This window comes from Solanum dulcamara, chromosome 7 (genome assembly GCF_947179165.1).
Source record: "Solanum dulcamara chromosome 7, daSolDulc1.2, whole genome shotgun sequence".
NCBI classification, from domain to species: Eukaryota; Viridiplantae; Streptophyta; class Magnoliopsida; order Solanales; family Solanaceae; genus Solanum; species Solanum dulcamara.
The window spans coordinates 44,996,969-45,069,057 of record NC_077243.1 but is presented as its reverse complement, the minus strand read 5'-3'; the positions used below and the strand labels follow the sequence as shown (position 1 = coordinate 45,069,057).

The window sequence follows — 72,089 nt, the reverse complement described above, 5'->3', positions numbered from 1 at the left end:
TGTGTGGCTGCGATATGAGATGATATTGAAAGCCCTGTGCGGCTGTGATATGACCTGAATATATATATGTATGTTGGCCCTGTGAGGCATTATTGGTATTTTCTGCGTGTAGGTTGTGGGATAGCAAGAAGTATAGAGGAAACTCTGCTGAAATTTTCCCAGAATAAGGGAATGGGACATAGATTTTTGAGATGTATGGAAAATTGATACCAAGTACCCCTACCATGTTTAACTAAAGCTGTAAGAGGTACCCTTCAGGTCGTCGATAAGAGGCACCCTTTTTACTTGAAGAATTTTATTTCGGAGGAACAAAAGCTTATTTAAGTAGTAAAGTTCAGACTATGGTATCTCCAGCCGTATTTGTACTGTAGGAATATAAACAGAGGGCTCAGGATGAAGGATAAGATTTCCCGCAAATGAGTTTCACTCTTTTTGAAAAAATACCAAGCCCTCAGCTCCTATTGTAAATTAGATGAGTTGTTCATAACTTGAGATAAACTCAGAAGGGGACCAGGTAGGTCTAGTATTAAAAGGGAAGTACTGTGATGTGTAAGAGGTTCTGATTTCTTCCAACAATGGTTGGAAAATGATTTATGATAACAGTTTATAGTTCTCCACTGACTAATTGGGGAAAGAACTTCTAACAGAAGCACATCAAAGAGATATCAGGAACTAAATATATGTACGAACTAAAAGGGGGATATTTAAATATGAATTGAACCGTGTGATATAATTATACAGGGATAAAGTGATACCGCTAATAAGGCGCCCTTGGTAGAGGCTAACTTAGTTAAAAGCCTGCGTTGAGAACGCAGTAAAAGCATGGAGCTTAAGATACAAAAAAATGACGCGTGTATATAACGTCGCCCCAAAAATGATGAAACTCTTAAGGAATGAGGATGGAAAACTTAAGGAATAAATGGCGCAACTCCTATTCGCCCCAAGAAGCAAAGGATATAGATTGGGATAAAGCTACTACTTCAAGAAAACCTTAAATAGTTATCGTCGGAATACTAGCACTGCCTAATTGGAATTGGAACGACTACAGGTGCTAAGTAATTCTTGAAAAAGGAAAAGTAGAAGGTGGCCTTGGACGAGTTGTTCCCTGGGTCACATTATTCAAGTATGGATTAGTAGACAAGACATCACATTAGATATGAAAGGTTCTCGTCGCTTCATAATTTAATCAAGGCTCCGGACGCGGATAGTCAGGTTATAAAATATGCAGATAGATGGGGACATGATGCAGTATCAAGTAGATTGAGGAAAGAAATTGGATGAAATTACGATGGGATATGGAGATATAGAGCAAGGAATAAGTAGGTGAAAGTATAGTCACCCTCTAAAGGGGGGAAGTCAATGAGAAACTGGTAAACGTAGGAGGATGCAATTAATATGGCAATATATTTGAGATGGACATCTAAACATCAACAAGATATCTTGCCGAACTAAGCTAGAAAGGTCCGGAAGCCACCAGTAATTGTATGGAATCCAGAATGCTATATAAGGCAACGTTAAGAAGTTTTTGACGAGACCCTGAATGACATAACACTGGAAGGCGGCTGCGTATAAAAACAAAAGAATGTAACCATGAAAGGATATCGAATGACTCAAGAAACTCTACAAAGGATAATGACAATATGCTAGACCAAAAAGCCAAAATGTTGGCTATAGAGTTGGTCGCAAATGATGTTGTGATAGATATATAACCAAGGACAAAGGAATAGAAAGCCTCCTGTGGTAGAAAATGGGAAGAACTCAAAGTGAATAGAGGATATGAGAGCTTGTATGTCAAATTCCTTTAAAGCTATGCTAGATAATAATAACCAAAAATCAAAGTGGCTCCAAAGGTCACTATATGACCGAACTTTAGCACTACTCAGTAGCCCACCCTAATGAATGGGTGCGTACAGAAAGGGGGGAATACAATAGGCAAAGTTAAATCAGAATGACCAAAAAAAGGGGGACATGGTCATAGTGAAGCTAAAGGTCTACGCCGATACTGGTTGCAAGATAACAGAGGAAAGGATAAGGCAAAACATATAGACTCGCGAGACAACGCTTAGGAAAATCTTGAGCTAAATTGAGTGCCCGCACATCGTGGAAAGGATTACAATGAAACGCGACACGAAGACTTCCCAGGGAGGTCACCCATTCCAATATTACTCTCGCCTCAGCACGCTTAACTCTAAAATTTTGATGGAACTTAATGCGTTAGTGCTGGTATGATCACGCGAGATGGAAGAATCTGAACTAGCAACGGAGAAACGATATGAGATTATGTACCCAGAGTATTATAAGATACGTTAAGGCAATTGTAACAAGGGCTAAGAAAAACAAGAAGGATTATAATTGCTAACTGACGACACACTCAAATCCACAGCTCTTCAACATAGAACCAGTTAATGAAAGGAAAACCACAGAATGACTATATGGTCTAGGGGGCGAGGGAATTTCGATACCACTTGGCAGCCAACTCTGAGGGCAAAAAAAAAAACAAAACCCAAAAGGCAAGGGTACCAGCTGATGTAATTTACCAATGATAAGAAGCAATATGACCAGGACTACAAGACTCATTTCGCACTCCAGCGCCAGATGACTCTAGAGGGAAGGTTACTTGTGGATCAACAATATTAGTCCCCATTCCTTCGATCAAAGGTTACCTACTCCGCCGAGAAGGTGTAGAATTGTAGAGTAAAAGAGTGGTAGGACTTTACGGAGTCCCCACAGCTATTGTCCTAGGCAAGGGAGCCCAAGTTGTAATTAACTATCGAGAGATACAAAGATAGGTGAAGCCAAATTACCGAGATGGAGTTAGTGCTACGGGTAGAGTAAGATGTGTCCACGAGTGGACCAAAGATCTACCCTAACATCGAGTGTATGATAAGGGGGAAAAAGGCAGGGTTAAACATGAGGACTAGCGAGGTAACGCTAGGATACTTTTTGTACCTTCTCATAATCTTGTAAAGGTAAACAACGACACAAGATAATGGGTATAGAGGATTACAAGCGGAGGGAAGCGAAGTGGTGAAAGAGTTTAAGTAAAACTGACTGAACTAGCTGGTTACTACAAGATAGTGAGTTTCTATGCCAAAACTCTTTTGGAATTATACTAGATCATACTAGACAAAGCAAAGAACGAATGCGAGAGCCATTATATGAGGGGACTGCAACATTATTCAGTAGCCAACCCTAAGGATCTGAATAAAAGGGAAGAAGGACCCAAAAGATAGAATACCAGTTAAAGTTCTGAAAAGAATCGAGAAGGACTATAAGAGGCTAACGGTTCCCAAATTATTAACATCGTTATGAACCTATTTTGTACTCTGTATGAGTAGGGTGCTATATGGGTTATTGTGAGTAAGCTAATAAATCAGCACATTTTCTTCCAATCAAGAGCACCTATGCAACTAATACTAGGTGGAGTTATACAACATGGAGGTAGTAAGGTTCCGTGAGGTTTCCCCAGCTAATATCTTAGATGGGAGGACTTCAATTAAGATTAACATTTGGACATCAGTCCAAGAAGAGATTAGGAACACAGGTAGGTCTTAGTACCCCATTTTTCCCCTCGATCTGCTGAATAGACTGAGCATACTATCAGACGTTAGAATATATATTGCGGACTAAGATGGTTGGCTTTAAGAGTAACTGAGACGATCGCCTACCACTTATTGAATTTGCCTACGAGAAGGGCTACCATTCCAATATCCAATAACCCTCTACAAGATGTTGTAAGGCAGAGCGTATAAGTCCCCCTATTAGAGAAAAAACTAAGCTGGTAGGCCAAACAGGATTAAGCAAACTATTGACTAACAACCCAAGATCGACAGAAATAATATACAGATAATAGACATTGACATTCAGAGTTGAAATGGATGATAGGATGTTCATAACGGAGTCACCCAAAAAAGGGAACTTAACCCAAAATATATTAGACTGTATCAAGTTACACATAAGGTGGGCAACGTGGCTGGTAAGTTGAGCTTACCACCTTATGTGAAAACTATACGCCCAGTCCATCAGATAGGAATGCTTCGCAAGGGTACTGACGAGTCGCCCAGGGTATATTCCATAGATGATGTCTAGGAGATGGAATCCTTTTAGGAAAAACCTATCGCCATCTTAGATCGGCAAAATGGAAGATTGTAGACTAAAGATGTGCCTTCCGTCAAGATACGATGGAAAAACCAAAACCAAAAAAAGAGTGATTGGGGAAACTGAAGAGAGCATGAAACACAACTATTCACACCTATTCCGAATGTCAGCAGGTAACCCCAATTCTTGAAACTCATTTATTAAGTACTTGGATAGGAGTATGTGTTATGGACACAATAAAGAATCTCCCAACGATTTGTATAAGGTGCTAAGAGAAGTTTTGTCTAACATTCGAGGACGAATGTTCTAAAGGGGGGGAGGATGTTACACCCCACACTTTTAAAACTTGGAATGTCCCATAAGTTCCTTAGACATTATCATGTGAGCCGGATACGCTACGACACTATCAAACGACTCTAACGAAGGGAGAATGTGATACCCCATAGTAGAGAAGGTTGGAAATAGAGTCATAAGAATCCGGAAGGAATTGGAGGCCAAGTAATGAGTCGTAGGACTCAATTTACCTACGTAAGGTACTAACTTGGAAGTATTACATACTCAAGCTATTGGAGTACGTACCAATCTTGTGTAGCATGGGTTACATAGGCTTTTAAAGTAAGACGAGATTACGAACCTACGAGAGGGAGCAAAAACTAGTTTACGAACTTACAAAAGTCAAGCAAGCAGGTGACAAGCAAGCACATCAAGCAAGCAGGTGACAAGCAAGCAGGTGAATAACCTGCCTTCTTGTGGGGGTGGACCCCGCTGCCACGTGGCGGTGTGTGATAGTCCACATGAGCCTAGGTGTCGTCCTAGGGTCTGTCACGTGTCACCCCAAGGGGCTGCCATGTGGCACCTTCTAAAAAGAGTGGATATATATGTTAATGACTCTTAGGTCATTATGTATCCAAAAAATCAGCCAAAACATAGAGAGGAAATGTGAGAAAAAGAGAGTACCTACGGCACCTTTGGTTTGGAAGAATTAAGGGTGAGTTTTTACATTTCTTCTGTGAATTAATTATCTACAGTGTTCCTCAAGTACGTGGAGATGTATATATGTATATATATGTATATTTTGATGACTAAGAAGTCATTTATTCAGCTATACACTTGGAAAAGTTGGACAGAAACGTGAGGGAAGGAAGAGAGGAGGGCCACGGCCTAGGGGCTGCCAACTTACGCCTCCGAGCTTCAATCCGTAAATAAATTATCTAAGGAATACTATGATGAATTTATGGTGATAATAACATAAATTTACTGCTTGTATCATCACGGAAGTCATACAAATAGCCCGCTCAATTTCAGCGCGTTTGAAGAAGTTCCGAGTTGCGATTTGACAATTTTGGCCAATTTTGGGTAAGGTAAGGTTTCTCCTTTTATTTTGGACTTTATGGTGTTGTTATGGAGTGTGTTACACGGCCTATAGGTGGATGAGAATGTGAAAATGGCATAGAAACACTTGACACTCAGAATAAACTAAATTGGAGTTGCTATAGTTGAATTGTCGTCGAAATAAAATGTTGTTCTTGTGAGGTGCTGCTGCAGGGGTGTGACTTGTTGTTACAGTGTCTAAATATGTTATAAAAGAGGTGGGGGATCTTCTGGTTGCATCCACATGACCCCCCGCTTGGTACGGTTAAAGGTTTTGCAAAATGGAAACTAGAAACCCTATTTTGATATCGTATCTTTGAGCGAGTCATTTGGAGTTTATGTTGTATATTGTTAGTGTGAATTGCATAAACATATATTGCAGGTTGTTGTTGTTGGTTGTCTGTAGTGTTTAGGGATCTAATTGGAAATTTGGACAGGGCATATTATAGGGGAGGTGCTGCCCAATTTTCGTTAACGCCTTAACTAATTAACGAACTAGTCGAAGAGACGAACAAGGAAATACAATCCATGAATACTAAGGTGCAACCTAAGATGCTGGAAAGGTAAGAGTAGTTGATATTCATATTACTTTCATGTTGAATAGGTTCATAGGACGATGAGATGAATAGGATAAAGAATAACTCACAAGAGGTATGTAAAGCTTTCTCTTGTCATGTTTTGGTATAAGTTCGTACAACTATCTTTTTTTCCTTTTGGAAAGTTTTAGCCTTAAGTGAATTCTGTGTTGAATGTTGGGATAATTCCATTCCCAAAACTCCAAGTACGCCTCATAACCCCTATCCACTGCTTAGTATTGGACTTTCTGTAAGGATTGAGTATTGCCTTGTAAGGCTTCTACGTGTTAAACAATAGTGTGTGGAAAGCTATCTCTCATTTCCCTTGATACGTATTATACGAAAATGAGATAATGATGCCATAATGGTTCACCGAGCCCATGATGGCCCGGGTACGAAATATGTATATGCAGATCACCTGAGGGAAAGTACACACTATATAGAGCTTATTCTCTTTCTTCTTTTGGGCATATCCTGGTCTTAGTGGTAAGTGGAATATGATCTGAGCCTGGGGTAACTCCATTCTTAGCATCGCCTGCTTACTTTTGAATATCGAACTCTGATAGTAGTTGAACTATTTTTCCTGGAAACTTCTATACGTTAAAGAGGTACCAATGTACAAGCTCTAAGTCGTAAAGACTATACGAGACTATGTGTTTTGATTCCATAAATGATTTGGCCCTACGTTAATACATGTCTAGGGTCCCCGAGATTACTTTTAAGACAACCTATAATGGCATTTAGAGGACACTCGAGATGACTACTTCATTACTCGGGTCCTCAAACAGAAGCTTAACTTTCTTATTCTATTGGGTCTCTGATAATGATTTAAATTGCATATAGTTACTCACTACTCTACTCATGTATACTATAACCCTTCTTTCACCGAGTCTCGGATCGGGTCCATTCGTGCACAACTCACTGCATTGTCTACCGAGCCCTTCATAGAGGGTAGGGTATATATGTATATATGTATGATGATGATGTATTGCAATAAGGTGGTGATGGCTCCGGGCCTTTGATGATCCCACACATATGATTCACCGAACCCCTGAAAGGGCTAAATATATTGTATAATTTGAGCATGCATACTTTCATTATTCACAGAGTACAGGTACAGGTTTCCAATTTTGATATTTTATCCCATGCTTCTCTACTTCAAATACGCTTCTAGTTGTATTACATTATGTTTTACATACTCAGTACATATGTCGTACTGACCCCCTTTCTTCGGGGGGTTGCATTTCATGCCTGCAGGTACAGGTACAGGTTTGGGAGTCTGTCAGCTTATGATTCCATTCAAGCTTAAGTTGGAAGAGGCTCCATTATATCGGAGCCTAGTTATTAACATGAACCGTGGATGTACAAAATTATTTTGTCTATTCAGGGGTATGACGGGGGCCCTGTCCCACCATATATTATCGTTATTATTTTTAGAGGTCTGCAAACAAGTATATGTGGGTTGTGTATGTACGTTTGATTCAGCTGGGTCTACCTGATATATGATATATGTGATTATGTTATGGCAGCCTTGTCGGCTTGCGTGTCCTGTCATGTTGTGATACGAACGAAAAGGGCTACAGGTATATGTAAATGTTATCGCCTAGTGGGGCTCTGTTACATGATATTATCTTATTTACAGTTCCATGTGACCACAACTGATAGATATGTGTACGGGGGGTCCAGGTCAGACCCCAGTCGTGGCCTACGGGGTTGGGTCATGACAACAAAAGACTCATCCTCAAACTGACAACCCTAGATTTGATCTAGCTGAATCATCCGATTTGCTAAGGACTTGATGTCCAAAGCCAATGGTCGCTCATAAATAGAGAGGAAGGCTAGACTACCTATATTCACTACCTTCTAGCTCGAGGCATCTTTTAATATATTTGCCTTTCAAAGATGATAAAAAATAGAGAGGTCATAGTCCTTCAGCAGCTCAATCCATAAACATTACCTCGAATTAAGTTCACTACGGCTCATAATGTACTGAAGGCTCCTGTGATCAATATAGATCTCATAAAAAAATCCATACAAGTAGTGCCTCTAAATATTAAGCTCAAAAACTATCTATGCCAACTCAAGGTCATGAGTGAGGTAGTTGCACCCATGAAGCTTAAACTTCCTTGATGCATAAGCAATAATCTAGCCCTGCTGCATCAGTTAAAAACCCAAACCAACATAGAATGCATCACAATAAATCATGAAACCCTTGATCTCAATAGAAAGAGTCCTTTCATAAATTGAGAGAAAGTATAGAATACCAATACTCAGTACCTTCTGGATCAGCAAGGAAGTCATACAAATAGCTCGCTCAATTTCAGCACGTTTGAAGAAGTTCTGAGTTGCGATTTGACAATTTTGGCCAATTTCGGGTAAGGTAAGGTTTCTCCTTTTAATTTGGACTTTATGGTGTTGTTATGGAGTGTGTTACACGGCCTATAGGTGGATGAAAATGTGAAAATGGCATAGAAACACTTGACACTCAGAATAAACTAAATTGGAGTCGCTATAGTTGAATTGTCGTCGAAATAAAATGTTGTTCTTGTGAGGTGCTGCTGCAGGGGTGTGACTTGTTGTTACAGGGTCTAAATATGTTATAAAAGAGGTGGGGGATCTTCTGGTTGCATCCACATGACCCCCCACTTGGTACGGTTAAAGGTTTTGCAAAATGGAAACTAGAAACCCTATTTTGATATCGTATCTTTGAGCGAGTCATTTGGAGTTTATGTTGTATATTGTTGGTGTGAATTGCATAAAAATATATTGCAGGTTTTTGTTGTTGGTTGTATGTAGTGTTTAGGGATCTATATGGAAATTTGGACAGGGCACATTATAGGGGAGGTGCTGCCCAATTTTCGTTAACGCCTTAACTAATTAACAAACTAGTTGAAGAGACGAACAAGGAAATAGATTCCATGAATACTAAGGTGAAACCTAAGATGCTGGAAAGGTAAGAGTATTTGATATTCATATTAATTTCATGTTGAATAGGTTCATAGGACGATGAGACGAACGGGATAAAGAGTAACTCACAAGAGGTATGTAAAGCTTTTTCTTGGCATGTTTTGGTATAAGTTCGTACAACTATCTTTCTTTCCTTTTGGAAAGTTTTAGCCTTAAGTGAATTTTGTGTGGAATGTGGGGATAATTCCATTCCCAAAACTCCAAGTACGCCTCATAACCCCTATCCACTGCTTAGTATTGGACTTTCTGTAAGGATTGAGTATTGCCTTGTAAGGCTTCTACGTGTTAAACAATAGTGTGTGGAAAGCTATCTCTCATTTCCCTTGATACGTCTTGTACGAAAATGAGATTATGATGCCATAATAGTTCACCGAACCCATGATGGGCCAGGTACGAAATATGTATATGCAGATCACCTGAGGGAAAGTACACACTATATAGAGCTTATTCTCTTTCTTCTTTTGGGCATATCCTGGTCTTAGTGGTAAGTGGAATATGATCTGAACTCTCGGGTAACTCTATTCTTAGCATCGCCTACTTACTTTTGAATATCGAACTCTGATAGTAGTTGAACTATTTTTCCTGGAAACTTCTATACGTTAAAGAGGTACCAATGTACAAGCTCTAAGTCGTAAAGACTATACGAGACTATGTGTTTTGATTCCATAAATGATTTGGCCCTACGTTAATACATGTCTAGGGTCCCCGAGATTACTTTTGAGACAACCTATAATGGCATTTAGAGGACACTCGAGATGACTACTTCATTACTCGGGTCCTCAAACAGAAGCTTAACTTACTTATTCTATTGGGTCTCTGATAATGATTTAAATTGCATATAGTTACTCACTACTCTACTCATGTATACTATAACCCTTCTTTCACTGAGTCTCAGATTGGGTCCGTTCGTGCACAACTCACTGCATTGTCTACCGAGCCCTTCATAGAGGGTCGGGTATGTATGTATATATGTATGATGATGATGTGTTGCAATAAGGTGGTGATGGATCTGGGCCTTTGATGATCCTACAGATATGATTCACTGAACCCCTGAAAGGTCTGACTATATTATATAATTTGAGCATGCATGCTTTCATGATTCACAGAGTACAGGTACAGGTACAGGTTTCCAATTTTGATATTTTATCCCATGCTTCTCTACTTCAAATACGCTTCCAGTTGTATTACATTATGTTTTACATACTCAGTACATATGTCGTACTGACCCCCTTTCTTCGGGGGGTTGCATTTCATGCCTGCAGGTACAGGTACAGGTTTGGGAGTCTGTCAGCTTACGATTCCATTCAAGCTTAAGTTGTAAGAGGCTCCATTGTATCGGAGCCTAGTTATTAACATGAACCGTGGATGTATAAAATTGTTTTGTCTATTAAGGGGTATGACGGGGGCTCTGTCCCTCCATATGTTATCGTTATTATTTTTAGAGGTTTGTAAACAAGTATATGTGGGTTGTGTATGTAAGTTTGATTCAGCTGGGTCTACCTGATATATGATATATGTGATTATGTTATGGCAGCCTTGTCGGCATGCGTGTCCTGTCATGTTGTGATACGAACGAAAAGGGCTACAGGTATATGTAAATGTTATCGCCTAGTGGGGCTCTGTTACATGATATTATCTTATTTACAGTTCCATGTGACCACAACTGATAGATATGTGTATGGGGGGTCCAGGTCAGACCCCAGTCACGGCCTACGAGGTTGGGTCGTGACAACAAAAGACTCATCCTCAAACTGACAACCCTAGATTCGATCTAGCTGAATCATCTAATTTACTAAGGACTTGATGTCCAAAGCCAATGGTCGCTCATAAATAGAGAGGAAAGCTAGACTACCTATATTCACTACCTTCTAGCTCGAGGCATCTTTTAATACATTTGCCTTTCAAAGATGATAAAAAATAGAGAGGTCATATTCCTTCAGCAGCTCAATCCATAAACATTACCTCGAATTAAGTTCACTACAGCTCATAATGTACTGAAGGCTCCTGTGATCAATATAGATCTCATAACAAAATCCATACAAGTAGTGCCTCTAAATATTAAGCTCGAAAACTATCTATGCCAACTCAAGGTCATGAGTGAGGTAGTTGCACCCATGAAGCTTAAGCTGCCTTGATGCATAAGCAATAATCTAGCCCTGCTGCATCAGTTAAAAACCCAAACCAACATAGAATACATCACAATAAATCGTGAAACCCTTGCTCTCAATAGGAAGAGTCCTTTCATAAATTGAGAGAAAGTCTAGAATACCAATACTCAGTAGCTTCTGGCTCAAGGTGTCTGCTTCTACATTAGCCTTGCCAAGATGATAGAAAATAAAGAGGTCATAGTCCTTTAGAAGCTCAATCCACAAATACTTTTTACTCGAATTAATGTCCCTCTGGCTCATAATGTACTAAAGGCTCCTGTGATCAAATAGATCTTATAACGAACTCCATACATGTAGTGCCTTAAAATATCTTAAGTGCGAAAACTACCGATGCAAACTCTAAGTCATAAGTGAGGTAGTTGCGCTCATACAGCTTAAGGAGCCTCGACGCATAAGCTATAACCTAGCCCTTCTGCATCAGTACACAAGCCCAACTAACAATAGATGCATCACAATAAAATATGAAGCCCTTGCCCGTTACGAGAAGATTCAATATAGGGGTGGTGGTAAGCAACTCCTTGAGATTTAGAAAGATCCTCTCACACTCTAACAACCACACAAACGGAATATCTTTCTGATTTAATGAGTCAATAGGGCTGCAATAATGGAAAAACCCCTCAATAAAGCGTTTGTAGTAACTCACTAGTCCAATGAAGCTATGAATCTTAATAACATAAGTAGTTCTATCCCAATCTCAAATACCCTCAATCCTCATTGGTCAATCATAATGCCCTCCTTGGACAAACTTTCCCTAAGAATGCTATAAACTTAAGCCAAAATTCGCACTTTGACAACTTGGCATAAAGACGTTATCTCTTAATGTTTAGAGCTTTGTCCTCAAATATTGTGCATGCCCACTCTGGCTCTATGAGTATAGCAATATGTTATCTATGAATACAATGATAAATGAATCAAGGTATAGCCGCAGGGTAATTATTCAACCTGAAAGATATCACAAGGAATTCATAGTGGCTACAACAAGTCCTAAATGCGGTCTTAGGGATGTTTGTTGACCTAATCCTCAGCTCATGGTAATCGGATCTCACATCTACCTTAGAAAACACTACAACACCCTGTAGCTAATCAACCAAGTCATCAATGTGAGGCATGGGTTAATGGTTCTTCACTATCACCTTGTTTAGCTGCTTGTAGTTAATACACATCCTCATAGTCACGTATTGCTTCTTCATAAACAAAATAGGAGCACCCCATGATGACACATTTGAAAGAATGAACCCCTTACCTAAGAGGTCCTCAAGCTAAACACCAAGCTCCTTAAGCTTTGTAGGTGTCATCCGATAAGGTGGAATAGAAATAGGGTCATGCTTAGCTCCAAATCTATGGAAAATTTAATATCATGCTCTGGGGGAAGTCTAGGTCGGTCCGTAAGGAACACATGCACAAAATCTCTAACCATAGAAAATGAGTCAACTGAAGGGATTTCTCTATTAACATCATGCACATAGGCCAAGTAAGCTAGATATCATAAAGCAACAAACCACTGAGCCCACATGAATGAGATAATCCCCATCGATTTGTGACTATAGTCACCCTGCCACAATACTAGAGGAATGCCATACATGGCAAAGGTAATGTTCTCGCGTAGCATTCCAAGACCACTTGGTGAGGGGATAACCGGTTCATGCTAGAATCACATCAAAAGCTAACATATCTAGCAGAATAAGATTCTCTAGTATCATAACTATAGATGGTCACTAAGCCAGATTGCAACACTTGATCTTCTACTAAAGACTTATACATCGGGGTGGAAACATGAGCATGCTCTAATAAGGACTCAGACATTATACCCGATCAGGGAGCATAATAGACCTATATATATGAATATATGGATTTTGGATCTCCAACAATACAATTGGTGTGGGTGGAGGTTGGGATAGTCCCATACCAACTAGTTGTGGAGGTTCGTATGCTGCTTGCTACTCCTTCTCAGGCTCAAGGGCCTCTTCTTTATAATGGGTTAGTGGTGCAGCCCTCGCACGACCTCTAGGTCGGGATCTACCCCTAGTTGGGGGTATATCTATAAGGTCGGGTGCATCACCCCTGTCCGTTGTACATCGCGTGCGAGCCATACTACAAAAGAGTGAAACATGTAAGATTCAAAGAAACCAATAAGACATATGCTATACGAAAGCCAAGCAAAAGAGGAAATTTTCCTACCGACATCCTGTAGCCTCCCAAATATACGTCACGATGTCTTCCTACTAATTCGCAGGACTCTACTAGATATTACCTCTATACAAGTGAGACCGCTGAACTTGGGGCTAGGATACGAACTTATCATAACCTGATTCCTCAGGTCATGATGACACCTACTATAACACCCTTTTAGGTTAGCCAACCCATAACCCAGAATAGCTAGTTATAGGTTTAAGGGTAGAAACTAAATAAGAATGAGCAATACTAATATAGACATGATAATTCAGCAGAAGGTAAACTAAAATAACATATATGGAACTGATTCCTCCCAAAACTAGAGAGTCACTAGTACAGAGCTATCTAACAAAATATTATAAGTCCCAAAAGTGGACCACTGAAATAAGACTGCCTGCATCATAAAAATAGATATAGAATATAGTATGACTACCAAAATAATAGGTACCCAGTAGGCATCATAGGCCAACTAAACTTGAAATGTAAAGGCAGTACGAAAAGAGGGAATAGGCAAAATAGAGGTCAAGAGCAGAAGTCTAAATTAAGGAAATGAAATGTAATGCACATGAGTGTAAAAGGAACTACTAAAATAACTACAACTAACTACACCTAACTAGATGCCAATAAGCCTAAAAAGTACACTCGGGCCTAAATTTAAATAAAAACACAATCGAGCCCTTATAAACCTACTAGGTACACAAAATAACTATAACTATAGAGATCTAAAATCGAGAACCAAAGGACAAAGAATATAGACCAATAACCACAATCCAACCTAGTAAAATCTGACAATACAAAGGTCGAACCTACCCTATCGAATGCTCCCAAGAAGTACCCAAGATTGATCAAATATAGAGGTTATACCTACCCTACTGGATGCTCCTCAAACTACCCAAGAACAATCAAGTATAAAGGCCAGACATGCCCTACCAGATTCTCCTTAGAAGTGCCAAGACTGAACAAATATCAAGTAGTTATGTCACGACCCAAACCTAGGGCCTAAAAGTGACACACTGAATGAGGAACCCAGAGGTATCTCACCCAAGACTCTTAGCATTAATTTAGCCTTTCGTAGGAAATGACAATAAATAATAAGTGGAAATAAAAAGTGAAAATGGGACTAAGGGAGAACATCATCAAATACGAGTCATCAATAACCTCAAACAATCATCATCTATTTGTGTCCTACCATTCCTCTACTTATAAACTTGGCAAGGGCTAAGACATGTCCCTAGCTCACCCTCAATCGAAATAGAAAAATAACTACCATAAAATGTATCAAAAATTCTTTACATAACAAAGCTAGAAAAGAAAAGGTATATTGCTCCTGAAACATGGGAACTCACCAAAAAGGTAGCCTTTAAAGAAATCAACTAGCCACATGGAGGTGAAAGTGTAGATACGTCAGTCTCTACATAGAGATATCACATTGGGTAAAAGGTATGCGTTAGTACTTTGAATGTACTAAGTATGTAGGCATGCAATTTCTTGAAAATATTAAAGCATTATAAGGTAAAGTGCATAAGTAGATGCATGCATAAGCAATCAATATGGATGACATTTGAAATGTTCATTTTTGTGGGAAAATTACTATAACAGATATCTAAGACCATGCAAATTATTATATGGAATCCAACATAACCCTCTACGTTGGCACAGGGAGATTACTTATCGGGTAGGACTTTATCAAGCTTCATTCATTTCTTTAACATTCCAGACTATTTGTGGATCAACTAGCCTAAGCCTACAAGGGCTCCTATGTTGGCATATAGTTCAAGAAACTAGAGGTTGATACTATGATTCCTTAATCGAACCCCACCACAAGCCTCATTCGATGCTAAGTCAAATCCCACAAAATAGTTTATATAACATAAGAACATAATCATTTACATAGCTATAGATCATCAAACATTATTTGACAGAATAGCTCATTAAAACTCTTCTTTATTCACACAAGTGAGAATTGGCCTTTCACAATTAGAATCCATGATTTTATAATCGTTCTTTCATTTTATAAGACTCCTTTTATCACATATATTTCTTTGATAAACATTCATTTGAAGTCAAAAGATTTCAAGTCCAACTTCTTTGAGGACGTATAAACTTTCAAATAATTGAAATCGATGCTAGCATGAAAAGAGTAATGGAATGCATCAATTAAAATATGTATGAAACAACAACCCGAGTTACCCTAAAACCCTTTCATGCTTTCAAATAAGGATATTTAATAAATCAACCATTTCATGAAAATAAAAGACAATGTGAGCTAATATACATAAATAAACTTCAAATATTTAATAATATATACCTTTGGAAATATAATATGAAAACCCATAAAATTTTCCATTTGATATTGAAGTAATAAGTTGGAAAATACTTGGGCTCCATGGGTGGAAGGACCCATGAATAAAGACCCACATACCTTAGAGAATGAAGCTCTCTAATGAACGATTGAAAATGGAGACTTGAAGACCTTAGGAATGAAACCCTAGCTTGGAAGATAAAACCTTTGGAAGAAACTTAGAGAGGAAAGGATTTTGTGTTAGGGAGTTTATGTGAGGAATGAGGTGCTTAGGAAGACTTTGGGTCGTTAGATAGGTTCAATTCATTCTCCAAAATGACCTCACTTTAATGTTAAGATATGGGAAATGACTAAAATGCACCTTACAAAATCCTGCCGGAGAGACCCTACGACTCACCCCTACGAATCGTAGTTCCTCTTACGACTCAAAAAAAGGGCTCATCCTTTAGGGTATGCGAAAACCCTAAAGACTGAGCCTTTGTAGTTACTTGATAACTCATTCTTATGAGTCATCGACTTTATTACGAGTCATAAACTCGACTCATTCTACAGGGTCTGAACAACCTGCAGGACTAGGTCTTTGAAGTTCCTTGACTAGTCATTTCTATGACTCATCTAAACTTCTACGAGTCATGAACTCGACTCGTAAACTTTCCCCACACTCCGTCCAATTGTCAACCTCAACCTCATTCCTAGAAGTCACTTCTACAACTCGTAGGAGTCTCTAAGACTCATAAACTTATTCGTAGAACCTGAATCAATCCCAATTCCCAAAGTTTTTTCTTTATTTTGACTTTTCAACTTACGGGGTCTTACAATATCTCCCCTTGGGAACATTTGTCCTTTAATGAGATTTAGCTAGCATAGAAAGGACACGGAATGAGGACTTGCACCCTAACATGAATGTAATGACCCAAAAACTTGTGCAAACCATGAGACTTCCATGCTTAACATAAAACATGACTTTAAAATCAACTTTATGAATATGCATGCATATCAAGACAAGGACAAACTAAAGCTTAGGAGTCTTAAACAATTAAAGCATGAATAGCTTAGTACCTTAGGCTTGAGTACAATAAAAGAAATTAGGGTATCACTTCATCATATCCGCTTTCTCTTCCCATTTAGCACTTTCAATTTGTTGTGTTACACCCCACCCTTTTTAAACTCGGAATGTCTCATAAGTTACTTGGACATTATCATGTGAGCCGGATACGCTACGACACTATCAAACGGCTCTAAGGAAGGGAGAATGTGATACCCCATAGTAGAGAAGATTGGAGATGAAATCATACGAGTCCGGAAGGAATTGGAGGCCAAGTAATGGGTCGTAGGACTCGAGTTACCTACGTAAGCTACTAACTTGGAAGTCATACATACTTAAGCTATTGGAGTACGTACCAAGCTTGCGAAGCATGGATTACATAGGCTCTTAAAATGAGACGAGATTACGAACCCACGGGGAAGGGAACAAGATGAAACGAGGAATCCAATAAGAGAGTGACACATGGCATCACCTCAAGCAAGGAGGTGACCCCCCTGCCTGCTTGGGGGTGGGGGTGGACCCCACTACCACGTGGCAGCTCCTAAGTGGTTGCATAGTTAGGTGGTCCAATAAGGGTTGGACACGTGGTTGCATAGAGGATGACACGTGTCACCTCCTAAGAAAACCTATATATGTATGTATTATGACTAAGTACTTCATTACATATCCAAAAATCAGCCAAGAACTTAGAAGAAAAACGTGAAGAAGAGAAAGGAGAAAGGCAGCCACGTTTTGGAGAAGTTAAGGTAAGTTTCTTACTTTTCTTCCGTGAATTAATTATCTATGGTGTTCCTCAATTATGTGGAGGTGTATATATGTATATTACGATGCCTACGGAACCATATTTTCAGTTCTTCACTTGGAAAACTAAGAGAAACTTAAAGAGAAAACGCTAGGGCATAGACCCGTTTTGGAGGGGATAATTGTTAGTAATATTGGTATAACTTCTTGTGTATAGATTAGTTTCGGGTGATTCAATATGTTTTGGAAAGGTATTTCATAGTTCTATAACTTTTATTTAGAATTTCAAATCCATGTTTGCATTTATCTTCTCGAAAAAGGGTGATGAAGTGTAGAGGAGGTACTGCCCAAATTTGGTTTTGGAAATCCTACACGGACAGCTATGAGTATTTTGGTCATATATTTTCATACAAAATTGCTGTAGGGGTAATTCAAATTTTTTGCGACCTTGATACACATTTCTATAACTTTCATTGAGCCCAAAAATCTTGTTTCCTTCAATTACCCCTTCGAAACTAAGTGACAATACAAGACAGTAGGCTGTCCAGAATTCACGTTTTGATAGGTTTGGCGAGTTTTGGCCAATTTTGGGAAAGGTAAGGTTTTTACTTTCCATTTGAAGATTATAGTGTTTTTATATGGTGTATTAAACCCCTTGTATGCTTCTGAAAGTTTAAAAATGTCGTAGAAATGCTCGACGTTCGAAATAAACTAAATTAGAATTGCTATAGTTAAATTGTCGTCGAAGGAGAGTGTTGTTCGTGTGAGGTGCTGATGAAGGGGTGTGATGTGTTCTTTCAGGGCCTAAATATGTTCTAATGTGGGTTAGGGTACTTTTGGTTGAATCTACACGACCCCTCATTGCGTATAATGAAAGGTGTTACAAAATAAAGGCTAGACGCCCTATTGTGCTACCGTATTTTTGAATAAGTCGTTTGGCGTTTGTGTTGTATATTGTTGGTGTGAATTGCTGCAGGTTGTTGTTGTTGGTTTGCTATAGGTCTTAGGGACCTAATTGGAAATTTGGATAGGGCACATTATAAGGGAGGTGCTGCCTAATTTTCATCGATGCCTTAGCGAATAACAAAACTAGTCGGGGAAACGATTAAGGAAATAGATTACATTAATACTAAGATGTAACCTAGGGTGTTGGAAAGTAAAGAGGGTTGATATTCATACTACTTTCATGTTGAATAGGTTCAAAGGACGGCGAGGCAAGCAGGATAAGGAATAATTCAGACAAGGTATGTGAAGCTTTCTCTTGGAATGTTGTTGACATAGTACGTAAAGCTATCTTTCTTTCCTGTTAGAATGTCATAGCCTTAGGTGGTTTGTGGATGAAATGTGGGAATAATTCCATTCCCAAAACTCCAAGTATGCCTCCTAATCTCCATCCACTGTTTGATAATAGAACCCCTATAAAGATTGAGTATTGCCTGTTAAGGCTTCTACATGTTAAAAAGTAGTTTATGAAAAGCTATCTCTCATTTATTTTGATTTGTACTTGGCATGAAAATGAGGTTATGATGCCATGGTTGTTCACCGAGCCCTAGAATGGGATGGGTACAAAATATCCATATAAAGGAAAGTACAGACTATATATAGTTTATTCTCTTTCTTCTTCTGCCATGTTTTAGTTGTAGGTTAAACAGGATATGAGTTCTGGGGTAACTCTATTCTTAGAATCTCTTATTTACATCTGAATATTGGACTTTTATAATAATTGAACTATTTCCCTGAAAACTTCTCTATGCTAAAGAGATAACAAATGTACAGGCTCCAAGTCTTACGGGCTATATGTTAACAAATGTTTCTGGTTCCATAAGCGATTTGGCTTTACTTTAGTACATGTCTAGGATCCCCGAGATTATAATTGATATTGCCCATAATGGCATTTAGAAGTCACTCGAGATGACTACACCACTACTCGAGTCCTCCGAAAAATTTTTAATCTTCTTATATGGTCAAGTCTCTAATAATGATTTAAATTGCATATAGTTACTCACTACTCTACTCGTGTATATTGTAACACTTCTTTCCCTGAGTCCCGGGCCAGGATATGTTCTTGTGCACAGTTCACTGCATTATTCCCTGAGTCCCTCAATAGAGGGCCAGGATACGTGTATAGATATATGATGATGTGTTGTAATAAGGTGGTGATGGCACTGGGGCCATAATGGTTTTACAGAGGTGATCCACCAGACCCTTGAAAGGGCTGGCTATATGATATGATTCGAACATGCATGTTTTTGTAATTCACAAAGTACAGGTACAGGTTTCTGAATTGATATCTTATCCCCTGTTTCTCTATCTCAGATATGCTTCCAATTTATTATGTTATATTTTACATACTCAGTACATATGTCGTACTGACCCCCTTTATCAGGGGGCTGCGTTCATACCCGCAGGTACAGATATAGATTTTGGGAGTCCATCAAATTAGGATTCCATGCAGCTCAGCTGGAAGAGGCTCTATTATATCGGGGCCTAATTTTTGATACTGTCCACGAATGTATAAAAATTGTTTTATCCATTCAGGGGTACGGTGGGGGCCCTGTCCAGCCATATGTTGTCGTTTATATTTTTTGAGGTCTGTAGACATGTATATGTGAGTTATATATGTCAGTTTGGTTCAGCTGGATCTATATGATATATTGTACATGTTGTTATGTTATGGCAGCCTTGTCGGCTTGCGTGCCCTGTCATATTGTGATACAAACAAAAAGGGCTACAGGTATATGTAAATGTTATCGCCCAGTGGGGCTCTGTTACATGATATTGTTTTATTTACAGTTCAATGTGACCACAACTGATAGATATATGTACGGGGGGTCCAGGTCGGACCCCGGTCGCGACCTACGGGGTTGGGTCGTGACATGTTGATTCCTCCAAAAAACTTTCACTGATGCTAATTCCTTGTTCCTCAATCTCCTTACTTGCCGGTCCAAAATTTATACCGCAACCCCTTTATAAGTAAGTTTTGTTTAATATTCACTACTTCTAATGGCACAATAGAACTAGGATCAACCACACATATCTTTAACATAGACATATAGAACACCAGATGAACCATGGCCATTTCCAATGGCAAATCAAACTCATAAGCAACATTGCCAACATATCTCAAGATTTTATACAACCCTACATACTTAGGGATAAAATTCCCTTTCTTACCAAACCGAACTACTCCATTATGGGTGAAACCTTTACATATATCCAATCATCCACATTAAATTCAAGATCTCTCTTTCTTATATTGGAATAGGACTTTTGGGTATTTTGAGCTATCTTCAGCCTTTCTCTAATGAATCTCACCTTCTCTAAAGTATCAAGCACAAAATTGGGACCCAATAAGGTCATCTCACCCACTTCAAACCAACCGACTGGAGACCTACCTCATTTGCCTTACCAACCCTTAAATGGCGCCATCTCAATACTCGAGTGGTAGCTATTATTGTAGGCAAACTCAATAAGCACTAGATGGTCAATTACACCCCGTACTTTTGTACCTTGGAAGGTTTCTAAGTTACTTAAGCTTCTTAAGCTTGTTAAGTTTCTTGAAAGGTTCTTAAGTTTCTTAGAACTTCTTAAAGCTCTTGAGCTTCTTAAAAGTTACCATGTGAGCCGGATAATCTATAACGCTACCAAATAACTCCAAGGAATGGAGAATGAGATAACCTAAAATAGAGAAGATTGGAAATAGGGTTGTAAGAATCTAGAAGGAGTTGGAGACCAATTAATAAGTCGTAGGAATCGACTTACTTACTTAATCTACCAACTTGGAAATCTTACGTACTTAAACTACTTGAGTAATACCAAGAAGAAGATAGCGACACGTGGCAGCATGGGAGTGTGCCATGTGGCAGCAGATGGATGTGTCATATGGAAGCATCTGCAGGAAGGGGTGGGGCCCACATGCCACGTGGAAGCCCCTAAGTGGAGGAGGTGGTGCATTTTCCCTATGAGGGCTTGACACGTGTCACCACTTGGGGCTTGACATGTGTCACCTCCTAAAGTGACCTATTTATATATATATATATATATATATATATATAGTTTATGAATTTTATGGTCATCTTTATCCTATATGTTTCATTCTTATCTCCAAAAGTCAATAAAATTCTAGAGAAAAGAAGAGAATAAAAACTTAAGCTAGAGAGAAGAAAGAGCTACGATTTTGGGAGAAGAAAAAGGTAAGTTATCCGATTCCATTTCATGAATTAATTATATGTGGTATACCAAGAAGGTATTAAGGTGTTAGTAATGTATATGTATGGTTTGTAACAGCCCCAAATGGACAAAAAACATCCATGAAGTTTCAGTCGCGCTAGAAGAGCTTCCGAGGCGAGTTTTGGCAAGTTTTGGACAAGGTCAGGCTTTATCTTTCAAATTTAAGTTTATTATGTTGTTATGGGTTATATTACATGTCTTAAATGATTCTGGAAGTGGAAAAATTACATAAGGATGCTTGACGTTAGAAACAAACTAAATTGAAGTCGCTAGCATTAAATCGAAGTCGAGTAGTGTGTGGTGATTGTGGTGCTGCGGTTGAAGCTGGTTGGATGGAGTGTTTAAGGGATGTAGAGTGTTCTAAAAGGGGTGTGATTACTTCGGGTTGCATCCACATGACCCTCTATTTTGTATTGTTAAACGTTTTACAAAATAAAGGCTAAAAACTCTATTTTTGTATCATAGTTTTAAGCTAGTTGTTTGGAGGTGTATTGAGTAACGTTGACGTGATTTGATTGTATATATAACTGATGTTTGTTGTTGGTAATATGGATTCTAAGATTAGAAGTTGGATAGGGCAAGTTATAGGGGAGATGCTGCCCTATTTTTGGCAACTTCAGAACTAGTAATAACCTAGTCGAGGGAAATGGATAAGGAAATGGTTCCTATGACTACTTTGGTGTAGAGTTGGAAATGGGAAAATGAAAGGTTATTAATCTTAGTATTACTTTCACTTTAAATAGGTTAAGAAGATATCGAGGCAAGCTGGGTTATGATTAATCTCTAAAGAGGTATGTGAAACTACCTTCTTTCTCTTGACATGTTTTTGGCATGAGTAAATAGACCTATCCTTCTTTGATCTTGGTATGCTTTTGACATAAGTATGATGCTATTATGCTATAATTATTCACCGATACATAAAGGTCCAGGTAAGGTATATGATGATTATGACACCGAGTTCCATAAAGGGCCAAGTACGGTATATGATGATTATGACACCAAGTCTCATAAAGGGTCGGGTACAGTATATGATGATTATGATACAGAGTCCCATAAAATGCTGGGTACGGTATATGATAATTATGACACTGAGTCCCATAAAGGGCCAAGTACGGTATATAATGATATGATAACACCGAGTCCCATAAAGGGCTGGATACGGTATATGGTATGTGGATTGGACAGAACATTCCTTGGCATTACTATATGATATGTGGATCGGGCCTTACTTCCTCAGTATTATTATACGATGTGCGGATTGGGACGTATGTTCCTCGGTATGTACTTACTATAACATGGATCAGGTTGTTTGTTCTACAGCGCTAATAATATATATGTGCTTATGATGACATAATGATGTAGATGGTACACCAAGCCCCCTAACTGGCCGAGCATAGTACGTGATGGTAATATGTATGACTTTCTTTTATATGATGTGAGTACGGTAAATGGTTAAATGTTATACTTTCCCCCTGCATCCCTATGCGAACTGTAATTTCCTTATGATGTCTATGCTTTACATACCCAGTACATATGTCGTATTGACCCCATTTCTCGAGGAGGGGCTGCATTCATGCCCGTAGGTACGATACACACTTTGGGGATTCATCAGCATAGGAGTTCCACTTAGCAGTTCAGAAGCGTTCCTTTGTGTCGGAGCCTAGTTTTGGTATTAACCCTAGATGTATATATTTATTTGTTCATGGGTACGGTGGGGGACCTTTCCCTCCTTATGTTACTATTCTTACTCTTAGAGGTTTGTGGACATGTATGTGGGTTGTGTATGGGTTGTATATGCATGTATGTATCATGGTGCCTGTGATAAGCCTCGCTGACTTATATGTTATCCTGCCTATTGATGTGCTATAACTTAAACAAGGGACATATTTACTTACAGATAGCAGGGATATATCCGAATGCCCAGTTTGGGCACTCGTCACGGCCTACGAGGTTGGGTCATGACAAAAGTAGTATTAGAGCGGTCCTTTCTTGGAATGTCTACTAACCTTGTCTAGTAGAGTCTTGTTTATCAGTGTGTTGTGCACCACATCTATAAACAGGAGGATACAGGATATTTAGGATGTTATCTTTCTTCCTTGTCTTAGATCATATGATACAGCCTGGCCATAGGACATGAAATTCCTTTTTTCTAACCTTTGGTTTTAGTTGAAGAACGATATCGATAGAAGAAAATGATGGATGATATTAAAAGCTACCCAGTATACAGGTAAGTAATGGTGTGAAGGAGGCATGCTGGATAAGGTAAGAAGATTGAAATATGATTGAAATGTAAAGTCAAAGATTAAAGGGAAAAGTAGACAGGAAAGTGTAACGGGTGCAATTCGAGTTGGACATATGAGGTAAATCCATTATTTTATACTGTTGTTGATATTAGGCGCCCTGTGTGGTGGTGATATGAATATATATATGTTGGCCCTGGAAGGCATTGTTGGTATTTCCTGAGTGCAGGTTTGGGATAGTAAAGAATATAAAGGAAACTCTGCCAATTTTTTTTTGAAATAAAAAGAGAATGAGATATAAGGTTGTAGTATATCTTGAGAGATTGTATCCACGGTAACGATAAGATCCGACTAAACTAGGAGTACAATTGACTTTGGGAGATAAGTAAATTGTGGTATGGGTGGTAATTATGTTACACCCCACATTCTTGAGTTGGAATGTTTCTTAAGTTACTTAGAAGTTAGCATGTGAGCCGAATAATCTAAGACACTATCAAACCACTCTAAGAAAGGGAGAATGGGATACCCCATAGTAGAGAAGGTTGGAAATAGAGTCATAAGAATCCAGAAGGAATTGGAGGCTAAGTAATAAGTCATAGGACTCGATTTACCTATGGAAGCTACTAACTTAGAAGTATTACATACCTAAGTTACTTGAGGATGTACAAAGCTTACGAAGCACAGATTACATAGGCTCTTAAAATAAGACAAGATTATGAACCCATGAGGAAGAGAAAGACACGTAGCAGCCTAGGAAGGTGATATATGGCAGCACCTCAAGAAAGCAAATGACCCACCTGCTTGGGGTCAAGTAGGTGACCCACTGTCTTGGGGGAGGTGGACCCCATTGCCATGTGGCATCCCCTCAATAGACGCATAGATATGGTAGCCCATTGGGGCCAGACAATATCACCCTTAGGGGATGAAACGTTTCACCTCCTAAGGTCACCTATACATATGAAATATATGACTCCTAACTCAGTTCTTTATCCAAACTACAGTAGGAAAAAGGAGAAAATAAACCCTAAAGCTTAGAGAGAAAGGAGTGACACCTAGAAAAGAAAAAAAGGGTAAGTCCCAATTTCATTATGTAAATTAATTATCTAGAGTATACCAAGATTATATGGAGGTATTATTAGTATAAATTCATGGCTTGGTGCTGCAGAAAATGGATAGCAAGAAGCCATGGCGTTTAAATCACCCTAGAGAACTTCCGAGGCATAATTTTGGTGAGTCTTTCCCAATTTCGGGTAAGGTAAGATTTCTTCTTTCAACATGGACTTTATGGGGTGGTTATGGAGTGTATTATGTGCCATGAATGTGGCAGGAAGTGCAAAGATTTTGTCACAACCCAACCCCGTGGGACGCGATTGGGGTCCGACCTGGACCCCCGTATATGTATCTATCAGATATAAGAACTATACATATGAACCCCAGTGGGTGATTAAATTTTCATACATGTGTAGCCTCTTTTATTTGCATCATGTCATGAAAGGAAAAGAAAGCCGACAAGGCTACCATAGAATAATAACATTTACAACTCATCGTACAACCATAATCGTACAAAACTCACACATTACCCACATACACATGTCTACAGACCTCTAAGAATAGTAATGGTAATATATGTCGGGATAGGTCCCCTGCCGTACCCCTGAATAAACAAACATATATATATCAAATGATTAGTATCAAATGTTAGGCTCCAGAATAGTGGAGCACTTCCAACATCGCTGAGTGGAAACCCTAAGCTGGTGGATCTCCAAAATGAACATCTGTACCCACGAGCATGAAACACAGCATCCCGAATAAAAGGGGGTCAATACGATATATGTACTGAGTATATAATGCATGGACTGTAATAAGTAAAGTTATTACTAGAGCAGAATTTGCAAAAATGAGCAAAGTATCCAAAAATATCAAAATGCTTATCATAACCAAAGATAAGGTATGCAGAAAAACATATTCGACCCCATTATGGGACTCGGTGAATAAATCGTGGCCGCCATCCCGTCACTAGCGCCATAGTACATCATAACTCCAGAGTAGGGAATATCTCCATAATAGATCATATCATATCATATGGTCATATAAAATCATATTATATCATATATGTACATGGAACATCATAACTCTACAAATCTAACCCATGTATAAGTCGTACCTACCCCCTCACGTCGGTGCACGACGAACAATGCAGAGAAGTGTGCACGATAACAAAACCTTACCCGGGCTCGTTGAAGGAAGCATTAAGGCATTCACGAGTGGAGTGGTGAGAAACTATATGCAATTTAAATCATATTTGAGACTCGATGGAATAATCAAAATGAGTTATCATTCAAAATCAAGACAAGATTCGTATGAAGTACCTTTTGAAAGTTACTATGGGTTATATCAAAATAGAACTTTTGGGAATCATATACACATATCAAGGCATAACAAATATCTTTTGGAAAATCCAGAGGTTGTCCATCCTAGTGGCTCTATGAATAGGAACTTCCTTGGGATCATATAAAAGTCATATACTTCATAAAAAACCATGTCATCAAGGAAGATTAGCTTTACATATTTGTGACCAAAACATTCCAAGAGATAGAATAAGCTTAATACACTTATGCCGAATACATGCCAAAAGAAAGTCTAAGCCTTACATACTTATGCCAAAAACATGCCAAAAGAAGGAAATGTTAGCTTTACATACCTCTTACGAATTACTCTTAAAACATTCGCCTCGTCATCTCTTGAACCTATTTAACATAAATAAATATGAGCATTAACAAACCTCAACTTTCCAGCATCTTAAGTTACATACGAGAATTCATAGAACTCATCTCTTCGCTCGCCTTCTCGACTAGTTCCTTAGTTAGTTAAGGATTAACAGAATCAGGCAGCACCTCCCCTATAACATGCCCTATACAAATTTCCAATTAGATCCCTAAACACTAAAGACAACCAACAAAAACAACCTGCAGCTCATATATAAATAAAACATGGCAACATTACACAACATAAGCTCCAAACAACTTGCTGAAATTACGATCCTAAAATAGGGTTTCCATTCTTTATTTCGTAAAACCTTTAATTATACGAAATGAGGGGTAGTGTGGCTTCAACCAGCAGCTCCCACACCTCTTTTAGAACACTTTTAGTGTTATAACCCGCACTTTGCACCTAAGAACATGTTGGAGATACTTGTAACAAGTCAAGGGTAACTCTATGCTTGGTCTTGTTATATACAAGTTTCTATTGATTAAGTTGGGAGGTGGAATTATTGGAAAAGTTAAAGGGCAAAATTGGAATTACTCATGTGGAAATACCAAAAAAGGTTGGGGTAAAATTGGAATTTCACATGTGGAAATACCATAAAAGGTTAGGGGTAAAATTGGAATTTTACATATGGAAATACTATAAAAGGTTAAGGGCAAAGGTGGAATTTCAACTTGGAAATATTAGAAAAGGTGAGAGGCAAAATGGTAATTTCACATGGGAGCCTCTTAGTCATAAAATCCTAGAGATTTCTAGACAATTTGAGAGAGTTAGAAGCAAGAAAAACTTGAGGAAAAAATTGAGAGAAAATCGGCCAAGAGGGAGTAAATTAACCCTTCAAATTTCATCCCCAAAAATTATAATTTTCTAGTATTCCTACTAAGTCAAGGGTGCTCTACAACATGGTGTAGTTGTTTTGGAAGTTGGAGACTTGTTTTATTGATTTGGAAGTGAAGAAGTTAGAAGAAAAAGGTAAGAATTAATTCATTTTATTATGTTATGAAGGTTTGTGTATGTTGTAGTATGTAGAGGTGTGTAGAGTTTATGGAAATATGGAAGTTTGCATGGTAATATGGTGCCATGCATACATGTTCTTATATGAGTAATAATTATTTAATTTTTGTGTAGTATTTTTGTGTAGTATTTGAATGGTAGTTATGTTAATTATTTGATGTTGAAAATGAAAGTTGGATGAGATTAATTGAAGTTGGAAATAAGAGTTAGGTGATGAGAGGAAAAAAATTAAGGTTGTATATCTTGTTAGTTGTTGTTGCAATTTTTGGAATATAAGGAAACTTAAATGGTGTAAGTTGGTATTAAACTAGTTTGTAGGAATTATGTAATTTGAGTATGATATTATAAGAATATGGAGGTAAATTATTAAAAGTATGGAGTGTTGTTGTTGGTTGTGAAGTTGAAGAAAGAAAATGAATTTTTAATATTTTTGTGGTATTTATGGAATTTTTGAGTGAAGTATGGAGTTGATAAAAATTGGATAGCTTACTTGGAGTATTTTTCACTTATGTTGGAATGAGTTGAAATTAATTATGGATATGAGATATTCATATTTATTTGGAAATGCAAAGTTTGGTTGAAAGTTGTTGCACTAATTGGAAAATTACACCAATTTATGTTATGGTGTGTTTAAATTGATTATTGATGGAATTGGTGTTGTTGTTGGCTTGGTTGTTGATATTGTGGCCGAGTTATAATCTCGGGGTTGTCATATATATAGGGGAGATGCTGCCGAAATTTTTGTAGACAAGTATTAAAAAATTGAATTCTTAAAGTCTTATGAATAGTAATTGGTAAATGTGACCAATTGTAGATTTTGGAGGAAACGGGAATTGAACTTGGACAACCGTAAAACGCCAAAAAGGTATGTAAAGCTTTACATTTTCTTCTCTTGGCATGTCCTAGATGTAATAGGAGTGAATACGAACCTCGGGAATCACTCTACTCTTTGAAATCGACGCTCGAAAATTTCCCTTTTCTATTCAATAGAATTGAATTAGGTAATTATGAATAGTTTTGGAAAAATTGTCTAAACTTCTAGATTTTGCACAAATGAATTCTGAATACCTTGAAACTCTTCTAAATAATGTTATGAAGTCTAACGCACGTTATTTGTATATGCCACCTCATTTGACCGAGGTGGGCCCTACTATTCTGAATTTTTCTTCGCTATTCCGTTTGAATTACAGTAGGTAGAATTTGAAAGAAACTCTTTGCTATGCTTCCTAATATTATATGAATAATTATTCCGTTAATTCCCATAATATATTTTGAAAGTACGGAGATGATTCGGAAAATACTATTTTTACGTAGACTATTGTGATATTAGAAGTACTTGTACTATTATTATTATTCAAGTTTCCTTTTATGATTTGTTATCGAAATTATGCCATCGAGTCTGTATAAATGTTTTGTAATTTAAATTTTATTTAGTTTCTCACTACTCCACTCGTGGATGCCTCAATGCTCCTTTTACTGAGCCTAAGCCAGGATATATTTTCGTGCGTATTTTTCTGCATTGTTCGCCGTGTCCTGACGTGAGGGGGCAGGTATGACATGTACATGGGGTGGTAAATGTTATGCCACGGAGTTATGCTGTGCCATGTACATATATGTTTGTGATATGATATGATTTGATATGGCCATCTGATATGATATGATTTGTTACGGAGATATTCCCTACTCTGGTGTTATGTTGTGCTGTGGTGCCGATGATGGGAGGGCAACCACACTTTGTTCACCGAGTCCATAATGGGGCCGGATATGGCATATGTCTGTGCATATATGGTTTGAGATTTTGATAAGCATTTTGAAATTCTAAGCGTTGATTTCATGTTTTGCATATACTATTCAGATTATGATTTTATATAGTACAGTGCATGCTTTACATATTCAGTACATTTTCCGTACTGACCCCCTTTCTTCGGGGGCTGCATTACATGCCCGTAGGTACCGAAGTTTGATTTGCTGATCCGCCAGTTTAGGACATCTGCTGTGTTATTGACAGTGCTCCTTTGTTCGGAGCTTGTATTTTGGTACTGACTTTATCTTTGTATATTTGTATATGTTGGTCAGGGGTACGACGGGGCCCTGTCCCGTCTTATGACTATGCTATCATTTGTAGAGGTCTGTAGATAGATTTATGTTGTGGGTTTTGTATATATGGTTTGGGTTTTGTGTGTTTTGTGATGGCCTATAAGCCCTCGTGCCTACATCTATTTTTTGATCCATTTAGCAATTTGTTTTAATCACTATCTTTGTTTATTCGGTTAAAAGACTAATTTGGGATAAGGGTACGTTTGGGTGCTCAATTCGGGCACCAGTCACGGCCTACAGGGTTGGGTCGTGAAAAAAGTGGTATCAGAGCAGTTTGGTCCTCGGAATGTCTACAGACCGTGTCTAGTAGAGTCTTGTTTATCGGTGTGTTGTGCACCACATCTATAAGCAGGAGGCTACAGTACATTTAGGATATTACTTTCTCTTCTTGTCTTAGATCGTGCGATAGAGCTATATTATTAGGATGATTCTTTCCTAACGAAACGATTATTTTGATTTTTAGAAATGCCTCCGAGAAAAGCGACGACTGCCCAGAAGGGTAAATCAGTGGCACCAGGTGAGGTTAGTCAGGTCCATAGAGTTACCAAGGCCCGACCTCAGCCTGAGATGGAGACTGTGCCCCCGATAGCCAGTTCTGCGACACCGCCAGAAATTAGGGCAGCCCCAGCTGAAGATCAGAGGGCGGATTCACCAGTATTTGGAGCCCCAGCACCCAAGCCTCTAGCTCCATAGTCAGGAGAGGAAGGCAGGGCTATGCAGGATGCGGTGCAGCTGTTGACCAGGTTGGTGGCCGGACAGGAACACAGACGCGGTTTAAGCGAAGATCCGGTACACAAGTCTGATAGTTCGAGGGCTCGTGAGTTTCTGACTTGTAACCCTCCAGAGTTCTTCGGGACAAAGCCCGAAGAGGACCCCCAGGAGTTCGTTAGGGAGATGCAGTGCACTTTACGTCTGATTAAAGCTTCTACAACCAAGTCGGTTGAGTTGGCTTCGTATAGATTGCACGAGGTAGCTGCTAACTGGTTTGAGTCCTAGGAGTTGTCCAGGGGTAGACTAGCTTCTCCAGCGGTATGGGATGAGTTTACAGAGGTATTTATCAGTCATTTCCTGCCTCCTGAGATGCGTAGAGCCAGAGTGGACAGATTTTTATAGTTAAGACAGTGAGGCCGCAGTGTTCGCGAGTATAGTTTGGAGTTCGACTCATTGGCTCGACATGCACCTGCTCTGGTAGCTGACATGACAGACAAAATGCATAGATATGTGATGGGCCTAGATCGTTACCTGGTGGATAGTTGTTTGGTGATGGCTGCTCAGCCAAGAATGGACATCGCCCGTATTCAGGCATATGCTCAGGGCATGGAGGACAGACATAGAGGACGCCAGCCCGACCGAGATTTTGGCAGAAGTCAGCCCAAGAGGGCCAGGTCAGCTGGATATTTTAGAGAGTTCTGAAGCAGGCCATTCCAGCAGCAAGGTAGCAGACAGCCCACCCAGCCAGCACGGAGTATGCCTTTACTATCCTCAGGCCGGAGATCAGGTGGCACAGGATATTCGGGAGCTGGGTTAAGCTTTAGGGCTTCCGGTTCGCAGTTAGACAGAGGTTCTGGTCAGATGCGGCCACCTAGGCCCCCGTGTTCTTATTGTGGTAGGTACCATCCGGGAGAGTGTTATCGTGCTATAGGAGCTTGTTTTGTTTGTGGTCGTCAAGGCCATACAATGAAGGATTGCCCGAATAAGGGTAATTCAGGTGGAGCAGCTTGGACTATAGGATCATTTGCTAGGTCATCATCTTCTTCGGTAGCTATGCGCCCCACGGGGCAGGGTGTGTTTATACCAGCAGGTCGTGGTAGAGGTCGGGGTGGAATTTCTAGTTCTAGCGGTCCTTCGAACCGCACCTATGCCTTGGCCACCTGACAGGATCAAGAGGCGTCTCCAGATGTGATCACAGGTACATTATTGATCTTTTCCCAGATTGTATATGCATTAATAGATTCAGGCTCTACATTATCATATATTTCCCCAATGATTGCTGATAAGATTGGTGTAAATCCCGAACCAATAGAACCATTTGAGGTAGCTACTCCTGTAGGAGATTTTATTATAGCAAGGCGAGTATATAAAAGTTGCTCAGTAATTATATGTGATCGTTGCACTAAAGCAGACCTAATAGAATTGGAGATGACTGAATTTGATGTGATTATGGGAATGGATTGGCTATCTTCTTGTTATGCTAATGTTGACTGTCAACGGAAGGTAGTTCATTTTCAATTTCCAGGAGAACCAATGATAGAATGGGCAGGTAATACAGCATCTCCGAGAGGGAAGTTTATTTCCTACCTTAAGGCGAGGAAAATGATCAGAAAAGGTTGTATTTATCACCTGGTTCGCGTACAGAATTTGCAGGCTGAAGCGCCAACTATTCAGTCAGTTCCAATTGTTAATGAATTTGCAGATGTATTCCCAGATGATCTTCCAGGCCTTCCTCCCAAACAGGAGATAGACTTTACCATAGATATGCTGCCAGATGTCCATCCGATATCTATTCCCCCATATAGAATGGCACCTGCAAAATTAAAGGAACTGAAGGAGCAATTGAAAGACTTGCTAAAAAAAGGCTTCATCAGACCCAGTACTTCACCTTGGGGAGCTCCGGTATTATTTGTGAAGAAGAAAGATGGGTCACTATGGATGTGTATTCATTATAGACAGTTGAATAAGGTAACTATAAAGAATAAATACCCCCTCCCCAGGATTGATGATTTGTTTGATCAGTTGCAGAGTGCCAAGTGGTTTTCAAAAATAGACTTGCGATCGGGTTATCATCAGGTACGGGTAAGAGAAGTTGATATTCCAAAGACAGCATTCTGAACTTGATATGGCCACTACGAGTTCAGAGTGATGTCCTTTGGGCTGACAAATGCTCCAGCGGTATTTATGGACCTTATAAATCGGGTATTCAGACTATTCTTGGATATGTTCGTGATTTTGTTTATTGATGATATTCTAATTTACTCCCGATCAAAAGAAGAGCATGCAGATCACCTGAGAGCAGTACTTACAGCACTCCGACACCAGAAATTGTATGCTAAATTTTCTAAATGTGAATTTTGGTTGACTTCTGTAGCAATTTTGGGACATATTGTCGGCACTGAAGGTATTCGGGTAGATACACAAAAGATTGAGGCTGTAAAGAACTGGCCTAGGCCGATGACACCTATCGAGGTATGTAGCTTCCTGGGATTAGCAGGTTATTATAGGAGATTTGTAGAGAAATTTTCTTCTATATCAGCGCCACTGACAAGATTAACTCAAAAGGGAGCCAAATTCCAGTGTACTGAGGCCTGTGAACGAAGCTTTCAGTTATTGAAAGAGAAGTTGACTACAGCTCCTGTTCTAACTCTTCCAGAAGGACCGGATGGGTATGTTATTTATTGTGATGCTTCAGGTGTGGGAATAGGTTGTGTATTGATGCAGCATGGGAAAGTTATAGCTTACGCTTCTCGACAGCTTAAAAAACATGAAAGAAACTACCCTACTCATGATCTGGAACTAGCAGCAATGATTCATGCTCTGAAGATATAGAGGCACTATTTATATGGTGTTCATGTTGATATATATACAGATCACAAGAGTCTCTAGTATATTTTCAAACAGAAAGACTTGAATTTACGGCAGAAGAGATGGCTGGAGTTCTTAAAAGACTATGATGTTGATATTCTATATCATCCAGGAAAGGCCAACGTCGTAGCAGATGCACTCAGCCGTAAGTCCTTGGGTAGCTTGACAGAGGTTCCAGCAGAAAAGAAGGAAATAGTTCATGAAATTGGTCAATTGGCCAGTCTTGGAGTTCGGTTGGCTGAATTGGGAGATAATGGGATTTCAGTTCGAGAGGTTGCTGAATCTTCCATTATAGAAGAAATAAAGCGACGTCAATATGAAGACCCTGTTTTGGCACAGTATCGAGATACAGGTATGGACAAAGAGAAGACCCCTTTTGGTATTACATCTGATGGAGTATTATTATACAGGGACAGGTTGTGTGTACCTGATGTTGCTAGGCTACGGCAACAAGTTATGGGTGAGGTACATCATGCTCGATATTCTATTCATCCGGATACAACAAAAATATACCATGACCTTAGATGTTTATTCTGGTGGGATGGTATGAAAAGAGATATTGTTGAGTTCGTGGCCCAATGTCCAAACTGTTAGCAGGTCAAGATTGAACACCAGAAACTAGGTGGTTTATTACAGGAGATGGAAATTCCAACATGGAAGTAGGAGATGATTAATATGGATTTTATTACAGGTTTATCTCGCACTCCACGGTAGTACGATTCGATATGGGTTATTGTTGATAGGTTGACTAAGTCAGCCCATTTCCTTCCGGTTCGGATCCCATATTCAGCTGAGGATTAGGCCAGGTTATATATTAAGGAGATAGTAAAGCTCCACGGAGTTCTTGTGTCTATTATCACTGACAGAGGTGCCTAGTTTACAGCAAATTTCTGGAGATCTTTTTAGGCGGGAGTAGGGACCCAGGTAAGCCTTAGTACAGCATTCCATCCTCAGTCTGACGGGTAAGCCGAGCGCACTATTCAGACGCTAGAAGATATGTTGCGGGCCTGTGTTATTGATTTCAGGGGTAGATGGGATGACCATCTACCACTTGTTGAATTTGCTTATAATAATAGTTATCACTCTAGTATTCAGATGGCACCGTATGAGGCACTGTATGGAAGAAAATGCAGGTCACCTATAGGCTAGTTCGATGTGGGTGAAACTAAGTTAATTGGCCCAGATTTGATTCAGCAGGCAGTTGAGAAGGTGAAGCTTATTCTGGAATGATTATTGGCAGCTCAAAGTCGACAGAAAGCATATGCTGACAACCGGCGTCGACCTTTAGAGTTCCAAGTGGATGACTGGGTATTCTTGAAGGTGTCACCTATGAAGGGCGTCATGAGATTCGGCAGAAAAAGGAAACGTAGTCCGAGATACATCGGGCCTTATTAGATTGTCCGTAAAGTAGGCAAGGTTGCCTATAAATTAGATCTACCAGCTGATTTAGACGCAATACATTCGGTGTTCCACGTGTCTATGCTTCGTAAATTCGTTGGCGATCCTTCCAGAGTATTTCCTGTACAGGACATTCAGGTGACCGAGGAGCTATCCTATGAGGAACAGCCGGTGGCTATTTTAGATCGTCAGGTAAGGAGGTTACGCACCAAAGATGTGGCATCTGTCAAAGTATTGTGGCGCAACAACAACCGAGAAGAAATGACTTGGGAGGCGGAGGAAGAAATGAAGAAAAAATATCCTCAATTGTTTTCTGCACCCACAGGTAACTTAAGTTCCTTATTACCTATATTGGTTAAATAATAGAATATGTGAAACAGCTGTATTTATAAACCTATAAGATCAATTTAACATTCGAGGACGAATGTTCAAAAAGGGGGGAAGAATGTTATAACCCGCACTTTGCACCTAAGAACATGTTGGAGATACTTGTAACAAGTCAAGGGTAAGTCTATGCTTGGTCTTGTTATATACAAGTTTCTATTGATTAAGTTGGGAGGTGGAATTATTGGAAAAGTTAAAGGGCAAAATTGGAATTACTCATGTGGAAATACCAAAAAAGGTTAGGGGTAAAATTGGAATTTCACATGTGGAAATACCATAAAAGGTTAGGGGTAAAATTGGAATTTTACATATGGAAATACTATAAAAGGTTAAGGGCAAAGGTGGAATTTCAACTTGGAAATATTAGAAAAGGTGAGGGGCAAAATGGTAATTTCACATGGGAGCCTCTTAGTCATAAAATCCTAGAGATTTCTAGACAATTTGAGAGAGTTAGAAGCAAGAAAAACTTGAGGAAAAAATTGAGAGAAAATCGGCCAAGAGGGAGTAAATTAACCCTTCAAATTTCATCCCCAAAAATTATAATTTTCTAGTATTCCTACTAAGTCAAGGGTGCTCTACAACATGGTGTAGTTTTTTTGGAAGTTGGAGACTTGTTTTATTGATTTGGAAGTGAAGAAGTTAGAAGAAAAAGGTAAGAATTAATTCATTTTATTATGTTATGAAGGTTTGTGTATGTTGTAGTATGTAGAGGTGTGTAGAGTTTATGGAAATATGGAAGTTTGCATGGTAATATGGTGCCATGCATACATGTTCTTATATGAGTAATAATTATTTAATTTTTGTGTAGTATTTTTGTGTAGTATTTGAATGGTAGTTATGTTAATTATTTGATGTTGAAAATAAAAGTTGGATGAGATTAATTGAAGTTGGAAGTAAGAGTTAGGTGATGAGAGGAAAAAAATTAAGGTTGCATAGCTTGTTAGTTGTTGTTGCAATTTTTGGAATATAAGGAAACTTAAATGGTGTAAGTTGGTATTAAACTAGTTTGTAGGAATTATGTAATTTGAGTATGATATTATAAGAATATGGAGGTAAATTATTAAAAGTATGGAGTGTTGTTGTTGGTTGTGAAGTTGAAGAAAGAAAATGAATTTTTAATATTTTTGTGGTATTTATGGAATTTTTGAGTGAAGTATGGAGTTGATAAAAATTGGATAGCTTACTTGGAGTATTTTTCACTTATATTGGAATGAGTTGAAATTAATTATGGATATGAGATATTCATATTTATTTGGAAATGCAAAGTTTGGTTGAAAGTTGTTGCACTAATTGGAAAATTACACCAATTTATGTTATGGTGTGTTTAAATTGATTATTGATGGAATTGGTGTTGTTGTTGGCTTGGTTGTTGATATTTTCGCCGAGTTGTAATCTCGGGGTTGTCATATATATAGGAGAGATGCTGCCGAAATTTTTGTAGACAAGTATTGAAAAATTGAATTCTTAAAGTCTTATGAATAGTAATTGGTAAATGTGACCAATTGTAGATTTTGGAGGAAACAGGAATTGAACTTGGACAACCGTAAAACACCAAAAAGGTATGTAAAGCTTTACATTTTCTTCTCTTGGCATGTCCTAGATGTAATAGGAGTGAGTACGAACCCCGGGAATCACTCTACTCTTCGAAATCGACGCTCGAAAATTTCCCTTTTCTATTCAATAGAATTGATTTAGGTAATTATGAATAGTTTTGGAAAAATTGTCTAAACTTCTAGATTTTGCACAAATGAATTCTGAATACCTTGAAACTCTTCTAAATAATGTTATGAAGTCTAACGCACGTTATTTGTATACGCCACCTCATTTGACCGAGGTGGGCCCCACTATTCCGAATTTTTCTTCGCTATTCCGTTTGAATTACGGTAGGTAGAATTTGAAAGAAACTCTTTGCTATGCTTCCTAATATTATATGAATAATTATTCCGTTAATTCCCATAATATATTTTGAAAGTACAGAGATGATTCGGAAAATACTATTTTTACGTAGACTATTGTGATATTAGAAGTACTTGTACTATTATTATTATTCAAGTTTCCTTTTATGATTTGTTATTAAAATTATGCCATCGAGTATGTATAAATGTTTTGTAATTTAAATTGCATTTAGTTTCTCACTACTCCACTCGTGGATGCCTCAATGCTCCTTTTACTGAGCCTGGGCCAGGATATGTTTTCGTGCGTATTTCTCTGCATTGTTCGCCGTGTCCCGACGTGAGGGGGCAGGTATGACATGTACATGGGGTGGTAAATGTTATGCCACGGAGTTATGCTGTGCCATATACATATATGTTTGTGATATGATATGATTTGATATGGCCATCTGATATGATATGATTTGTTACGGAGATATTCTCTACTCTGGTGTTATGCTGTGCTGTGGTGCCGATGATGGGAGGGCAACCACACTTTGTTCACCGAGTCCATAATGGGGCCGGATATGGCATATGTCTGTGCATATATGGTTTGATATTTTGATAAGCATTTTGAAATTCTAAGCGTTGATTTAATGTTTTGCATATACTATTCAGATTATGATTTTATATAGTACAGTGCATGCTTTACATATTCAGTACATTTTCCGTACTGACCCCCTTTCTTCGGGGGCTGCGTTACATGCCCGCAGGTACCGAAGTTTGATTTGTTGATCCGCCGGTTTAGGACATCTGCTGTGTTATTGACAGTGCTCCCTTGTTCGGAGCTTTTATTTTTGTACTGACTTTATCTCTGTATATTTGGATATGTTGGTCAGGGGTACGACGGGGCCCTGTCCCGTCTTATGACTATGCTATCATTTGTAGAGGTCTGTAGACAGATTTATATTGTGGGTTTTGTATATATGGTTTGGGTTTTGTGTTTTTTGTGACGGCCTATAAGCCCTCGTGCCTACATCTATTTTTTGATCCATTTAGCAATTATTTTTAATCACTTTCTTTGTTTATTCGGTTAAAAGACTAATTTGGGATAAGGGTACGTTTGGGTGCTCAATTCGGGCACTAGTCACGGCCTACGGGGTTGGGTCATGACATTTAGTCCCTGCAACACACCACCGCACACCTGCAGCAGCACACCACAATCACAACACCTTGCTTCGACTACAATTTAACTATAGCGACTCCAATTTAGTTTGTTTTGAACGTCAAACATATTTATGGGATTTTAATATTTCCAGAAACTTAATCAAAGTGTAATACACTTCATAACAACACCATAAACTCCAAATTGAAGGGAAAGGTTTACCTTAGCCGAAATTGGCCAAAGCTTGCCAAAACATGCCTCGCAAGTTCTTCTAGTGCGGCTGAAACATCGTGGCTGTTTATTGTACGCTTGGTGCTGCTACAAACCTTAAATTTACATTATTAACACCCACATAACATGAACGAATCCTTACCAAAATGTGGGAGAAGAGAACCAAGCCCTAATTTGCTAAAACTTGTCTCATAAGTTCTCTTAACATGCTGAAAATTGGTGGGGCTGCTCGCTGCACTTCCCGCTGCCCCAAATAATTACTTTACGCTATTAAAAACCAATAGGTAACCATAGGATACCTTAAATAATTAATTAACGATCGTAAAAAGAGGGCCTACCTTGTTCTTGTGGCTGCCGTGACTCTCTCTTCTCTCCCTCAAGTTTTCTCCAATTTTCCTTAAGTGTAGATGCTGAAAAATGATATGCTTAGTCATAATTTCAGCATATACATCCCACTTTTGGAGGTGACACGTGGAATCCCCAAGGGGTGACACGTGGAAGCCCGTAGGGCGCCATCACATGCCATGCCACCACCCATATGCTGCCACATGGCAATGGGGTCCACCCCCAAGTAGGTGTGTCACCTACTTGGTCTAAAGAGGTGCATCACTTAGTTAGTACAAGTAGGTGCATCACCTTCTTATTTCCGAGTAGGTGCTACGCCTCCTTCCGTCTCTTCCGTGGGTTCATAATCTCGTCTCACTTTAAGAACCTATGTAATTCTTGCTATGTCAACTCGACATGCAATCCAATAGCTTAATATGTAAAATGTCCCAAGTAATAGCTTTCACAAGTAAGTCGAGTCCTACGACTCACTATTAGACCTCCAACTTCTTCCAGATTCTTATAACCCTATTTCCAATCTTCTCTATTATGGAGTATCTCATTCTCCTTTCCTTAGGATTAGTTGATAGCATTATAGATTATCAAACTCACATGACGACTTCTAAGAAACTTAAAAGCCATCCCAGTAACTTAAGAAGCTTAGGAAGCATTCCAAGGTACAAAAGTACGGAGTGTAACATCCTTCCCCCCTTTAGAACATTCGTCCTCGAATGTTAACTAGTCTCATAAGGGGACTTTAGGTATTCTTCGTAATAGTTGTCATCCATAGTCCTTTTATTCATCAACTCAACTAATCTAAGAGTTTAGACTTTCTGTAGACATAGGGAACAAGTACGGATATCTCTTTTCTATCTCCCTTGTGGCTTCCCAGGTCATCTCTTTTCCGTTATTATTTTTCCATAGTATTTTGACGGAAGTCATTTCCTTAGTTTGCAACCTTCTAACCTACTGGCCCATGATGGAGGTAGCTTGCTCCTCGTAGGATAACTCCTTGTTACATGGATTTTATCCACAGGAAAGATTCTGGAAGGGTCACCGATACCTTCTATCACGATCCAACCCTGTAGGCCGTGACTGGGGTCCGACCTAGACCCCCCGTACACATATCCATTAGCTGTGGTCACATTGAATCGTAAATAAGACAATATCATGTAACCAGCCCCACTGGACGATAACATTTTCATAAACTTGTAGCCCTTTTCGTTAGTATCACAACATGACAGGGCACCCAAGCCGACAAGGCTGCCATAACATAATCACGTATATCATATATCAGGTAGACCCAACTGAATCAAACTGACATACACGACCCATATAGACATGTCTGCATACCTCTAAAAACATAAATGACAATATGTGGCGAGACAGGGCCCTCATTGTACCCCCTAATTGACAAAACAATGTTATACATCAGTGGACAGTATCAAAAACTAGGTCCGATACAATGGAGCCTCTTCCAGCTGAGCTGCGTGTAATCCTAAGCTGATGAACTCCCAAAACCTGTATCTGTACCTGCGGGAATAAATGCAGCCCCCCGAGAAAGGGGGTCAGTACGACATATGTACTGAGTATGTAAAACGTAACATAGTACAACTGGAGGTATATCCAAAATAGAGATGCAGGAAAACCAATTATCAAATCAGAAATATGTACCAGTACTCTGTGAATCACAAAAACATACATGCTCAAATTTTCAATATAGCCGGCCCCGTCAGGGGTCCGGTGAATCATATATGTAGTATAAGTATCAGGCCCCGTGCCATTGCCACCTTATTATAACACATCATCATAGTATCAGTATTAGGCCCCATACCATTATCACCTTATTACAACACATCATATATATACATATGGATGTCGGACCTTAAGCGAGGGACTCGGCAAACAATGCAGTGAATTGCATGAATCTGATAATCAGCTCAGGACTCGGAGAAGAAGTGTTACAGTATACACGGGTAGAGTAGTGAGAAACAAAACACTATTTAAATCATTATCTGAGACTTAATGAAGTCATCAAGTGAACCATCACCTGTGGATCAGGGCAGAAGGTATCTAACGTATACTCTCTAACTGTCACTAAGGACTATGTAAAAAGTAGTTTTTGGAAATCTTAGACATATACCAATGTGAAATATCTTATAGCAATCCGAGCATTGGTTATCTCAGAGCCTTAGTTTTTTACAAACAAGATCTTAGTCGAATCAATTATTATACAGTCATATAGAAGACTCGAAGATAGAAGCTTACTATTTTAAAGTTTAACATTCAAAAGTGAGTGAGCGTCCTGAAGTCATATTCAGAACCTGGGAATGGAATTAACCCTAAAGCTCATGTCATATCCTGCTTACATCTATGACATGCCAAAAGAGAAAGAATAGGCTTTACATACATATACCAAAACCATACCAAGAGAAGCTTCACATACCTTGTCTGAATTATTCCATATCGTGTTCGCCTCGCCGTCCTTTGAACCTATTCAACATGAAAGTAATATGAATATCAACCTCTCTTAACTTTCCACCACCCTAGGTTACACCTTATATTAATGGAATCTATTTCCTTAGTCGTTTTCTCGACTAGTTCTGTTATTTTCTAAGGCATCGCCAAAAATTGGGTAGCACCTCCCCTATAATGTGCCCTATCCAAATTTCCAATTTGGTCCCTAAGACCTACAGCCATCCAACAACGACAACCTGCAGCAATTCAGACCAACAATATACAATATAAACTCCAAATGACTTATTCAAAAATACGATATCACAATAGGGCGCCTAGCCTTTATTTTGTAACGCCTTTAATTATATGCAATGGGGGGTCATGTGGATTCAACCAGAAGAACCCTAACCCACATTAGAACATATTTAGTCCCTGAAACAACACATCACACCCCTGCAGCAGCAACTCACAAGAACAATGCCTTACTTTGCCCACAATTCGACTATAATGACTACAATTTGGATTGTCTTCAACGCCAAGAATTTCTATACTATTTTAACGTTTCCAGACACAAAAAAGGTGTATAATACACTCCATAACAATACCATAAAGTCAAACTTGAAAGGACAAACATCATCTTACCCAAATTTGCCAAAACCATCAAAGCGCAACTTGGAACTTCTCCAAACGCACTGAAATTGAGCGGGCTGTTTGTGTTACTTATTCGCTGCCCCAAATTGAAATTTTAGTTTATTAAACACAAATATACAACTTAGGGACACTTCAAATAATTAATTCACGGAACGAAACCCAGAAGCTTACCCCAAAAGGGCCAAACCCGTAGCCCTCCTTCCTTGCCCCTTTAATGTTTTTCTCTTCTTTTTCTTCCAAATTTCCAATTGGAAAGCTGAATTTTTCGTTCCATGAACATCATAAAACACATATATACATATACATGTACTTAGGGAACACCGTGGATAATTAATTCACGGAAGAAAAGTGAAGAACTTACCTTAATTTCTTAGAAACCATGGATGCCCCTTTCTCTTCTTCTTCTCAACGTTTCTCTCTCTATGTTTTGTGCTGATTTTTGAGTTCCAAATGACTTAAGAGTCATTATCATACATATATATGGTCCCTTAGGAAGTGACATGTTTCATCCCCAAAGGGTGACAGGTGTCAAGCCTTTATTGGGAGGGACCGGGCCTCCTATACCTGCAGGCTTGAAATGCAGCCCCCCCTCGAAGAAAGGTGGTCAGTATAATATATGTACTAAATATGTAAAACGTACCATAATACAATTGGAGGTATATCCAAAATAGAGAGGCAGGAGAATAATCTATCAAATTGGAAACATGTTCCTGTACTCTGTGAATCATAAAAACATGCATGCTCAAATTTTCAATATAGCCGGCCCCGTTAGGGGTCAGGTGAATTATATATGTAGTATCAGTATCAGGCCTCGTGCCATCGTCACCTTATTACAAAAAATCATCATAGTATCAGTATCAGGCCCCAGGCCATCGTCACCTTATTACAACATATCATATATATACATGCAGATGCCGGCCCTCTAGTAAGAGACTCGATGAACAATGCAGTGAATTGCACGAATCTGATAACTAGCCCAGGACTCAGAGAAGAAGTGTTATAGTATACACGAGTAGAGTAGTGAGAAACAAAACACAGTTTAAATCATTATCTGAAACTCAATGAAGTCATCAAGTGAACCATCACCTAGGGATCAGGGAAAAAGGTATCTGACGTATACTCTTTAACTGTCACTAAGGACTATGTAAAAAGGAGTTTTGGGAAATCTTAGACATATACCAATGTGAAATATCCTATAGTAGTCCGAGCATTGGTTATATCAGAGCCTTTGGTTTTTACAAACAAGAGCTTAGTCGAATCAATTGTTATACAGTCATATAGAAGACTCGAAGATAGCAGCTTACAACTTTAAAGTTTAACATTCAAAAGTGAGTGAAGGTACTGAAGTCATATTAAGAACCTGGGAATGGAATTACCCCCAAAGCTCATGTCATATCCTGCTTACATCTAAGACATGCCAAAAGAGAAAGAATAGGCTTTACATACATATACCAAAAACATACCAAGAGAAGCTTCACATACCTTGTCTGAATTATTCCATATCCTGTTTGCCTCGCCGTACTTTGACCCTATTCAACATGAAATTAATATTAATATCAACCCCTCTTAACTTTCCAGCACCCTAGGTTACACCTTATATTAATGGAATCTATTTCCTTAGTCGTTTCCCCGACTAGTTCTGTTATTTGCTAAGGCGTCGCCGAAAATTGGGCAGACCCTCCCCTATAATGTGCCCTATACAAATTTTCAATTAGGTCCCTAAGACCTACAGCCAACCAACAACAACAACCTACAGCAATTCACACCAACAATATACAACATAAACTCCAATAGGGCGTCTAGCCTTTATTTTGTAACGCCTTTAATTATACGCAATGGGGGGTCTTGTGGATTCAACCAAAAGAACCCTAACCCACATTAGAACATATTTAGTCCCTGAAACAACACATCATATCCCTGCAGCAGCAACTCACAAGAACAATGCCTTACTCTGACGACAATTCGACTATAATGACTACAATTTGGATTGTCTTCAACGCCAAGCATTTCTATACTATTTTCACGTTTCCAGCCACACAAAAGGTGTATAATACACTCCATAACAATACCATAAAGTCAAACTTGAAAATAAAAACATCATCTTACCCGAATTTGGCCAAAACAATCGAAGCGCAACTTGGAACTTCTCCAAACACGCTGAAATTGAGCGGGCTGTTTGTGTTACTTCTTCGCTGCCCCAAATTGAAATTTTAGGTTACTAAGCACCAATATAAAACTTAGGGACACTTAAAATAATTAATTCACAGAATGAAACCCAGAAGCTTACCCCAAAAGGGCCAAACCTGTAGCCCTCCTTCCTTGCCCCTTTAACGTTTTTCTCTTCTTTTTCTTCCAACTTTGCAATTGTAAAGCTGAAGTTTGGGTTCCATGAACATCCTAAAACACATATATACATATCCACGTACTTAGGGAACACCGTGGATAATTAATTCACGGAAGAAAAGTGAAGAACTTACCTTAATTTCTTAGAAACCATGGCTGCCCCTTTCTCTTCTTCTTCTCCACGTTTTTCTCTCTATGTTTTGGGCTGGTTTTTGAGTTAAAAATGACTTAAGAGTCATTAACATACATATATATGGTCCCTTAGGAAGTGACATGTGTCATCCCCCAAGGGTGACACGTGTCAAGCCCTTATTGGGCCGCAGATCCACCCTTAGTTTCCAAGGCTGCCATGTGTCCTTTGTGGGCCCACCCCAAGTAGGTGGGTAACCTATGTCACGACCCAACCCCGTGGGCCGTGACTGGGGTCCGACATGGACCCCCCGTACATATATCTATTAGTTGAGGTCACGTTAAATCGTAAATAAGATAATTTCAGGTCATAGAGCCCCACTGGGCGATAACATTTTCATAAACCTATAGCCCTTTTCGTTTGTATCACAGTATGACAGGGCACGTAAGCCGATAAGGCTACCATAACATAATAACATATATCATCTATCATGTGGACCCAGCTGAATCAAACTGACATAAACAACCCACATATACATGTCTGCAGATCTCTAAACATATAAATGACAACATATGGCGGGATAGGGCCCCCGCCGTACCCCTAAATGGACAAAACAATTTCTATAAATCCATGGACAGTATCAAAAACTATGCCCCGATACAATGGAGCCTCTTCTAGCTGAGCTGCATGGAATCCTAAGCTGACGGACTCCTAAAATCTGTATCTGTACCTGCGGGCATGAATGCAGCCCCCCCGGAAAGGGGGTCAGTACGACATATGTACTGAGTATGTAAAATGTAACATAATACACTAGAGGTATATTCGAAATAGAGAAGCAGGGAATAAATTATTAAATCGAAGTCATGTGCCTGTACTAGGGGAATCACAAAAGTATGCATGCTCAATTTATACAATATAGTCGGCCCTTTCAGGGGTTCGGTGAATCACATCAATAGGACCATCATAGGCCCGGTGCCATCACCACCTTATTACAATACATCATCATCATATATATATATACATGCGTATCCCGGCCCTCTAGTGAGGGAATCGGGGAGTTTTGTAGTAAACTGTGCACGAGAACATATCCTGGCTCAGGAGTTAGGGAAAGAAGTGTTAAAATATACATGAGTAGAGTAGTGAGTAACTATATGCAATTTAAATAATTATCAGAGACTCGACAGAATAAGAAAGTTAAGCTTCTATTTGAGGACCCGAGTAACGGTGTAGTCATATCGAGTGTCCCTTAAATGCCATTATGGGTTGTCTCAAAAGTAATCTTGGAGGCCCTGGACATGTATTCACATAGGGCCAAATCATTTATAGAATCAGAAACACTTATTACCTTATTTATTACCTCTTTAACGTATAAAAGTTTCCAGGGAAAGTAGTTCAACTACTATAGGAGTTTAATATTCAGAAGTAATTAAGAGATGTTTAAGAGTGGAGTTACCTCAGAGTTCAGATCAGATTCAACTTACAACTAAGACAAGGACATGCCCCAAAAGAAGAAAGAGAATAAGCTCTATATAGTCTGTACTTTCCTTCAGGTGATCTTCATATACATATTTCGTACCCGGCCCTTCACGGGGCTCGGTGAACCACTATGGAATTGTAACCTCATTTCCGTATCAAATACATCTCAATGAAAATGAGAGATAGCTTCCTATACATTACATTCTGACATATAGAAGCCCTACTAGGCAATACTTAATCTTCACAGGAACTCTAATACTGAACAGTGGATAGGGGTTATGAGGCGTACTCGGAATTCTGGGAATGGAATTATCCCCGCACTTCATATACAATTCTCTTAAGGGTAAACATTGCCAAAAGGAAAGAAAGATAGTTGTACGAACTTATACCAAAACATGCCAAGAGAAAGCTTTACATACCTCTTGGGAGTTACCCTTTATCCTACTCGTCTCGTCGTCTTATGAACCTATTCAATATGAAAGTAATACGAATATCAACTACTCTTAACTTTCCAGCATCTTAGGTTACGCCTTAATATTAATGGAATCTATTTCCTTAGTCGTTTCCTCAACTAGTTCTTTAGTTTGTTAAGGCGTTAACGAAAATTGGGCAGCACCTCCCCTATAATATGCCCTATCCGAATTTCCAATTAGGTCCCTAAGACCTACAGACAACCAACAACAAAAACGTGCAGCAATTTATACCAACAATATACAACATAAACTCCAAACGACTTATTCAAAAATACGATATCACACTAGGGCGTCTAGCCTTTATTTTGTAACGCCTTTAATTATACACAGCGGGGGGTCATGTGGCTTCGAACAGCAGCACCCTAACCCACATTAGAACATATCTAGGGCCAGCAACCACAAGCCACACCCCTTCATCAGCAACTCACAAGAACAACACTCTATTTCGACAACAATTCAACTATAGCAACTTCAATTTAGTTTATTCCAAATGTCGGACTTTTTATGACTTTTCCACAACTTATAGAAGCCCAAAAGGTGTCTAATGTCACGACCCAGCCCCATAGGCCATCACTGCAGTCCAGCTTGGACCCCTGTATGCATATAAATCAGGTGTAGTCAAAACCGATTTGCAAATAATATAATCATGTACAGGAGAATCCCAATGGGTCATAGCATTTTATGTACCTGCAGGCTTGAAATGCAGCCCCCCTTCGGAGAAAGGTGGTCAGTATGATATATGTACTAAGTATGGAAAACGTAACATAATACAATTGGAGGTATATCCAAAATAGAGAGGGAGGAGAATAATCTATCAAATTGGAAACATGTTCCTGTACTCTATGAATCATAAAAACATGCATGCTCAAATTTTCAATATAGCCGGCCCCGTCAGGGGTCCGGTGAATTATATATGTAGTATCAGTATCAGTCCTCGTTCCATCGTCACCTTATTACAACACATCATCATAGTATCAGTATCAGGCCTCAGGCCATCGTCACCTTATTACAACACATCATATATATACATGCTGATGTTGTCCCTCTAGTGAGGGACTCGGTGAATAATGCAGTGAATTGCACGAATATGATAACCGGCCTGGGACTCAGAGAAGAAGTGTTACAGTATACACGAGTAGAGTAGTGAGACACAAAACACAGTTTAAATCATTATCTGAAACTCAATGAAGTCATCAAGTGAACCATCACTTGTGGATCAGGGCAAAAGGTATCTGACGTATAGTCTTTAACTGTCACTAAGGACTATGTAAAAAGGAGTTTTTGGAAATCTTAGACATATACCAATGTGAAATATCCTATAGCAGTCCCAGCATTGGTTATCTCAGAGCTTTTCTTTTTGTTACAACCAAGAGCTCAGTCGAATCAATTATTATATAGTCATATAGAAGACTCGAAGATACCAGCTTACTACTTTAAAGTTTAATATTCAGAAGTGAGTGAGGGTCCTGAAGTCATTTTCAGAACTTGGGAATGGAATTACCCCCAAAGTTCATATCATATCCTGCTTACATCTAAGACATACCAAAAGAGAAAAGATAGGCTTTACATACCTATACAAAAAACATACCAAGAGAAGTTTCACATACCTTATCTGAATTATTCCTTATCCTGTTTGCCTCTCCGTCCTTTGAACCTATTCAACATGAAATTAATATGAATATAAACCCCTTTTAACTTTCCAGCATCCTAGATTACACCTTAGTATTAATGGAATCTATTTCCTTAGTCGTTTCCCCGACTAGTTCTGTTATTTGCTAAGGCTTGCCGAAAATTGGGCAGCACCTCCCCTATAATGTGCCCTATACAAATTTCCTATTAGGTCCCTAAGACTACATCCAACCAAAAACAACAACCTGCAGCAATTCACACCAACAGTATACATCATAAACTCCAAACGACTTATTCAAAAATACGATATCACAATAGGGCGTCTAACCCTTATTTTGTAACGCCTTTAATTATACGCAACGGGGGGTCATGTGGCTTAAAACAGCAGCACCCTAAAATATATTAGAACGTATTTAGGTCCTGCAACAACACATCAAACCCCTGCAGCAGCAACTCACAAGAGCAACGCCTTACTTCGACGACAATTCGACTATAACGACTACAATTTGGATTGTCTTCAACGCCAAGCATTTCTATAATATTTTCACGTTTACAGACACACACAAGGTGTATAATACATTCCATAACAATACCATAATGTACAAAATTAAAGGAGAATCCTTACCTTACCCGAAATTGGCCAAAATGGCCAAATTGCAACTCGGAACATCTCTTGATGTGCCGAAAATTGGTGGGGCTGTTTGCTTCACTTCCTTGCTGCCCCAACCAGTAAATTTATGTTATTAACACCCTAAATACATCATAGTATACCTTATATAATTAATTTACGAAGCGAAGCTCGGAGGCGTACCTTGGCAGCCCCTAGGCCGCAGCCCTCCTCTCTTCTTTCTCTCACATTTCTGCCCAACTTTTCTAAGTGTACAGATGAATAAATGACTTCTTAGTAATCATAATATACTTATATGTACCTCCACGTGACTGAGGAACACCTTAGATAATTAATTCGCGGAGAAAAACTTGGAAACTTACCTTATTTTCTCTAAGCAAGCTCATGGCTGCTCCCTTCTTCTCCTCACGTTTTTCCTCTCTTATGTTGCTGAAATTTTGGATGAGGAATGATTTAATAGTCATCATAATATATACATGTATACCCCTTTAGAAGGTGCCACATGGCAGCCCCTAGGGTGACACGTGGTAGCCCCCCTAGGGTGACACATGGAAGCCCATGCGGCCAATCATATGCTGCCATGTGGAAGTGGGGTCCACCCCCCCAAGCAGGCAGGTTAGTCACCTTATTTCTTGAGGTGATTGCTTGTCACCTACTTGATTCACTTTGGTAAGTTCGGAAACTACTTTTTGCTTCGTCTCGTAGGTTGGTAATCTCGTCTTATTTTAAGAGTCTATATAACCCATGCTACACAAGATTGGTACGTACTCCAATAGCTTAAGTATGTAAGACCTCCAAGTAGGTAGCTTATGTAGGTAAATCGAGTCCTACGACTCATTACTTAGCCTCCAATTCCTTCCGGATTCTTATAATTCCACTTCCAACCTTCTCTACTACGGGGTATCACATCCTCCCCTCCTTGGAGTCATTTGATAGCGTCGTAGCATATCCGTCTCACATGATAATGTCTAAGGAACTTATGAGACATTCTGAGTTTTAAAAGCGTGGGGTGTAACATCCTTTCCCGCTTTAGAACATTCATCCCCGAATGTTAGACAAAACTTCTCTTAGCACCTTATACAAATCGTAGGGAGATCTATTTCCCTAACACATACTTTCATACAAGTACTTAATATACGTGTTTCCAAAGTTGGGATTACCTACAGACATCGATTATAGTTGCAAATACTCGTGTTTCATGTTCTCTTCAGTTTCCCCGGTCATCCTCTTTCTGGTTTTGTTTTTTCCACCATATCTTGACGGAAGGCACGTCTTTAGTCTACAATCTTCCAGTTTTCCGATCTAAGATGGCGATAGGTTTTTCCTCATAGGCTTCCATCTCCTAGATTTCATCTATGGAATATACCCTGGGTGACTCGTCAATATCCTTGCAAAGCATTCCTATCTGATGGGCTGGGCGTATAGTTTCCAACTGGGGTGGTAAGATCAACTTACCCGCCACGTTGCCCACCTTATGAGTAACTTGATACCGTCTAATATATTCTGGGTTAAGTTTCCTTTTCTGGGTGACTCCGTTATGAACATCCAATCATCAATTTGAACTCTGAATGTCGATGTCGATTATGTGTATATTATTTTTGCCGATTCTGGGTCATTAGTCAATAGTTTGCGTAATCCTTTTTAGCCTACTAGCTTAGTATTTTCCCCAATAGGGGGACTTATACGCTCTGCCTTACAATATCTTGTAGGGGGTCATCTGGATACTGGAATAGTAGCCCTTCTCATTGGCAAACTCAATAAGTAGGGGACGATCGTCTCAGTTACTCTTAAAGCCAACCATATTAGTCCGCACTATATCTTCTAACATCTTCCAGTATGCTCAGTCTATTCAGCAGCTCGAGGGAAAATACGGTACGAAGACCTGTCTGTGCTCCCAATCTCTTCTTGGACTGATCTCTAGACGTTAATCATAATTAAAGTTCCTCTATCTGAGATATTAACTAGGGAACCTCACGGAACTTTACCATCTCCATGTGCTATAACTCCCCCTAATTTCAGCAGCATTGGTGCTCTTGATTGGAAGCAAATGGGCTGATTCATTAGCCTACTCACAATAACCCATATAGCACCCTAATCTTACAAGTATAAAATAGGTACGTACTGACATTGATAATTTGGGAATTGTTAGCCTCGTATAGTCCTTCTCGACTCTTTTCAAAACTTTAACTGGCATTCTATCTTTTGGGTTCTGCTTTTCAATCCTTAGGGTTGGCTACTGAATAATGCTATAGTCCCCTCATATAATGGCTCTCGTAGTCATTCTGTTCTTTATCTAACATGATCTAGTATAATTCCGAAGGAATTTTGGCATATAAACTCGCCATCCTGTAGTTACCAGCTATTTCTGCTAGTTTTACTTAGACCCTTTCACCATTTCCCCTTCCCCCGCTTGTAATCCATTAGATCCATTATCTTGTGTCCTTCTTTACCTTTACAAGATTATGAGAAGGTACAAAAAGTATTCTAGCCTTACCTCGCTAGTCCTTATGTTTTACCCTGCCTTTTTCCCCCTTATCCTACACTCAATGTCGGGGTAGATCTTTGGTCCACTCGTGGCCACGTCTTACTCCACCCGTAGCACTAATTCCATCTTGGTAATTTGTCTTAACCTATCTTTGTATCTCTCGATAGTTAATTGCAACTTGGTCTCCCTTGCCTAGGACAATAGATATGGGGACTCCGTAAGGTCCTACCACTCTTTTAATCTACAATGTTAAACCTTCTTGGTGGAGTAGGTAACCTTTGACCCAAGGTGCAGGGACTAATATAATTAATCCACATGAAACATTCCCTCTAGATTCATCTAGCGCTGGAGTGCGAAGTGAGTCTTGTAGTCCTGGTCATATTGTGGAATTTTCAACCTTGGGTATTGCTTCCTGTCATTCATAAATTACATCACCTTGTACCCTTACCTTTCGGGTTTTGCTTTTTCGCCCTCAGAGTTCGCTACCAAATGGTGTCGAAATTCCCTCGCCCACTGGCCTATATAGTCATTTTGCGGTTTTCCTCTCATTAACTAGTTCTATGTTGAATAGCTGTGGCATTTGAGTGCGTCATCAGTTAGCAGTTAGCTAATCCTTCTTGTTTTGCTTAAGCCCTTGTTACAATTGCCTTAACGTATCTTATATTACTCTGGGTACATAATCTCATGTCGTTCCTCCGCCGCTAGTGCCGATTCTTCCATCTCACGTGATCATACCAGCACTAACGCATTAAGTTCCATTAGAATTTCGAGGTTAAGCATGCTGGGGCAAGAGTAATATTGGGATGGGTGACCTCTCTGGGAAGTCATCGTGTCGCATTTTGTTGTAATTCTTGCCATAGTGTGCAGGGCACTCAACTTAGCCTAAGATTTACCTCAGCGCTTTTTCGCGAGTCTTTATGTCTTGCATTTTCCTTCCCTCTGTTATCTTGCAGCCGGCATAGGGGTAGATCCTTTCATTCCACTATGGCCACGTCCCTCTTTTTTTCCATTTTGATTTAAATTCTCCCATTGTATTCCCCCCTTTCTGTACGCACCCATTCATTAGGGTGGGCTACTGAGTAGTGCTAGAGTTCACTCGTATAGTGACCTTTGGAGCCTCTTTGATTTTTGGCCATTATTAGCTGGCATAGCTTTTAAAGGAATTTGACATATAAGCTCCCCTATCTTCTATTCACTTTGTGTTTTACTTATTTGCTACCACAGGAGGCTTTTTATTCCTTTGTCCTTGGTTATATATCTATCGCAACATCATTTGCGACTAACTCTATAGCCAACATTTTGGCTCTTTGGTCTAGCATGTTGTCATTATCCTTTGTAGTGTTTCTTGAGTCATTCGATATCCTTTCATTGTTACACTCTTTTGTTTTTGTACGCAGTCGCCTTCTAGTGTTATGTTGTTCAGGGTCTCATCACAACTCTTTAACACTGCCTTATGTAGCACTTTGGCTTCTATCCCATTATTGATGGCTTTCGGACCTTCCTAGTTTGGTTCGGCAAGGTATCCTATTTGAAGTTTAAGCATCCATCTTAAATATGTTGCCATATCGATTGCCTTCACCTTACTTTTGCCTTTTTCTCATCAACTTCCCCCCTTTAGAAGGTACTCGTACTTTTCTCTGTTTGTATTTATAGTCGTTCCAATTTCAATTAGGCAGTGCTAGTATTTTGATGATAACTATTCCAGGTTTTCTCGAAGTAGTAGCTTTGTACCAACCTGTATCCTTTGTTTCTTGGAGTGAAGGTGGGTTGTACCATCTATTTCCTAAATTGTCCTCGTCCTTGATAGGTTCCGCTATTCTCGAGGCGACGTTGTGAACACGTGTCATTTTTTTGTATCTAAAGCTCTATGCTCTCACTGTGTTCTCAATGCAGACTTTTAACTTAGTCAACGCATACTAAGTGCGCCTTACTAGTGGGCCCACTTTATCCCTGCATCCTCATATCATAGTGTTCAATTCATACTAGCATATCCCCCTTTTTGTTTGTACATATACTCGGTTCCTGACATCTCTTTGAGGTGCTTCTGTTAGAATTTCTTTCCCCAATCAGTCAGTGGAGAATTAGAAACTGTTATCATAAATCATTTTCCAACCATTGTTGGAAGAAATCAAAACCTCTTAAATATCACAGTGCTTTTTTTAGTACTTGACCTACCTGATCTCCTTCTGAGTTTATCCTCGAGCTATGAACAATTCATCTAATTTACAATTAGGAGTTGAGGGCTTGGTATTTTTTTCAAACAGAGTGAAACTCATTCGCGGGACATCTTATCCTTCATCCTAAGCCCTCTATTTATATTCCTACAGTACAAATACGGCTGGAGATACCGTAGTCCAAACTTTCTACTTAAATAAGCTTTTGTTCCTCCGAAATAAAATTCTTCAAGTAAAAAGGGTGCTCTTTATCGGCAACCTGAAGGATACCTCTTACAGCTTTAGTTAAACACAGTAGGGGTACTTGGTATCAATTTTTAAGGCATACTAAAAGTCTATGATTCATTTCCTTTTCTTATCCTAGAAAAATTTGGGCAGTATTTCCTCTACACTTCTTACCATCCCACAACCTGCATGCAGAAAATACCAACAATGCCTCACAGGGCCAACACATATATATATTCATATCCTATCACAGCCGTACAGGGCTGTCAATATCATCTCATATCACAGCCACACAGGTCTTTCAATGTCAATAATAATACAAAAATACTGGACTTACCTCGTATATCCAACTTCAAACTGCATCTGTTGCACTTCCTGTCTGCTTTCCTTTATGGTTTCAACTTTACATTTCAATATTACTTCAATACCTTACCCAACGGATATCTTCTATGCCTTTACTTTACTTACCTGTGTGCTTCGTAATGTCCCATATCGTCAATTACTTCCTTCAGTTGATGCCGTCCTTCTGTTAAGATCCAAGGTTAGTATAAGAAATTTTCCTATGACTCGGATCTATAGCACAATCTCAGATGTAGAAGAAAGGTAACATCCTAAATATCCTGTAGCTTCCTATTTATAGATATTCCACGCAGCACATCGATAACCAAGACTCTACTAGACACGGTCTGCAGACAATCCAAGGACGAACTGCTCTGATACCACTTCTGCCATGACCCAACCCATAGGCCGCGACTGGGGTCCGACCTGGACCTCCCGTACACATATCTATTAGATGTGGTCACATTGAATCGTAAATAAGACAATATCATGTAACAGAGCCCCACTGGGCGATAACATTTTCATAAACCTGTAGCCCTTTCGTTTGTATCACAACATGACAGGGCACGCAAGTCGACAAGGCTTCCATAACATAATCACATATATCATATATCAGGTAGACCCAGCTGAATCAAACTGAAATACACGTCCTACATAGACATGTTTGTAGGCCTCTAAAAATATAAACGACAACATATGGCGGGACAGGGCCCCCGCCGTACCCCAAATGGACAAAACAATATTATACATCAGTGGACATTATCAAAAACTAGGCCCCGATACAATGGAGCCTCTTCCAGCTGAGATGCATGGAATCCTAAGCTAACAGACTCCCAAAACCTGTATCTCTACCTACGGGCATGAATGCAGCCCCCCGAAAAAGGGGGTCAGTACGAAATATGTACTGAGTATGTAAAACGTAACATAGTACAACTGGAGGTACATCCAAAATAGAGAAGCAAGGGAACCAATTATCAAATCAGAAACATGTACTAGTACTCTGCGAATCACAAAAACATGCCTGCTCAAATTTTCAATATAACCGGCCCCGTCAGGGGTCCGGTGAATCATATATGTAGTATTAGTATAAGGCCCCGTGCCATCGCCACCTTATTACAACACATCATCATAGTATCAGATCAGGCCTCAGACCATCGTCACCTTATTACAACACATCATATATATACATACGGATGTCGGCCTTCTAGTGAGAGACTCGGCGAACAATGCAGTGATTTGCACGAATCTAATAACTAGACTGAGACTCGAAGAAGAAGTGTTACAGTATACACGAGTAGAGTAGTGAGAAAAAAAACACAGTTTAAATCATTATCTGAGAATCAATGAAGTCATCAAGTGAACCATCACCTGTGGATCAGGGCAGAAGGTATCTGACGTATACTCTCTAACTGTCACTAAGGACTATGTAAAAAGGAGTTTTTTGAAATCTTAAGCATATACCAATGTGAAATATCTTATACCAGTCCGAGCATTGGTTATCACAGAGCCTTTCTTTTTTACAAACAAGAGCTTAGTCGTATCAATTGTTATATAGTCATATAGAAGACTCGAAGATAGCAGCTTACTAGTTTAAAGTTTAACATTCAAAAGTGAGTGAGGGTCCTGAAGTCATATTCAAAACCTAGGAATAGAATTACCCCCAAAGCTCATGTCATATCCTGCTTACATCTAAGACATGCCAAAAGAGAAAGAATAGGCTTTACATACCCATACCAAAAACATACCAAGAGAAGCTTCACATACCTTGTCTGAATTATTCCTTATCTTGTTTGCCTCGCCGTCCTTTGAACCTATTCAACATGAAAGTAATATGAATATCAACCCCTCTTAACTTTCCAGCACCCTAGGTTACACCTTAGTATTAATGGAATCTATTTCCTTAGTCGTTTCCCCGACTAGTTCTGTTATTTGGTAAGGCGTCGACGAAAATTGGGCAGCACCTCCCCTATAATGTGCCCTATCAAAATTTCCAATTAGGTCCCTAATACATACAACCAACCAACAACAACAACCTGCAGCAATTCACACCAACAATATACAACATAAACTCCAAACGACTTATTCAAAAATACGATATCACAATAGGGCGTCTAGCCTTTATTTTGTAACGCCTTTAATTATACGCAATGGGGGGTCATGTGGCTTCAACCAGAAGCACCCTAAACCACATTAGAACATATTTAGGCCCTTCAAGAACACATCACACCCCTGCAGAAGCAACTCACAAGAACAACGCCTTAGTTTGACGACAATTCGACTATAATGTCTACAATTTGGATTGTCTTCAACGCCAAGCATTTCTATACTATTTTCACGTTTCCAGCCACAAAAAAGGTGTATAATACACTCCATAACAATACCATAAAGTCAAACTTGAAAGGAAAAACATCATCTTACCCGAATTTTGCCAAAACAATCGAAGCGCAACTTGGAACTTCTCCAAACACGCTGAAATTGAGCGGGCTGTTTGTGTTACTTCTTCGCTGCCCCAAATTGAAATTTTAGGTTATTAAACACCAATATAAAACTTAGGGACACTTCAAATAATTAATTCAAAGAATGAAACCCAGAAGCTTACCCCAAAAGGGCCAAACCTGTAGCCCTCCTTCCTTGCCCCTTTAACGTTTTTCTCTTCTTTTTCTTCCAACTTTCCAATTGTAAAGCTGAAGTTTTGGTTCCATGAACATCATAAAACACATATATACATATCCACGTACTTAGGGAACACCGTGGATAATAAATTCACGGAAGAAAAGTGAAGAACTTACCTTAATTTCTTAGAAACCATGGCTGCCCCTTTCTCTTCTTCTTCTCCACGTTTTTCTCTCTATGTTTTGGGCTGGTTTCTGAGTTAAAAATGACTTAAGAGTCATTAACATACATATATATGGTCCCTTAGGAAGTGACATGTGTCATCCCCCATGGGTGACACGTGTCAAGCCCTTATTGGGCCGCAGATCCACCCTTAGCCTCCAAGGCTGCCAAGGACTTAAGAGTCATTAACATATATATATATATGGTCACTTAGGAAGTGACACGTGTCATCCCCCAAGGGTGACACGTTTCAAGCCCTTATTGGGCCACAGATCCACCCTTAGCCTCCAAGGCTGCCTTGTGTCCTAGGTGGGCCCACCCCCAAGTAGGTCGGTCACCTAATTGACCCCAAACAGGTGGGTCACCTGCTGCCACGTGGCACTTCCCTAGGATGCCAAATGGCACCTCCTTTTTCTTCCACGTGTCGCCTTCTCCTTTCCCGCGTGGGTTCGTAATCTCGTCTTGTTTCGTAAGCTTGATATATCGTTAAGTATCTCAAGTATATAATACTTTTAACTTAGTAGCTTACGTAGGTAAATCGAGTCCTACGACTCATGTTTTTAACCTCCATCTCTTTCTAGATTCTCACGACTCTATTTCCAACCTTCCTTCTCACGAGGTATCATATTCTTCTTTCCTTCGAGTTGTTTGATGTGTGTAGATAGTAGGGGTCTCATGGATACTTCCAAGAAGATTAGGGACATGTTTCAAGGTTCAAAAGTGTGGGGTGTAACACCTTTTCAAACCCTTGACACATGAGGGACTGGGTGTACCTCTTGCAAATCCGATGGTAGGTCCAACTCATAGGTAACTCTGCCTATCCTACAAACTATCTGATAAGGACCCACACATCCCGAGCCAAGTTTCCCTTTCTTGTCAAATATTGTTACACCTTTCATCAGTGACTCTTTCAAGCAAGCTCAATCCTCAACTTCAAACCTTAAATGTTGATGTCGATTATTTGCATATGACTTATGTTAACTCCAAAATCTGCTGAGGCATTTCTGGGCCTGTCAATCATGTTTCACTAAGCAAATTTACTATGTGGCAAATAGTCATCCCAACTACTCTTGTGGTCAGTAATGCAAGCCCGCAATATACCTTCTAGCATCTGGATAGTACACTCGGCCTGTCCATTAGTCTTGGGGTGAAATTGTCACGACCCAACCACGTAGGACGTAACGGGTGCCCGAACTGGACATACACGTATACCCCTGCCAATGTACATAACCCGTCTCCTATTTATACACCAAAATGCATCCATAGGTAAGGAAACATATAAGCCGACAAGGATATTATAACATATAGGGTCATTCCATAATACACATATACGCGAGCCGACAAGGCCGCCACAACATGGGGAACGCCCCAAATCATAAGTCATATCAGTATAGCTGTACATACGTACATATACAACTCATATATAATCCACATACACACACAACCCACATCTGTATCCACAGACCTCTATGAGTAAGAAGTATAGTAACATAAGGCGGGATAGGTCCCCCGCCGTATCCGTACCCAACCGAATATATACATTAAAGTTTTGTACCAAAATCAGGCTCCAGCACAATAGAGCACTTCTGGACCGCTGAGTGGGACTCCTACACTGGCGGATCCCCCAACTGTGTACCTGTACCTGCGGGCATGAACGCAACCCCCCGTAGGAAGAGGTTCAGTACGACATATGTACTGAGTATGTAAAACATAATATAGCATAACTAGAGGCATATCAATAACAGAGAAGCAGGGGGTAGAATAACATATAAGAATCTGTACTTATATCTTGTGAAGTATAAACATGCATGATGAAATTATACAATATAACCGGCCCCTTTCAGGGAACCGGTGAAGCATACTTGTAGGACCATCATAGGTCCAGTGCCATCACCACCTTATTACAACACATCATCATCATATATATATACATGCATATCCCGGCCCAATAGTGAGGGACTCGGGGAGTTTTGTAGTGAACTGCACATGAGAACATACCCCGGCCCGGGACTCGGTGAAAGATTTGTTACCGTATATATGAGTAGAGTAATAAACAACTGTATGAAATTTAAATCATTATCGAAGAGTCGACCGTAAAAGAAAAATAAGCAATCGTCTAAAAATCAGGATTGTAATGTAATCATTTCAAATGTCCTCTAAATGCCATTAAGGGCTATACTAGTTAGGGTCTCAGGAACCCTAGACATGTACTAAAGTAATACTAATCATTTATGAACTTAGGAGCACTTGTTTTCATATAGTCTTACAGTTAGGAGCTCGTATGTTCATTAAGTCCTTAGCACATAGAAAGTTCAAGGAAGGTGGTTCAACTACTATCAAAATTCAACATACAGAAATGAATAAGAGACACTTAGGAATGGAATTTCTTCAGCAATCGTATCACTTCTTACTTACCTCTACGACATGCCAAAAGGAAAGAAGGAATAGGCTTTACATACCTCTTATGGATTTCCCTTAGTCGTGTCTATGGCGTCGTCCTCGAAACTTATTTAACACGGAAGTAAGGCGAGTATTAACAACCTTGGACTTTTCAGCAACCTAGGCTACTTGTTAGTATTCATAGCATTTATTCCCTCGCTCGCCTTGTTGACTAGTTCCTTAACTAGCTAGGATGTTAACGGAAATCGGACAGCACCTCCCCTATAATGTGCCCTATCCGAATTCCCAACCATGTCCTTAGCACCTGCATCCAATCAAAAATACAACCATCAGCCCATACATATGCATATTATGACAACATTACACCATATAAACCTCCAAAATTTCATTTGAAACTACGATACCAAAAGTAGGGTTTTTAATCTTTCTTTCGCGAATTCTTTAATTGCAAAGCGGAGGGTCGTGTGGCTGAATCCAGAATACCCCCACGCCCTTATAAACACATATTCCATCACCCTACCAACTCACCACACGACCAGCAGTCACACACCACAAGCGCAACACATTATTCGATTACAATTAACTATAGTGATTCCAATTTCAATTATTTCGAACGCCAAACTTTTCAAACATTTTACCCAACTTCCAGCATCTAATAAGGTGTGTAATACACCCTAATTTAACCTCATAAACTTCAAATTAGAGGGGAAGAAATTACCTTTCCCGAAATTGGCTACAACTTGCAGAAATTGCGCCTCGGAATTTCTTTTTAGCGCGTTGAACCTTTGTGGCAGCTTGCTGTCCGTTTTTTGCTGCACTAAATCCTAATTTTATACTACTAATACTTCCATATCATCATAGTATATGCTAATTAATTAATTTACGGAATGAAAACGGGACTTACCTATTTTTTCTCCCAAGCCGTCGAGATTTTCTCCTTAGCTCTTAGGCTTTTTTTTCTTTCACGTTGCTTGCTGGAAATTTGTGAATGAACTGAAGTTTTAGGATACATATCAACTGATATGGGTGGTCCCAAGGGGTGACACGTGTCATCCCCTAAGGGGTGACACGTGTCATCCCCTAAGGGGGACACGTGTCCAGCCCCTAAGGGGGACACGTGTCCATCCCCTATTAGGCCACCGTATCCATGCATTTCATGTGGGGCTACCACGTGGAAGTGGAACCCACCTCCCCCAAGCAGGTGGGTCACCTACTTGACCCCAAGCAGGTGGGTCACCTTCTTTCTTAGGTGCTGCCACGTGTCACCCTCCCATTGGCTGCCCCGCGAATTTTTTTTCTCTTCCCCGTGGGTTCTTAATCTCGTTCGTAATCTCGTCTCACTTTAAGAGCCTATGAACCCTTGTTACATAAGCTTGGTATGTAATCAAGTAACTCCCATATGTAAGACTTCTAACTTAGTAATTTACGTAGATAAGTGAGTCCTACGACTCGTTACTTGGCCTCCAACTCCTTCCGACTTCTCTTGACCATATTTCCAACCTTCCCTACCATGGGGTGTCATATTCTCCCTTCTTAGAGTTGTTCAATAGGGTCATAACTTAAGTAGCTCACATACTAGCTTCTAAGTAACTTAAGGAACCTTCCGAATTCAAAGATGTGGGGTGTAACATCCTTCCCCCCTTTAAAACATTCGTCCCCGAATGTTAACTACGACTTCCCTTAAGACTATATACAAATTATAGGGAGGTTCCTTTCTTTTGTGATATCACATACTTGTCTATTCATATCTTTACCAAGTATTCAAAAGTCGGGGTTACCTGTAGATGTCTGGAACAGGTATGGATACTTATGTTTCATGTCCTCTTCAGCTTCCCAGGTCATCTCCTCACGATTCCTATTTCACCATAACACCTTGACAGAAGCTAAGTCCTTAGTCCGCAGTCTTCTAATCTGCCGATTCAGGATGGCGATAGGTTGCTCTTCATTGGCTAACTCCTCTGTGAACTAGATATCATCTATGGGATGCACCTGGGATGGATCACCCATACACTTACAAAGCATTGACACGTGGAAGACTGGATGTACAGCTTCTAGATCCGCAGGTAAGCTTAGCTCGTATGCCACTTTGCCTACTCGGCGGAGAATCAAGTAAGGGACAATGTATCTCAGACTCAACTTTCCTTTCTTGCCGAACCTCATTACCCCTTTCATGGGCGATACTTTTAAGAATACCCAATCACCTGCTTGAAATTCCAAAGGTCGACGTCGATTATCCGCATATGATTTTTGTCGACTCTGGGCAGATAATTATCTCTCCCGAATAAGCTTCACTTTCTCTACCGCTTGTTGGACCATGTCTTGGCCTATTAGTTGCGTTTTTCCATCCTCCAAACAACCGATAGGTGACCTACACTTTCTGACGTATAAAGTTTCATACGGCGCTATCTGGATGCTGGAGTGATAACTGTTATTATAGGAAAACTCAATAAGTGGTATATGATCATCCCAGCTACCTTTGAAATCAATTATGCAGGCTCGCAACATATCTTCTAGCGTTTAAATAGTATGCTTGGCCTGCCCATCAGTCTGAGGATGAAATGTCGTGCTAAGGCTTACTTGTGTTCCTAGGCCTTCTTGAAATGACTTCCAAAAGTGGGATGTGAACTGAGCTCCTCTATCTAAAATAATAGATGTGGGAACTCCATGAAGTCGTACTATTTCCTTGATGTACACTTTTGCATAGTCCTCAGCTGAATAAGTGGTCCTGACAGGAAGGAAGTGGGCTAATTTTGTCAGCCTATCCACGATAACCCATATGGAATCCTACTTTTGAAGAGTACGAGGCAAACCTGTAATGAAGTCCATATTAATCGCTTCCTATTTCCAGGTTGGAATCTCTATTTCCTGTAGTCGCCCACCCAGTTTCTGATGTTCAACTTTAACTTGTTGGCAGTTTGGGCATTGGGCTACGAACTCTAATATATCCCTTTTCATACCGTCCCACCAATACAAACATCTGAGGTCGTGATACATCTTAGTTGATCTCGGATGAATAGAATAATGGGCATGATGTGCCTCTCCTAGTACTTGTTGTCGTAATCCTGCAACTTTCGGTACACAGACTCTGCCTTGATATCATAGTACCCCACGGGCCGTAAGTTCAAATAGAGTCTTTTCCTTTTGAAGAGTTTCATCTCTATACTATGCTAGAACAGGGTCCTGGTATTGACATTGTTTTACTTCCTCTATGATGGAGGATTGAGCAATTCCTTGAACAAAAACCCCATCATCACCCGTATCCACTAAGCGGACTCCAAGACTGGCAAGCCGACAGATCTCACGGATCATTTCCTTCCGTTTTGGTCGTACCTCTGCCAAGCTACCCATTGATTTACGGCTGAGCGCATCCGCTACCACATTCGCTTTCCCAGGGTGGTATAAGATGTCGACATCATAGTCTTTCAGCAATTCTAACTACCTTCTCTTCCGTAAGTTCAGTTCTTTTTGTTTCAAAATATACTGGAGGCTTTTGTGATCTATATAGATATCAACATGTACGCCATATAAATAGTGCCTCCATATTTTCAAGGCATAAATCACCGCTGCCAATTCCAAGTCATGAGTTGGGTAATTCTTTTTATATTTTCTGAGTTGTCGGGAGGCATAAGCTATAACTTTACCATGCTATATCAATACACATCCAAGCCCAATACCGAAAGCATCACAATAAATAATAAGGCCATTTGGTCCTTCTGGAAGAGTTAGAACAGGAGTCGTAGTCAATTTCTCCTTTAATAATTGGAAGCTTCGTTCACAAGCATCAGTCCACTGAAACTTAGCCGCCTTTTGAGTCAGCCTTCTTAAAGGCGCCGAAATGGAAGCAAACTTTTCCACGAACCTCCGGTAGTATCCTGCTAACCCCAAAAAACTACGTACCTCCGTAGGGGTTATAGGTCTTGGCCAGGCTTTCACGGCCTCGATCTTCTACGTATCTACGCGGATACCCTCTGTCCCAACAATATATCCCAGAAAAGCCACTGAGGTTAACCAAAATTCATATTTAGAAAACTTAGCGTATAATTTCTATTGTTGGAGTATTCCCAGTACCACCCACAAATGATCCGCGTGTTCCTTTTTTAATCGTGAATAGACCAAAATATCATCAATAAATACGATCACGAACAAATCTAGAAATGGTTTGAACACTCGGTTCATTAATTCCATAAACACCGCTGGAGCATTTGTCAACCCAAAAGACATCACTTTGAACTCATAATGTTTGTATCGAGTTCTGAATGCGGTCTTTCGGATATCCGCTTCTCTTACCCGTACCTGATGGTAGCTTGACCGCAGGTCTATCTGTCACGACCCATCCCCGTAGGCCGTGACTGGAGTCCAGCCTGGACCCCCGTATGCATATAACTCAGGTGTAGTCATACCGGTTTATAAATAATAGAATCATGTACAAGAGAATCCCAATGGGTCATAGCATTTTATGTACCTGTAGCCTCTTTTATTTGTGTCATAACATGAAAGGGCACACAAGACAACACGGCTGCCATAACACATACCTGTAATACATCATGTAGACCCAGCTAAACAAAACTTACACATACAACCCACATATATGTCTACAGACCTCTAAGAGTAGTGAGGATATCATATGGCGGGACAAGACCCCTACCATACCTTTGAATAAATAAATATATACATCAGAGGTTTGGTACCAAAACTAAGCTCCGAATCAATGGAGCTTCTTTTAACTTGCTAGGTGGAATCCTGAGCTAGTGGACTCCCAAACCTGTGTCTGCACCTGTGGGCATGAAACGCAGCCCCCCCCACCCGAAGAAAGGGGGGTCAGTACGATACATGTACTGAGTATATAAAGCATACAATATCATAATTATGACAACACTGAAATAGGGATGCAGGATACAAGTATAACAGTTAATAAAGCACTATACCTGCGTCTTACAAAATAGAGTCATGTCTACCCTCATCAACCCTGTACCTGGTTCGCTAGGGGCTCGATGGTACAAAAACATCATCTATCATGATAGGCATATATATGCTTTTAGCGCTGTGGAACATACAGTCCGATCCATGTATAACACAAGTACCTGCTGAGGAACGATGGCCCGATCCATATATCATGTTATAATAATGATAATGCCAAGGTACGATGGCCCAATCCGTATATCATGATAATGCCGAGGAACGACGGCCCGATCCGTGTCTCATATAACAGTGCCAAGGTACGACGGCCCGATCCGTATAATGCATAATAGTGCCTAGGTACGACGGCCCGATCCGTATACATGCATATCATATAACAACGCCGAGGAACGACGCCCCAATCCATATATAATGTGATATGCATATACATACATGTAGGACTCATCAGCATATCAAATATCCCTCAACCATTATCATAAAGTATGCCCAAGAACCCCCAGGTGTAAAAGCTTACACCTCCAATCACTATTCAGCCTATAGAAGGCTCGAGGGTCGTAGTTTAACTACTTTAAGACCCTTAACATTTAGGAGTGAACTAGAGTAACGAGTTATACTCGCAACTTACAACTGGAACTACCTCTATACTCAAATCGTATCTCAATTTACTTATATTTAAGACATCCCAAAGGGAAGGAGAGACAGGCTTTACACATACTACCTTTCATCATATAAAAGCCCTAAAAGGCAACAACTCAACTATTACAGGAGTTCTATCATCACGGAGTGAATGAAACTCATAGTTCAGGCTTGGAATTTATGAATGGAATTACCCAAAGCTCATATGCATGTCATTCATTACTTACGTCTAACACATGCCAACATAACAGAAGAATAGCTTTACATACTTATGCCAAAAACATGCCAAAAGAAAGCTTCACATACCTCTGGTCAACTGCTTTTAGCCCGGCATGTCTCGTCGTCCTCTGAACCTATTTAACACGAAGGTAATACTAATATTAGTAACCTTCAACTTTCCAGCTTCCAAATCCACAACCAAGCACCCATAGGAACCAACTCCTTATTCTCCTTTCTCGACTAGTCTCGACTAGTTTATTAACTAGTTAAGAAAACGGAATTCGGGCAGCATCTCCTCTATAACTTGCCCTATCCGAATTCCCAATTCTATCCCTAATCACTACAGCCAACCAACAACAATAACCTGCAACTCATATACACATAAAACATGGCAACATTATACGACATAGGCTCCAAACAACTTTCTTAACATTACGATATTAAAATAGGGTCTTTAGCCTTTATTTCGTAAAACCTTTAATCATGCGGAGAGGAGGGTCGTATGGCTGAAAACAGCAGCTCCACCACCTTATTTAGAACATATTTAGACCCTGAAACACGCACCACACAACCAGCAGCAACCTCCACATACATAACGCCTCATTTCGATTACAATTACACTATGACAACTTCAATTTTACATTGTCTTCAACGTCAAACATTTCTATCGTGTTTTTACATTTACAGAAACTTAAATGAAATATAATACCCTTCTTAAAAACACCATAAACTCCAAATTGAAAGGAGAAACCTTACCTTACCCGAAATTGGCCAAAACCCGCCAAAGTTGTCAAAACGTGAATTCTGCGCAACTTACTGTCTCGTATTGTCTCTTAGTTTCGAAGGGGTAATTGACGGAAACAGGATTTGTGGACTCAAGGAAAGTTGTAGAAATGTGTCTCAAGGTCGCATACCATTTCGAATCATCCCTACAGCAATTTTGTACAAAGAGATATGCCCAAAATACCAACAGCAGTCTGTATAGGATTTCCAAAACGAAATCTGGGCAGCACCTACCCCATACTTCATCACCCTTTTTCGAGCTGATAAAAGAAAAACTGGGTTTTAGAGGATAAACTAAAGTTATATCCCTATGAAATATCTTTCCAAAACATCTTGAATCACTTGAAACAGAGCTATACAGAAGGAGTTATGATAGTATTAGTAACAGCAGTCCTCTTTAAAAACGGGTTCTTCAATCCGTGGCTGCCTAGCTTTCTCTCTTTCTCTCACGTTTTCTCTCAACTTCCTTGGCTGATTTTTGGATAATGAACAAGTTAAGAGTCACATAATACATATATATACACCTTTTTAGAACATGCCACGTGGCAGCCCCCTAGGGTGACACATGGCAGCCTCCTAGGGTGCCACCTCAACTTATTCGGCCAGTCACATGCTGCCATGTGGCAGTGTGGGTCCCACCTAGGTGTGTCACCTACTTGATTGTCACCTGCCTGCTTGTCACCTGCTTTCTTTGCTTTCATAAGTTAGGAAACTAGTTTTTGCTCCCTCTCGTAGGTTTGTCATCTCACTTTATTTTAAGAGCCTATGTAATCCGTGCTATGTAGGCTCGGTATGTCCTCCAGTAGCTCAAGTATATAAGACTTTTACATTTATAACATACGTAGTTAAATCGAGTTCTATGACTCGTTACTTGGGCTCCAATTCCTTCCGGATTCTTATGACTCCATCTCCAACCTTCTCTACTATGAGGTATCACATTCTTCCTCCCTTAGAGTCGTTTGATAGTGTCATAGTGTATCCGCGCATTATAACTTTTAAGAAACTTAGTAGCCTTCCCAGGAACTTAAAAAGCTTAAGAAGCGTTCTAAGGTACCAAAGTACGGGGTGTAACACTATCTTTGAAAAGCATTTAGCACCCTGCAACTGGTCAAACAAATCATCAATCCTGGGGAGGGGATATCTATTCTTAATTGTTACCTTGTTCAGCTGCCTATAGTCAATACACATTCGCAGCGATCCATCTTTCTTTTTAACAAATAATACCAGCGCTCCCCATGGGGATGTGCTGGGCTTAATAAAGCCCTTTTCCAGCAAGTCCTTCAACTGCTCCTTTAGCTACTTTAACTTCGCAGGTGCCATTCTATATGGGGGAATAGAGATAGGCTGAGTATCTTGTGGCACGTCTACCGTGAACTCTATCTCTCGTTCGGGAGGAAGACCTGGGATTTCATCTGGGAACACATCTGGATATTCATTAACCATAGGCACCGACTGAAAAGTTAGCACCTCCGCTTCTAGATTATGCACGCGGACTAAATGGTAAATACACCCCTTTCTAATCATTTTCCTTGCCTTAAGGTATGAAATAAATTTACCCTTCGGCAATGTTGTGTTTCATGCCCACTCAACAATTGGTTCACTAGGGAACTGGAATCGAACCACTTTGTTCCTATAGTCTACATTGGCATGACACGAGGCTAACCAGTCCATACCCATAATAACATCAAACTCCACCATATCCAATTCTATCAAATCAGCCAAGGTATGATGACTGTATACATCCACCCGGCAATTTCTATATACTTATTTCACCACAAGAGAGTCTCCTACTGGTGTATCCACCTCAAATGATTCTATTAATTCAGGCTTAATTCCAATTCTATTAGCAATAAAAGGAGATATATATGATAAAGTAGAACCGGGATCCATTAAGGCATATACGTCCCGAGAGAAGATTGATAATGTACCTATGACTATATTTGGCGATGCTTCCTAATCCTGTCTACTGGACAAAGCATATATACGGTTAGAGGGGCCACCAGAACTAGAAGCTCCACCACGACCTCTACCACGGCCTGCAGGTATCTGCACACCCCGCCCTATCGGGCGCATAGCCACAGAAGAAGAAGAACCCACAACTGACCCAGTTGGCTGAGCCATACCACCTGGAGTACTTTTAAATGGAAATTCCCTAGCTATATGGCCTTGACGGCCACAACAAAATAGGCACCTGTAGTTCGGCGACATTCCCCAAAATGAAGTCTATTACAATGGGGACACTAGGGTACTAGTGGTCTTGTCTGTCAAGAACTCTGGTCCACCTGCGCACCTGTAACTCTGGAGCTTTGACCGGGACCCTAGTAACTAGTGCTCTCAGCTCTTCCACCTAGAAATTATGGAGGTACACTTCGAGCTGGCTAGGAGGGATATTCATCAAACTGTTGGAACCGCCCGCTATGAAATTCCCCCGGATAACCAACTAACCTAGCCCTCTTAGGTTGATTTCTATCAAACCCTCTATCGGGCTGTCGCCATCTATGTTGCTCTTCTACCCCTTGGGCATATGCCTGTACTCGGGCAATATCCATGCCTGGCTGAGAAGCCATGACCATACAGCTATCAACCAAATAAAGGTCCAAGCCCATGATGTATCGATTCACCCTGTCTGCCATATCTACCATAACTGTGGGGGCGTGCCTTGCCAATGAGTTAAATTCGAGGCTATAGTCGCAAATAATCCTGCCATTCTTCTTTAACTGCAAAAATTTATCAACCCTGGCTCATTTTATTTCCAAAGGCAGGAAGTGGCTAAGAATGGCTTCCACAAATTCATCCCATTCAGCTGGAGGAGCACCCGCGCCCCTCGATAACTCCCAAGACTCGTGGCAGTTAGCGGCCACATCACGTAGCCGATAAGAGGCTAATTCTACCGACTCAATCTCCGAGGCCTTAATGATTCGCAGTGTACGCTACATCTGTCGAATGAACTTCTATAGGTCCTCTGCATATTTTGACCCATGAAATTCTAGGGGATTGCAGGCTAGGAAGTCACGAACCCTCAAGCTATCTTGTCTATTTGCATCATCTGGGCCATGCCTCCGAGCCTGTCCTGCCATCAGTCCAGTCAGTAATTGTACTGTATCTCTCATAGCTCTATCTTCCGCCCCCTGCTGTAGAGCTGGAGGTTCAGGATCTGCAGTTGCTGCGGCCCTAAACTCCTCTGGGGGTGGCGGCGTAGTTGAGCTCACCGACTGAAGTACAATCCTCGACATAGACTAGGTATGGGCCCTGGTAACTCTCAGGGTCCGACTAGTTTCCCCAGCTGCTGACTTGCCCTTCAGGGCAGTGGTTGCTTTTCGTGGAGGCATCACTGTAACTATGAAGGTAGGTTAGTGAATGGTCATCCTAAAACATAGCTCTATAGCACAATCTATGATAAGAAAGAAAATAACATCCTAAATGTCCTGTCGCCTCCTGTTTATAGATGTGGTGCACAACACATCGATAAACAAGCCTCTACTTGACACGGTCTGTGGACACTCCAAGAAAGAACCGCTCTGATACCACTTCTTTCATGACCCAATCCCGTAGGCTGTAATGGGTGCTCGAAATAGACATACACGTATACCCCTGCCAACTGTACATAACCTGTCTCTTATTTATACTCCAAAATGCATCCACAGGTAAGGAAACATACAAGCCCACAAGGCTATTATAACATATAGGGTCGTTCCATAATACACATATACGCTAGCCGACAAGGCTGCCACGACATGGGGAACGCCCCAAATCATAAGTCATATCAGTACAGCTGTACATACGTATATATATAACTCATATACAATCCACATACACACACAACCCACATCCGTATCCATAGACCTCTATGAGTAAGAAGTACAGTAACATAAGGCGGGACAGGGCCCCTGCCGTACCCGTACCCAACTAAATATATACATCAAAGTTTAGTACCAAAATCAGGCTCCAGCATAATGGAGCACTTCTAGACCGCTGATTGGGACTCTTACGGTAGCGAATCCCCCAACTGTGTACCTGTACCTGTGGGCATAAACGCAGCCCCCCATAGGAAATGGGTCAGTAAGACATATGTACTGAGTATGTAAAACATAATATAGCATAACTGGAGGCATATCAATAACAGAGAAGCAGGGGGTAGAATAACATATAAGAAATCTGTACATAGATCTTGTGAAGTATAAACATACATGATAAAATTATACAATATAACCTGCCCCTTTCAGGGAACCGGTGAAGCATACCTGTAGGACCGTCATAAATCTAGTGCCATCACCACCTTATTACAACACATTATCATCATATATATATACATGCATATCTCGGCCCTCCAGTGAGGGACTCGGGGAGTTTTGTAGTGAACTGCGCATGAGAACATACCCCAACCTGGGACTCGGTGAAAGATGTGTTACCGTATACACGAGTAGAGTAATGAACAACTGTATGCAATTTAAATCATTATCAAAGACTCGACCGTAAAAGAAAAATAAGCCATCATCTAAAAATCAGGATTGTAATGTAATCATTTCAAATGTCCTCTAAATGCCATTAAGGGCTATACTAGTTAGGGTCTCAGGAACCCTAGACATGTACTAAAGTAATACTAACCATTTATGAACTTAGGAGCACTTGTTTTCATATAGTCTTACAGTTAGGAGCTCGTATGTTCATTAAGTCCTTAGCACATAGAAAGTTCAAGGAAGGTGGTTCAACTACTATAAAAGTTCAACATCCAAAAATGAATAAGAGACACTTAGGAATGGAATTTCTTCAGCAATCGTATCACTTCTTACTTACCTCGACGACATGCCAAAAGGAAAGAAGGAATAGGCTTTACATACCTCTTATGGATTTCCCTTAGTTGTGTCTATGGCGTCGTCCTCGAAACCTATTTAACACGGAAGTAAGGCGAGTATTAACAACCTTGGACTTTTTATCAACCTAGGCTACTCGTTAGTATTCATAGCATTTATTCCCTCGCTCGCCTTCTTGACTAGTTCCTTAACTAGATAGGATGTTAACGGAAATCAGACAGCACCTCCCCTATAATGTGCCCTATCCGAATTCCCAAACATGTCCTTAGCACCTGCAGCCAATCAAAAATACAACCATCAGCCCATACATATGCATATTATGACAACATTACACCATATAAACCTCCAAAATTTCATTTGAAACTACGATACCAAAAGTAGGGTTTTTAATCTTTCTTTCGCGAATTCTTTAATTACAAAGAGGAGGGTCGTGTGGATGCAACCAGAAGACCCCAAATACCTTATAAACACACATTCCAGAACCCTAACAACTCACCACACGACCAGCAGTCACACACCACAAGCGCAACACATTATTCGATTACAATTAACTATAGTGATTCCAATTTCAATTATTTCGAACGCCAAACTTTTCAAACATTTTACCCAACTTACAGCATCTAATAAGGTGTGTAATACACCCTAATTTAACCTCATAAACTTCAAATTAGAGGGGAAGAACTTACCATTCCCGAAATTGGCTACAACTTGCAGAAATTGCGCCTCGGAATTTCTTTTTAGCGCGTTGAACCTCTGTGGCAGCTTGCTGTCCGTTTTTTGCTGCACTAAATCCTAATTTTATACTATTAATACTTCCATATCATCGTAGTTTATGCTAATTAATTAATTTACGGAACAAAAACGGGACTTACCTATTTTTTCTCCCAAGCCGTCTAGATTTTCTCCTTAGCTCTTAGGCTTTTTTTTTCATTCACGTTGCTTGCTGGAAATTTATGAATGAATTGATGTTTTAGGATACATATCAACTTATATGGGTGGTCCCAAGGGGGGAAACGTGTCAGCCCCCTAAGGGGGACACGTGTCCAGCCCCTATTGGGCCACCGTATCCATGCATTCCATGTGGGGCTGCCACGTGGCAGTGGGGCCCACCTCCCCCAAGCAGGTGGGTCACCTACTTGACCCCAAGCAGGTGGATCAGCTGCTTTCTTAGGTGCTTCCACATGTCAACCTCCCATTGGCTGCCCCGCGAAATTTTTTTCTCTTCCCCGTGGGTTCGTAATCTCGTTCGTAATCTCGTCTCACTTTAAGAGCCTATGAACCCTTGTTACATAAGCTTGGTATGTAATCAAGTAACTCCCATATGTAAGATTTCTAACTTAGTAATTTACGTAGATAAGTCGAGTCCTACGACTCGATACTTGGCCTCCAACTCCTTTCGACTTCTCTTGACCCATTTCCAACCTTCCCTACCATGGGGTGTCACATTCTCCCTTCTTAGAGTTGTTCAATAGGGTCATAACTTAAGTAGCTCACATACTAGCTTCTAAGTAACTTAAGGAACCTTCCGAATTCAAAGATGTGGGGTGTAACAGAAATGTTGTGCCAAGATTCACCTATGTTCCCAATCCCTTCTAGAATAATCTTCAGAAGTTAGCCATAGCTTGGATTTCCCTATCCGAGATAATAGATGTGGGAACTTTGTGAAATATTATTGTTTTTGTTACACACCACACTCTCGAGCTTGGAATATCTCTTAAGTTCCTTAGACATCATCATGTG

At 39.9% G+C, this 72,089-nt stretch overlaps 1 protein-coding gene and 1 pseudogene across 1 annotated transcript; one reads left to right on the top strand and one right to left on the bottom strand.

Moving 5' to 3' along the window:
* Positions 1-2,117: 2,117 nt before the first annotated feature.
* LOC129898009 (5S ribosomal RNA) lies at positions 2,118-2,237 on the bottom strand (annotated as a pseudogene).
* Positions 2,238-31,769: 29,532 nt separating this feature from the next.
* On the top strand, positions 31,770-61,886 carry LOC129894726 (uncharacterized). Its single transcript, XM_055970383.1, has 12 exons — positions 31,770-32,000; positions 32,151-32,273; positions 32,642-32,726; positions 32,872-32,969; positions 33,402-33,830; positions 34,232-34,289; positions 34,606-34,673; positions 34,761-35,088; positions 60,781-60,820; positions 60,953-61,046; positions 61,716-61,735; positions 61,832-61,886. The coding sequence occupies exons 1-12, from the start codon at positions 31,770-31,772 to the stop codon at positions 61,884-61,886; spliced, it is 1,629 nt and encodes a 542-aa protein (XP_055826358.1).
* Positions 61,887-72,089: the final 10,203 nt, after the last annotated feature.

What these genes read in the sequence shown, in the direction of transcription:
- LOC129894726 (XM_055970383.1), top strand. Translation starts at nt 31,770, where the DNA reads ATGATTGCTGATAAGATTGGTGTAAATCCCGAACCAATAGAACCATTT. An exon ending in AGTTCCAAGTGGATGACTGG is followed by an intron (nt 34,674 to 34,760) that starts GTATTCTTGAAG and finishes GGGCCTTATTAG; the next exon opens with ATTGTCCGTAAAGTAGGCAA. An exon ending in ATTGTTTTCTGCACCCACAG is followed by an intron (nt 35,089 to 60,780) that starts GTAACTTAAGTT and finishes TGTCTGGAACAG; the next exon opens with GTATGGATACTTATGTTTCA.